Here is a 72,089-nt window from a genome sequence, read left to right as displayed (position 1 = left end):
AGGTGATGTGAAGATAGAACAGACAGAGAGATTTGAAGATTCTGGCCTTGAAAATCAGAGTGACACAGCACATGCTCAGGAATGTTGGAAGCCATCGGAAGCTGGAAGAGGCACGGAACTGATTCTCCCATGCAGCCCGCTCCCACAGGGAAAGTGGCCCTGCTGGCCACCAGAACAGTGGGAGAATAATCTACTCTCTGGGAGATTCTTTTAAGCCACCCAGCTCGTGGCAGTTTGTTATAGTAGCTACAGGAAACTAATACAGCAGCCACGCACAAAACATCTTTCTACTGCTTCTCAGTCACTGCTGCCTGTTCAGTTTAATTCAAGTAACTCTGATGACCACCCCTTCTTCCTCTCTTTTCCAGGAAAGGAAACCATTTTTGCCAACAACATATGACATTTTCCAAGAATTTTTTAGAAATTTTAGGCTTCTGGAATGTTACTTTCTCTTCTTTATTTTGTTTTACTCTAAATAATTAATGGAAAAGAAAGTATTGTAAAAACTAGTGTGCTTGGTATTCTCTCAACCAAACTCTCCATTAATTAACCAATATTTCTAAGATTTTCAGTATGATGATGGTCTTCAAAACGATGTCCTTAAGACTCTGCAAAATCCTGAAAAGTTTTCCTAGACACTGAAAGAAAGGTTAAATTGACCGGTTTCTCTATATTTTTAGAAAAAGCATGGCCATTTAACCTGTCTGGACCTTTGGACTCTCTTTAGTCTACATAGAAAGGGTCTTGAAGCCAGAAGACTGACAGATTGAAAAGAAATGGAAGAATCAATAAATTGTAGGTCTTAGTGAGATAATAGTAAAAGCCAAGGAATGAAGCTGGAGTGGAAAGAGATGGTCAGAGGAGTTTAAGACTCGACATAATGTAAGGGTTGGAGCCATTGTGGGTGATGTCAAGGTCCCGAAGGAGTACTCAAGTAGCTTAAGTAAGGTGATGGCAAAGGGCATTGGTGTCAGGAGTTCGTGGAACTGGGAACTCAGGATGTTGGGTTGATCTTCTATATGGGAGCCGTTTGCCTAGGATGTGTGAACTTAGGGCAGAGAGAGGAGGGAGGAGTAAGAAGCACTGTGACCAGGATGAAAAAAGTCTCAGTAAATGAGGATGTTGAAGGATGCTAGATCGAGGGAGGCGGGGTGGGGGATTCAACAAGGGTTTTTAAATAATGTGAAATGAATTAGAGAAGTGAAACTAAGGAGAATTTTAAAAAAGACTGCTGAAATTGTGGTAAAGAGGTTATTAGTGAACTTCAAAAAAGCAGTTACCCCACAGTAAGAAAAACCAGTATTCTAGAGAATATCCTCTAAATCTTTCCCCCTTCCTTTGCATTTCTGAAGTGGTTCAGGCTTTTGCTGCCTTGTATGAAGATAGGTTTCCCTGACTCTAACTTCACTCCATTCCAGTTCAGATTACTACCACCAGACAAATCTTCCTTAAATGTATTGTGAGTATGTCGCTCCTTTGGTCAAAACCCTACAGGCAAAGAGGCAAGTCAACTACCTAAAAGAAAGTGATCCAAGACCCTTCTTATTTACCTAAGACTGAGGAGTTTCCAGGAATACAGGACTTTCAGTGCTAAAACTGGGAAATTTCCCAGCAAATCAGGATGAGTCAGTAACCCAGAAAAAGAAGTCTCTATTATTATCCAAAGATCCAGTAAGTTACTTCCTCATACAAGGCCCACATTACCAGTAAATTGAAGATCAAAACATAAACACAATGAAATCACGGAACCACATCACAGACAACTGCCAACATCTTACAACTGCCTAGCTGCCATAATAGAATTTCCAAAGCAAAAGCTGAATCCCCAGAATCCAATTTACATTGTATATTACAATCTAGAACCATATTGCTGTTATCAGTCACAAGGTGTTTAGATCACTAAAAGTCCCATGTCCCAGGCAAACAGGGTTGATTAGTTACCCATGACGTTATTGGCTTTTTAAGAAAGCAAGAACAGAAGAGGAAAGGGAAATGTCTTTATTAATTTGTTTTCTCCGGATTTCCCATCAATCTGTGGTAGTTGTTCAGATTTCTTCTGTGAACCCAAAGACTATTTCTATAAAGAGATTAACAGTGATGGTGTTGGGCTATTTAATGAAATAGAAAAAAAATAACCGTAAACACTACAATCAAAATAAGGTAAATCAGGGCTTCCCTGGTGGCGCAGTGGTTGAGAGTCCGCCTGCCGTTGCAGGGGACGTGGGTTCGTGCCCCGGTCCAGGAAGATCCCACATGCCACGGAGTGGCTAGGCCCGTGAGCCATGGCCGCTGAGCCTGCACATCCGGAGCCTATGCTCTGCAACGGGAGAGGCCACACAGTGAGAGGCCCGTGTACCATAAATAAATAAATAAATAAATAAATAAATAAATAAATAAATAAAATAAGGTATATCTTACAAAACTAAGCATACCCTTACCAGCACTCACACTCCCTGATATTTACTCAAATGAGTTGAAAACTGGTATAGACAAAAACCTGCACAGAAATTTTTATAGCCATTTTATTTATAATTGCCAAAACTTGGAAGCAACCAAGATGCCCATTAATAGGTGAATGTATAAATAAACTGTGGTACATCCATACAATGAAATATTATTCAGCAATAAAAAGAAATGAGCTATCAGTCTGCAGAAAGATTTGGAGGAAACTTGAAAGCATATTGCTAAATGAAAGAAGTCAATCTCAAATGGCTGCAGGTGCATGATTCCAACTTTAAGACATTCTGGTAAAGGCAAAACTACAAAGACAGTAAAAAATCAGTGGTTGCCAGGAATTAGGGGGAAGGGAGGGATGAACAGGTGGAGCACAGGGGATTTTTAGGTCAGTGAAACTATTGCATGATTCTGTAACTCTGGATATATGTCATTATGTATTTGTCAAAACTCAGAGAATGTACAGCACAAAGAGTGAACCCTAATGTAAATTATGGACTTTAGTTAATAATAATGTATCAACATTGACTTACCTTTTTTAATAAACTTATTTTATTTATTTATTTTTGGCTGTTTCGGGTCTTCCTTGCTGTGGGTGGGCTTTCTCTAGTTGCAGCGACCAGGGGCTACTCTTCATTGTGGCGTGCAGGCATCTCATTGCAGTGGCTTCTCTTGTTGCAGAGCACGGGCTCTAGGTGCATGGGCTTCAGTAGTTGTGGCACGCAGGCTCAGTAGTTGTGGCTCACGGGCTCTAGAGTGCAGGCTCAGTAGTTGTGGTGCACGGGCTTAGTTACTCCGTGGCATATGGGATCTTCTGGGACCAGAGCCTGAACCTGTCTCCCCTGCATTGGCAGGTGGATTCTTAACAACTGATCCACCAGGGAAGCCCAACATTGGCTTATTAATTGTAACAAATGTGCTACAATTATGCAAGATGTTAATAATAGGGGGGCCTGGGGCCAGGATGGGCGTGAGGCAGTATGTGGGAACTCTGTACATTCCGCTAAATTTTTCTGCAAACTTAAAGGGCTCAAAAAACAGTCTATTAATTTAAAACAAACAGGAATAATTGACTCCACCCCTCAAATGTAGAGTCAATTGGCTTATAATCAAATTGAATGCATTTTTTCCAGAATATTTTTTCAGAATATTAAGGTGAAATCTGAGAATTTTACAATGGAATTGTCCATAAAGAGGAAAAATCAAATTATGAAAGCATTATTGCAGTGTATTAAAAGTAAAACAGTTGCAGACATAGGAAACAAACTTATGGCTACCAAAGGGGGGGCAGGGAGGGATAAATTAGGAGCTTGGGATTAACAACAACACACTACTATATATAAAATACAGTAGATAACAAGTTCCTACTGTATAGCACAGGGAACTAGTCAATATCTTGTAATAATGTATAATAAAAAAGAATCTGAAAAAGAATATATATGTGTATAACTGAATCACTTTGTTGTACACCTGAAACTAACACATTATAAATCAACTATACAGTACTTCAATTAAAAAAAAATTTAAAAAACAAAGTGAAACAATGTCATCATATTTAATGTCTTTTAAAGGACAAAATTATAAAATAAATGGTGAGAAATTTGGAAAAATAAATTTGCAACAAAATGACACTTGAAGGGTTGGAATCTTCATTGTAAAAGGAGATTTTATATTCTAATGAAGAAATAACCAAACATTCTAATAGAAAAATAAGCAACGATTATGAACAGGGGATTCACAAAAAAAGAAATACAAATAGGCAATTAACATTCAAAGCATTCAAACTGAATAAGAATCAAAGAAATGAAAAAGAAATGCCAATATTCACTTATCTAGGGGGTGTAGGCACTGAGCACTGTCCTACACTGGTCGTTCTGGTATAAATGACTATGACTTTTCAAATTTTCAGCATACATCAAAAACCTTAAAATATGTATACTTTTTGACTAGTAGTTCCACTTCCAGGAATTTATTATTAGGAAATAATTCAGAGGAACTAGCAATGTACTACAGTTCATACTGCAGTCTTAACTATAATAGGAAAAACTAATAGGAAATAATCTAAATCTAGGAGATCAGTTAAATAAATGTTAGGATACCATACAAGGTAATATTGTAGTTATCGAAAATGGTAATGAAATATTTTATAATTCATTGACATGAAAAGATCTCTACATCATACTGTCAAATTATAAAAAGTTTCAAAACAGCTTGTATCAAATGAGCTCAGGTACACAAATTTGAGAGGCAGTGTTATGTAATGGGTCAAATCCAAGGCTTCAGCATCAGACAGACATGCACTCACAGCTCTGAGATCTGCTGCTTATTGGCTGTGGAAGCTTGGGCACATAATGTGACCCACCTAAGCCCTAGTTTCTCATCTGTAAATTCAGGATAATAACAGTATCTACCCCTTAGGTATGTTGTGAAAATTTAAAGAAACAACTTACGCAAAGTTATCAGTAATGGCAAAGAATATTGTCTGAATAATTACTAAAATTTTAATAATAGTTGCCTTTTAAAAAATATTTTATTTATTTGGTTGCCCTCGGTGTTAGTTGCAGCAGGTGGGCTCCGTAGTTGTGCCACGCGAACTCTTAGTTACGGCATGCATGTGGGATCTAGTTCCCTGACCAGGGATTGCACCTGGGCCTCCTGCATTGGGAGCGTGGAGTCTTACTCACTGTGCCACCAGGGAAGTCCCAATAATAGTTGCCTTTGGATGGTGGGTTTGGTGTGATTTATGCCTTCTTTTATACTTCCCTGTATTTAATTAAAATATATATGCATTACTCAAAAAACCCAACAAAACCATTTTTTATTACATGCAAAGAAAAATGACTAAAATATATCTATTATTTGAAATATTACAGCAAGAATGCATTTACTTATTACTTATGGAACTTTAAAAAACAAACTGCCAGGATATAGACTAAAATATCAAAAGCAATTAATCTCTGGATGATAGAATTCTAGATGACTTATTTCCTTTGGTATAATTTTTCTCTATTTTCTAAGCTCACACAATACACTGATAGTACTTGTATAATAAAAATATATAGAGAGAGAAAAAATAATTATGTAGATTATTTATCGATGTTGAAATAGCTTCACAAATAGATTACTAAGTGAAAAAAACCAAAAACTACCAAACAAAATGTAAATATGTACATACATAGTAAGAAACTAAAAGTGCATACACCAAAATGTTAATAGTACTTATCTTCTTTTTTAAAATTTTTATTGGAATATAGTTGATTTACAATGTTGTGTTAGTTTCTGCTGTACAGCAAAGCAAATCAGTTATACATATACATATATTCACTCTTCTTTTAGATTCCTTTCCCATATTGGTCATTACAGAGAATAGTGCTTATCTTTAAGTATTTGAATTATGGCTAAGTTTTGTTCCACATTGTATTTTGTGTTTTCAAATTAGTCATTTGTAAATTAGTCATTTATAAATTCTATAATGAGATACAAATATTACTAAATAAATAAGAAAAGTTAGAAGCACATAAATGATAGAATAAGAGGTTATTTGGGCTAGAACCCATAGGCCTTCATGTTAGAATATAAGAGCGTGTGCTAGAATAATAATGTGGCTCCTATAACTGGAACATAGAAGACAGTAAAAACCAAAACCAAAAAAATGTTCTCTGAATGTATGCAGAAAAGATAAGGTTAAAATTGTGATATTCTGATACTCACAGGCTAGGGTAAGTCCAACGCCTGTGCAGGCTGCCTGCCCTCCCAGAGGTTTGCACCTAATATCACTGTGAACTAGCAAAACTAAAAATTTTCAACATTGGCATCTCTCTCCCCTAGGTCATTCACAGGTCTCCTTCATTCCTGGAGATTAAACATCTTTCCCGGGTCCTAGATTCATGCCATTTCTCCTGGTATTTCCAGCTCCTCACTCCTAAATTAAGTGAGGGCCAACTCTGCACAAGAAGACAGACTATTTTACAGAAGGTATGTGCCTCACATTTGGCTTTGCATTTCTTCAAATCCAGGCTCCTGCTGATGAGACTGTTCTAGTCCCAGAAGTGAATGCGGACCAAGGCCAGATCCTGCTGCCACCATGAGGAATGGAGTTGCACCAATGTGCAGCTAGGTGCCTTTGTAGTCTCAGTCCTTTCTGCTGCCAGAAATAGTTCTCCATCTCTGCCTGTTGGTAATCACCAGCTGAAGCTTCGAGCAAGATCCCTTCTCAACAAGAATCCCACCCATGAAATCGTACTTCTGAAATCTTGGTCCCCTGTATGACCACACCAGATGCTAATCACATACAGTTAGGTGAAAGCAGCCTGACCAGGATACTGCATCATGCATGTGGCTGCACGAAGCTTCTCACCAGGCACATACGCGAAGGACCCTTGGGGTAAATGCCCACTCTTTATTACCAGCTCATGCTGGCCCCGAATCCTATCAGGTCTCTTGCTCAGCAGCTGCGTGGGACAGTGTGGACTCCCCCACGGATACTTTTGACTTTCTGACTTAAGAATGTCCCAGACACTAATCACAGGCATAGAAGAGGTGAAGAGATAAGAGCATTACAAGAGCAAAAAGCTAAGAGTCGCCAGAGATGACTGATGGGGAAAATATTCTCTCAGCCACTTTCATTTATAACAATTTCAGTCCCGCGACAGAATCTCCCACATAATCACCGTTTCTGTAAATTCTCCATTTCTGTTCTAGTCACTTGAGTTCTCTTTACTTTGGAAGGAAGGATGGAAACCTTGAGCTCCCCCTGGAGGTAGGAGTGTGCTAGTAAGAGTCTCCTTGGACTGTGGCTCCTGACTCACCCCACCCAGTTCCTCTTAGCAGCGACCTTCGTTAACTTGGTTGCTGACTTTTGCCCGTTTCCAGTCACCTTCTAGGTGACCTGTCTACAACTTCCACGACATCTGACCGGGGCTTCCATGCTGTTTGCATTTTAGCTACTCTAATCTTGATGATAGAAAGGGCCCCTTACCCAGCTGCACAAAGAGCACAGCTTGTTTCCCGGTCTTGTCTTCCATTCTCTTCTAATACAAACACTTTGTTAGGCGTATGATTCTACTTGACATCTCCCCAACGTGTTCCTTTCCTCTGTATCCTTATTACCCTTCATATTACCTAGAATTCTTTTCCTTACCCTCAGCCCTTATCTCCATTCTGAAAATCTTTTTCATCCCTTAAAAGCCCAAGTCCCAGGGCAGTTTCCCCATACCCACCTCTGAAATCCTGTAGAACTTGTTTATAATGCACTTATGTATGCTGCTTTGTATTTTAGTTATCTATGTATAGTTTATCTTACTGTATCCAACCAAATGCCCAGCATAATGACTAGTGTGCAGAAAATAATCCTTAGATAAATGTTGAATTTGGTTGTTGAAGGATGATTTTGAAACTGTGCACTTCAGACTGGGACTTGAACCCACACGGCCGGGACTCAAACCCAGCCAAAACCCACGGTCTTCCAACTGAGATCACACACCTGGTTTTAGGACTTAATGAAGCTCAGGTTCTTAATGTCTCAACACAGAAAGAATTCAGTGAGACAAAGTGATAGGTAAGAAGTGGATTTATTTAGAGAGTAACACTCCACAGAGTGTGGGCCATCTCAGAAGGTGAGAAAGCCACCAGGGTATGGGGTTGTCATTTTTATAGGGGTGGGTAATTTCATAGGCTAATGAGTGGGAGGAGTATTCCAGCTATTTCAGGAAGGGGCGGGGATTTCCAGGAATTGGGCCACTGCCCACTTTTTGATCCTTATGGTCGGCCTTAGAACTGTCATGGCGCCTGTGGGTGTGTCATTTAGCTTGCTGAGGTGTTACAGCGAGCGTGTACTGAGGCTTAATGTCTAGTGGAAGTCGACTCATCTGCCATCTTGGACCTATTGAGTTCTAATCAGTTTATGTCATGTCCTCGGGCTAGGTCATTCCTTCAAAGGTTGTGCCCTGCCCCCTTCCCTCCTGTTTCAATTTCAAACATCCCATTTGCAAAGAACAGAGATAATTGCACTTTTAAAAAAGAAAGAGGGGGTCTTCCCTGGTGGCGCAGTGGTTGGGAGTCCGCCTGCCGATTCAGGGGACACGGGTTCGTGTCCCCGGTCCGGGAAGATCCCACGTGCCGCGAAGCGGCTGGGCCCGTGAGCCATGGCCGCTGAGCCTGCGCGTCCGGAGCCTGTGCTCTGCAACGGGAGAGGCCGCAACAGTGAGGGGCCCCCGAACCGCAAAAAGAAAGAAAGAAAGAGGTGAAGAGAGAGAAAGAAGAGAAAAGGAATGAGAAGATAAATATCCTGAGAATCTCAGCCTCTTGTTGAAAGAGCATTGGATTGAACATCAGGGACCCTGGCTCTAGTCCCAAGTTAATAAACTAAATGACCACTAAACTATCCTCTAAAGAACCAAGGCAGTGGGTTATATGAACTCTATAGTTTATCACCATGCTGAAATTGTATGACCATCTCCCTATTTAGGCCCAGTGATAGCTAATTAAACAAGATATAATTCATTCAGATTCACCTACCACAGAGCCTAGCATAACATGTGTGCTAATAAATGGTATAATAGTTACTCTTTTTTTACACATAGTGGGAACATTCTCAATTTTAAGAAAGGGAAATTTTGCCTTTATCCACTGAAGATGGATGCATACAGGACTATGTGTCTGATAATATGGTAATAAAGAACCATATAACTTGTTTAATCAAAAATATTGCTGAAACATTTGTCTTCCCTCTGGATATGTACTTTATGGAAGAACTTTCAGTGGTTGGGTCTCTCATTAGGCTGAAATTGTTTTTCTTACCATTTTTTTCCTCTAGGTCTTGCCATATGTCATTTTAGGTAGAAGCTTCCATTCCAGCAAATAAATGGGAAACTGAAAAAGAGCTATGCCAAAACAAATTCTTAGTCAACCATGTCATAGTCTGGGAAGATGTGGAATATCATTTGACAAGACTTTAAATGGTAAGCAAGAAAAGAGAAGGGTAACACTTGGAAGCCAATGAAAAATGGGAAAGAATTTCAAGAAGGTATGCCAGGAAAATAAACAGATTCTAAGGGATTAAACTAAGTTTCTGGAACCTAGGACGATTGCAGAAATTCAGATTAATACATGTAGCAACAACTCTTTATCAAGGATTTTATAGAAATGAGGAGGTCTACCTATGGGACTTTTAGAGTTTGCTAAAGTTTAGTTCTTTCGATTTCTAAAAAGCTGATTAAATTTCAATATTTTATTATGATGTTTTCCTGACTTATTTAAGAGAATTCCAAACTACCCACTGTCCTGCAAATATGTAATGTTCTTTCAGTCCTCTGTGCCATCGTGGATGCTATCTCCTCCTCCTGGAGTCCTCCTTTACTCCCTCATCCTTCAAACCATATTTCAAATCTCTGTGAAGACATCCCAGACTCCAGTCAGCAAAGTACGTTGCTCCCACTGTCGTCCTACAGTCTTGGCTCAGAGCTCTATTATTTTCATAATCACTGGGGCTCTGGCTGGGTGAAGGCAGGTGCACTCGGTTGGCATCAGCATGGAAAGCGAGGAGGAAACGGATCAGGACAGCAGTACTCAATTACAAGAAGTTAGGGGCCTTACTTTACTGAGCATCTAATATTACATACTATGATCTGTTTATTTTTTTTTTAACTTTATGAAATGTTTTCTCCTGATGCTGTTCTGAGTATATTCTGAGTGGCTCTTCATAGAAGCCAAATTGTGGGGAACAAAATCTTGAGGGGGAGGGTGCTGACCCAGGAGGGTGGAGATAAAGAATGCTCAGTCTCAGAAGACTATAAGAAGCGAGGTCTACGTTTACCCACTCCCACATCTTCACTTAGTAATCCTCCTACAGTTCTTCAGATTTCAGCTTCCTTAGGAAAGTGTCTCATGCTCTCTCTGATGAGAACAATCATAGCATCTGTACCTCTCATTTACAGCATTTACCATAATTATAAATCTATCTGTATATGAGATTCTTTGATGGGTATCTGTTCCTACCGCTAGGCTCACGAGAGTAAGGCCTCATATCTGGTTTTGTTCACCACTGTGTTGCAGGAAAGAGAGTGGGGCCAAGAGGATAGTCAGATCCCAGGTCTCAGGCGAGTCCCTGGGACAGCTGCTGAGTGTGGGTTCTTGGCTTCGTGCAGGAAAGAATTCAAGAGCGAAACATAGTAAAGGGAAAGAAGGTTTATTCAGGAAGAAACACACTCCATAGACAAAGTGTGGGCCATCTCAGAAGGTGAGAGAGGCACCAGGGTATGGGGTTGTCAGTTTTTACAGGGCTGGGTAATTTCATAGGCTGATGAGTGGGAGGGGTATTCCAGCTATTTGGGGGAAAGGGTGGGGATTTCCAGGAATTGGGCCAGTGCCCACTTTTTGACCTTTATGGTCTGCCTTGGAACTGTCATGGTGCCTGTGGGTGTGTCATTTAGCTTGCTGATGTGTTACAATGAGCATATACTGAGGCTCAAGGTCTAGTGGAAATCGACTCATCCACCATCTTGGACCTACTTGGTTCTAATCAGTTTATGTCATGTGTTGGGCTACATCATTCTTTTAGAGGTTGTACCCTGCCCCCTTCCTGTCTCAGTTGTACCCTAGGTCCTAGCACAGAGCCCAGCACATAATAGGATTTCAATATTTGTAGAGTAAATGAATATTTTTACATGAAAAGCAATAGGGTAGAGGGAGTTGAAACATAGATTTAAAGGGGCTGCTTAAAGTAACTTAGCATACTGCTAATAATCAATGACAGAATCTTACAGGTATGAGGACTTGGTGAGAGGGCATGAGAGGCTTATTTCTTCCTGGCTGTATATATGTTGATGTCTTTTCCAACTCTCTGACACCAACAGGGAGTCCAACAATTCAATTCAACTCTGACACTATCTACTTGGAGTTAGCATCAGATCCCACAAGTTAAAGGGCTCACTCCCACAAGATTCGCCCCACTTTCAGATGCCAATTCTGAGTCCCAGGCCACTCATGCTTCTGACCCATTAGATATAAATCAAGGATTACCATGACCTCCTCCTCAGGCTCGATATTTTGCTAGAATGGTTCACAGAACTTGGGGAGCCACTTTACTTACATTTACTGGTTTATAATAAAGGATATGAATGAACAGCCAGATGAAGTGGTACGTAGCGTGAGATCCAGAAGGGTCCCAGTGAAACAGGAGGGAAGGGGGCAAGACCCAACTTTTAAAAGAATGACATAGCCATAGGACATGATAAAAACTGGTTAGAACCAACTAGGTCCAAGATGGTGGACAGTTCGACTTCCAATAGACCTTGAACATATTCACATAATGAAGACGTTCATTGTCATACATTAGCTAAATGACACACTCATCAGCGCCATGACAGTCCTGAGGCCAACCATAAAAGGTCAAAAAGTGGGTGGTGGCCCAATTCCTAGAAATCCCCAACCCCTCCCCAAAATACTTGGAATAATCCTCCCACTCATCAGCCTGTGAAATTACCCAGTCCCTAAAAACTAACCATCCCACATTTGGGGGCCTCTCACCTTCTGAGCTGGCCCACACTCAAACTGTGGAGTGTGTTTCTCTCTAAATAAATCCACTTCTTACCTATCACATTGTCTCTCACTGAATTCTTTCTACCATGAGACATGGAGAACCTGAGCTTCATTAAGTCCTGAGACCAGGTGTGTGATCTCAATTAAAAGACCATGAGTCAGGTTCCAAATCTGAGTTGCACGGTTTCATCAGTGCAGGAGCTTCTGTTCCTGTGCTGTTGGGTTTTGCCACCCTCCCAGCATCTTGAGGTGCTCACCACCTCAGAAGCTCTCTGGACCCCATCATTTAGGGGTTTTTATGAAGGTTTCATTACATTGGCATGATGGATTACATCACTGGCCATTGGTGATTAAACTCTGTCTCCAGCCCCCTTTCCCCTTCCAGGAGGTGGGGCTGAAAATTCCATACTTCCAGTCAATGTTTGGTCTTATTGGACACCAGCCTCCATCCTGAAGCTATCTAGAGGCTTCCCAAGAGTGGCGTCATTAAAAGACACTCCTATCACCCTTATCACTCAGGAAATTCCAAGGGTCTTAGGAGCTATGCCAGGAACTGGGGATAAAAAAAAAAAATATCCTTCTATGATACCACAGGGTGGGAATTAATTTAAGGGCATAAATTTAAGGGTATATACAGCTAATAAGTAGTTTGTAATTATAATGTTGGCAGAGTTGTTAACCAAGGTTTCAAAGGTAATAGTAAGTCATTAGGTTACACTTGTATTTCAACACAATTAATTTCCCATTAACTTCTTCACTGGGGAAATTCATGACATCAGCATGTCTTCACTCAGTAATTACAGCACTCCCCTCCCCACTTCATCTAGCCCCAATACCATCTTACTCTGAATCATTTATCTGATAATTAGATGTCTTAGACACTCTTGAGAATGTGTGGCTGCATTACATATTCTGGCTCTATGATAGCTTTTCTAGGAAGAGAGGGGTGAATGCCTTTTAATAACCTTAGGCCCCATACAAGAGTCATGAATTTAGATCTAAACTTTCTTTACTTTTCCTATGCTCCAACATTTAATATATCAAAAGATACTTTCCAGTACAAACTATAACTAAGCTGATAATTTAAGGGGAAAAAACCAGACCTTGTCAATTTACACACTGCTGCTCAAAATTGTTGCTGACAGGGTAAGAGAAAGCAAATCATATACAACATACAGATTAAGACATTAAGTCATTCATTCCCTCAAGTTTATGTTGAATGCCTGACACTAGGCATGTAGGAGACCTCTATGATAAAATGAAAATAGGAGGCCTAGAGGATGTGATGTGGACTCAAGCTACTAGCAAGAAGCTCCCAATCTGATAGAACAAAAGATTATAGAACAAAATCTATAATTAAATACTAAGATAAAAGAAGCATTCTACAGAAATATGAGGGAAAGGCAAACAAATCAGATTGGGGATTAGGAAAGATTTCCCAGAAAGCTAAATTTTGAAGGATGAGCTACATAAAAAGGATAAGGTAAAAAACAAACAAACAAATTAAAAAGGGTAGGGTAAAAAGGAGAGACTATTTTAAGCAAAAGGAAACATATATATGAAAGAGCTCATGACTTAATCAGTAAACTACAATTCATGACAGATCTTTACATAAAAACGTTCAATCTATGAACATTAATAAATACAAAGCTCTGTTCCCAAGCGAAAGTACATCAATTCTTTCAGATATGCTGGAAGGAGTTAGTGGTCAGGTGAGGTAATTTTAGTCCTAGTCATGTCAAGTGACGTAAATGGATTTAGGCTAGTTCTAAATCCATTTTCATTAATTCCTTTGTTTGCAGGGTGGCAAATTCAAATGGCTACCATGAGTGAAGCTGGAAGGTCGGGGACTGAGGTGAACTGGAGTGAGGGCTGAGGGGAGCTGTGTCCATCGACAGGGGCGGGCAGCCTGCGACATCAGCTGATTGTACCTCACCAGAGGTAGCCTCAGTGCTGCCTAGCCTTGCTTCTCTCAAAGCAAACCAGAAACCTCCTACAATTTTGAAATGTTGATAACTAACTCAATATTTTTTTTTTTTTTTTTGCAGTACGCGGGCCTCTCACTGTTGTGGCCTCTCCCGTTGCGGAGCACAGGCTCCGGACACGCAGGCTCAGTGGCCATGGCTCACGGGCCCAGCCGCTCCGCGGCATGTGGGGTCCTCTCGGACCGGGGCACGAACCCGTGTCCCCTGCATCGGCAGGCGGACTCTCAACCACTGCGCCACCAGGGAAGCCCTAACTCAGCATTTTTAAATGTTATGCAGGCCAAACAACTTATGCAGTCCAAATTCAGTCTGCTGACCACCACTTTAGGAACTTTGATCTTTGTATATTTGATATCTTTGCTCTTAGCTTCCAATTTTTCACAAAAACTACAAGTGGTATTAACCCTTCATGTTCAGTAAGAACAAACGCAGCTAGAGTATCAACAGTGTTGGAAGGAAGAGACATACAGTTAGTATAGACAAAAATAGATGTAGTAAAAAATTGAAAGTGACAAACGTATGTACTTGTAGGATAAATTGTTCGTTAATAATGACAATTCTGAAGGACAAGGATCCAATCTTTCAATCATTCCTATACCGATGCCATCAGCAATAATGAGCAAAAAGAATGAAAAGTGACTGTCAGAGTGAAAGGCTTTAACAAGTGTGCACCTAGAAAAGGGAGATCAATGCCAAACGCCTAAATAAAGTTAATTCTGGACAAAGACCACCGTGTGTTTAGGAACTTAAGCACTGAACATGGTAAAAATGCTGCTGTGAGAACTTCTGACACAGCCACAGTTAGGTTCCATAGTTTACGGATATTTTAGCTTCCAAGGAGTTTCCCACACTTGTAGCCATCACCAAGGAGGGGAATCACCTCTCCTGGCATATGTTCAACATAGTGGAAACTGGTCTATAGGAAAAGATAACTTACAGATTATTAGAAGGCAAGAGAAAAGAGCATGTCTGGTTTGTGATTTTAAAGACTAACTGGTTTTGTTAAAGCAAACATTGTAAATGTTTAAAAGTCCAAATAGTTTAAAAAGATATACAGTGGCAAACAACTCTTTCTTTTGCCCAAAACCCCCATTTCTCCTCCTAGAGGTGACTACTATTAAGAGTTTCTTATATTTCCTTTCATATTAGTCAGCCCATATTATACATTTATTTCTGCAACTTTTTTCCCATTTAATATATTTTGGAGATTGTTTTATATTAATTCATATAGATATACCTTATTCATTTTAAAAGCTACATATAAAAATATGCCATAACTTATATAATCAACACTCCATAGATGAATTTATATTGTAGTCTTTTGCTATTATAAACCGTTAAGTCTGTCAGTTTTGAAATCTTTAAAGAATCTTTTTGGTGGAACTGTATCCTAGGCCTGCAAGCTTAAACGTCTCTTAGTCCGTTTGGTCTTGGGAACAAGTGGACCTAAGAACAGCCACTTGGAAATGAATTTGTTCATAAGAAGAGAAGAATCTGTGTCTGGAAAGAGGGTAATGTGGCAGAATGATTAGCTAGGAAACTAAATTCAAAATTAGCAGTATCCTAAAGGGCCTCATGTGATAACCTAAGGAATTTGACTTTATCCTGAAAGTTATTCAGAGCCACTAACTGGTTTTAAGCAGAATGGCTATGACATGGTTATAGTTATGTTTCAGAAACTTACTGTAAAAAGAATGAGGAGAATAGAGTGGAACCAGAAAAGAAGTAGGGAGGCCAGGAGCACTATTAAAGTAACTCAGGAAATAATTTATGATGATTTTAACTAAGTGATGGCAGTGGACTGAAGAGGAGGGGTATGATATTAGAGAACTATTAAGGGAGTAAAACTACAGTACTTTGGACTGACTGCCCAAGGGTGTGATTGAATGGGCAGAATCTAAGATGAATACCAGGTTTCTGGATTGGCCCACTCAGTGGATGGTATTAGTCACCAAGGCAAGAGGAGCAAGTAAACAGAGAAGGATGTCCAGTGAGTTTTGAACATTTGACATTGACCTTCTGGAGCATGTAGGTGGTTATGTCAAATAAGTAGTAGAACATATAGGTCTGAAGCTCAACAAGAGAGCTACACACCAATAGCCATTATCAGCATATATTCCCTAGTAGAAACTATGAGAATGGAATAGGTCAACTAAGGGTTACATATTTGTTGATAGAACAAAAGGAAGAGATGATGGAATCTTAAGGAAAGGAGACATTTAGGTGGTAGGTGGAAGAAAAGAAGCCAAGGAAAGCAGTTTAAAAAAAAAAGGCCTTCAATGAACATTCAAAAATTAAATAAAAGTGACATAACATGGGACTTCCCTGGTGGCCTAGTGGTTGGGAGTCTGCCTGCCAATGCAGGGGACACAGATTCGAGTCCTGGTCCGGGACGATCTCACATGCTATGGAGCAACTAAACCTGAGAGCCACAACTACTGAGCCCACGTGCCAAAAAACCCAAAAAAAAAACAAACAGAAAAACTGACATAACAAAGAACTTGAATATTGGCATAATAAAGGATTCAAATAATTTTATCTTGCTTGAAATTCACAACAACCCCACGGTATTTAAAGCAGATGTTACTATCAGAGTCCCATTTTAGAGGTGACTTAAGCTGATTTAGATGACTAGCCCACGATTTCACAGTTGTTTTTTTTTTTCAATTAATAGGACTCACTACTTTTATTTATTTTTTTTTAATTTTTATTTATTTTTGGCTGTGTCGCTGTGCATGGGTCTTCATTGCTGTGCACACAGGCTTCCTCTAGTTGCGACGAGCAGGGGCTACTCTTCCTTGCGGTGCACGGGCTTCTCATTGCGGTGGTTTCTCTTGTTGTGGAGCACGGGCTCTAAGCACGCAGGCTTAGTTGTGGCACATGGGCTCAGTAGTTGTGGCACACGGGCTTAGCTGCTCCGTGGCATGTGGGATCTTCCCGGACCAGGAATTGAACCCATGTACCCTGCATTGGCAGGTGGATTCTTAACCACTGTGCCACCAGGAAGTCCCAATTTCACAGTTTTTAAATAGTAGAGCTGGAACTATAACAAGTCTTCTATAGATCTTCATTCCACCATGCTGACTCTAAGTTGCTTATGATTCATAGATATACAGACTAGCAAAACCAGGAGAGCAGATGTGAGAAAGAGATGATGCTAGTACATTATCAACCTCCCTCAATAACCCCGATTCCCAAGTTTTTTATACAGTAGGAATTTAAGCCTCAGAGAAGTTTACAAAGACACTGGGGGCCTTCCCTGGTGGCGCAGTGGTTAAGAATCCACCTGCCAATGCAGGGGACACTGTGCAAGCCCTCATCCAGGAAGATCCCACATGCCGTGGAGCAACTAAGCCCATGAGTCACAACTACTGAGCCTGTGCTTTAGAGCCCGTGAGCCACAACTACTGAAGCCACCGCAATGAGAAGCCCGCGCACCGCAACGAAGAGTAGTTCCCGCTTGCCGCAACTAAAGAAAGCCTGCATGCAGCAACGAAGACCCAACACAGCCAAAAATAAATAAATTAAATAAGTAACTTTATAAAATATATATTAAGAAAAAAGACGCTGTGGACTAAGGATGCCATACCAGTAAACAAAGGATATTGTGTCCATCAGGCCATCATGTTACAGCCCCCCTCCCCACGCTCAAGGTGAGCCCTGAGGGAACTTTGGATGGGAAACAGCCGAATACTGGCCCTAGACAGCTAAGGTGAATATCAAAGGAACGATTTCAATGAGCCAGACTCTTGCACCTTCCCACAAATAGAAAAGTTCTAAATTCTTAACTTGAGATGTCTGGTTTTCTTTAATTAACAGTAAACTTTTGATGTTCCGATTGCCTGGTTTTTGTTGCAAAACTCCTATATATCCTGGCTCTTCACTTACCTCTTCAGAGCAGTCCATCAGAGCTATCTGAGAGGCTGACTCGGAGGCTTGAAGTCCTCAGAATGTCCGCTGAATAAAACATAATCTTCAACATTTAGATTGTACACATTTTTTTTAAGTTGACAACACTGATACTGCACAGGGCCCTGTGGCGCTCCTGGGCACAAAGCCTTTCTCTGTCCTCCATTTCTTTGATTATAGGGAACAGCCTTCATTCAGTCTCCATGACCTTCCTTGAGTTCCAATGGCAGATTCAGGCAGTTGCTAATTAGGAAAGGGAGGGGATGCCAGACCAGGGAGAAACAAACAGTCAAGAGTAGCCTTGGGGCAAGGTCCTGTTTCAACATCAAGAGAACACACAAAAATATCTTTGAGCTATTTTGCAGATGTTGAAACCCCCTCTAGGTGGGAGAAGTTAAGGATTAATGATGGTATGCTGCCCACAAATATGTAGACCCCAGACCAGTTGGACTTGAAGGTTGATGATGCTGACTCCTACTTACCTCACCACCAACCCATGAGAAGAATGCACGACTATTACTACCTTGATCCTTATCGCATACGCCTGACCACGAGCCCCGACTGTAAGACCTCTCCCTGTTCCCCAGGGAGGGGAGCACTGTTCTTGAGGCACTGTGCTCCCCCTTTGCCTGGCAAAGTAATAAAGCTGTCCTTTTCTACTTCACCCAAAACTCTGTCTCCGAGATTTGATTCGGCATTAACACCTTACCTTAAAACTCCAATTCTTATCAAAAATTACCTAAAACCCCAATCCTTTAGCATTCACAAGCAAAAAGGCATTAACGGTTTGCATACAAATATATGTGCTCAGAACATAAACTAAATAGCATCTTTTCTATATTATAATCAGTACAGCACAAACTATGGGACTTCCTAAGGCCTTGTTCTACCCCACACAATGTTCTTTATTTCATGCAAATGTACTGGCCATGGGAGATACCCTGTGTTGTTTTCACTAACATGACATGAATGAGTGTTAGAGATAAGTAAACCATCTCCTTATGTAACAGGGAAGAGCCAATTCTGACTCCATGTTGGATCAGTTTCTTTTACTTGAACCTTTGCTTTTCGTTGCTTTTGTTATTATAATCACTGTCTATAGCTGTAAGCATACATAATGGCCTGTCACAGGGAACCCTACCCCTCTCCCTGACTGTTAAACTAAAGTGTCTTTGTTCAGCTCACAGAAAGATATTCTGACCCTGCCCACCCGTGAATGGCTGCAGAAAAGAAGAAATTAACACATCCCCTCCCTGATGCAGGCCCTGCGAGATGTTTTGTAAGATAAATGGCCTTTTTACTTTACTTCCTCAAGTCCTCCCCCTCTCTGTTCTATAAAAGAAACTGGCATCCAGGCCCCTATAAGATGGCTTTGGGGGGACCCTAGTCTGCCATCTTCTCGGTCTGCAGGCTTTCTGAATAAAGTCGTTATTCTTTGCCTCAACACCTCATCTACTGATTTATTGGCTGGTTGTGCAGAGAGTAGAGGGAGCTTGGACTCGGTAATACCTATAAAGATACTAACACAGCATTATTATTATGGGCCTGCAAAAGCTTAGAAATACTTTCACTATAATCCACCCTGTGATAGTGAAAATTGTTTCCCTGGAATTTGACCTGAAAGAACAGAACTTGGTCATCAAGTTTCAGCACAGATCTTGTGGAAATGAAACAGGAGGGAAGGGGGCAGGGCACAGCCTTTAAAAGAATGACATAGCCGTTGAGGATATGACATAAACTGGTTAGAATCAATCGGTTAGGTCCAAGATGTCAGAAGATTTGACTTTCAGTAGAAGTCAAATTGAGCCTCATTATACACTCATTGTAATACATTAGAATGCTAAGTGACACACCCACGGGTGCCGTAATAGTTCCCAGGCCGACAATAAAAGGCCAGAAAAGTGGGCGGTGGCCCAAATTCTGGAAATCCCCGCCCCTTCTCCAAAATACTTAGATTAATCCTCTCACTCGTTAGCCTATGAAATTATGCAGCCCATAAAAACTAACCACCCATATTTCTGGGCCTCTTACCCTTCTGAGATGGCCCACATTCTGTCTGTGGTGTGTGCTTTTCCCAGGGCTGCTCTCGCCTTTTGAGACGGACTGCATTCTGTCTATGGAATGTGTATCTCTCTAAATAAATCCCCTTCTTATCTATCATTTTGCGTCTTGCTGAATTCCTTCTGCACTGAGACATAAAGAACCTGAGCTTCATTAAGTCCTGAGACCAGGTGTGAGATTTCTATTAAAAGACAGTGGGTGTGGGCTTCCCTGGTGGCGCAGTGGTTGAGAGTCCGCCTGCTGATGCAAGGGACACGGGTTCGTGCCCCGGTCCGGGAGGATCCCGCATGCCGTGGAGTGGCTAGGCCCCTGAGCCATGGCCGCTGAGCCTGCGCATCCGGAGCCTGTGCTCCACAACAGGAGAGGCCACGATAGGGAGAGGCCCGCGTACGGCCAAAACAAAAAAACCATAATAAGATACCATTACATACCCACCAAAATGGCTAAAATTAAAAAGACTGACAATACCAAGTGCTGAGAAGGATGTAGAGTAAATGGAACTCTCATACATTGCTGGTGGCAATAAAAATATGGTACAACCACTTTGAAAATGGTTTGATAGTTTCTTATAAAGGCAAACATACATTGCCATATAATCAAGAATTCCACTCCTAGGCATTTATCCAAGGAAAATCAAAAACTTGTCCATAAATATTCATAGAAGCCTTATTCATAATAGCCCCAAACTATAAACAACCCAATTGTCTATCAACAGGTATGTGGATAAACAAATTATTATGTGTCCATACAATGAAATACATACTCAGCAATAAAAAGGAACAAAGTACATATGGATGCAATGACACTGCTGAATCTCAAGAAGTCTGTATGTGTAAAAGACTACATACTGTGTGGTTCCATTTATATAAAATTCCAGCAAATGCAAACTAATCTATAGCAACAGAAAACAAATCAGTGTTTGCATAGGATGGAGGTAGAGGAGGAGGGATGAGTGCAGAGGGGTGCTAGGGAACTTTTGGGATAATGGAAAATTCTATATCTTGGTGGCAAGGGTGTCAAAACTCATTGAACTGTATACTTTAAATAAATGCAGTTTATTATATATAAATTATACCTCAATAAAGTATGAGATACTATGCATGCCAGGTGCAATGTTAGGGCCTTGTGGAACACACAGATGATTAGATATTACAGTTCCCTAGGCTTCCCAGTAGAAAATGAAATGTGCATAGGGTTCAGTAAAGATAGAAGTTTGTTTTCTTTATACTGTCCCTCCTAATTCACCTATCCAACAAATATTTTTTGAAGTCAAATTACATGCCAGGCATTTGGCTTAAAGTTAGAAGTTTACAAAGTCATGTAAACCATCTTCACAAGGTCCCTGACCTCCCAGAGCCTCCAGTTTCAAGGGGGAAATAGCAATGTGGACTACAGTCTACAATGATGATTTCTGTGATTGGGAGAATATAGGATGTCAGTGAAGTGCATTTGTGTGGTTAGCGATGACTGCCTGGAACAGTTAACATCTAAGCTCATGTTGAAAGAGTGAGTTTTAGTTAACCAAAACAAAGCTACCTGTCACCCCAGAAATGTCATCCCTTTCAGTATCAACAGTGACATACAATTTTTTTGTGAATACTGCTGTGGATTAATGCGTCCCCAACTAACCAGTTTTTCAAAAAGTTTTTCAAAATCGGGGGTAATTTATCCATGCTTTTAGTTTAATATCAAAAATGTGCATGGGTGTTAACCAAAACCCTAGTGCTTTCATGACTGAAGTCCTCACCCGACTTTGCATAACTATGTATATAGTGGATTTACAATACTTCGAGTGTATAGCAAAGCCATTCAGTTATACATATATACATCTATTCTTTTTCAGATTTTTTTCTTTAGAGATTATTATAAGGTATTGAATATAGCTTCCTGTGCTATACAGTAGGTCCTTGTTGTTTATCTATTTTATATATAGTGGTCTGTATCGTTAATCCCAAATTCCAAATTTATCCCTCCCCCGCAGTTTATATGGTAAACCTCATTTTATATAGTTTAATTACAGATTTACACATTATTTACTGTGAAATGATCTGATACAATTAATTACACTGTCAAATCAGAAAAAAAAAGAAAGTAATAGTTTGCATTTAAGATATACTAAAAGTAACCTTATTGTATCTATTTCTTCCTCTATAAGAGAGTAGGGAGTGGTTCCTAATGAAGAACCCTACCCTAAGGTGTTTGGAAATCTGAGGGATGGTTTTGTCACAATGACTGGGAGAGCTATTTGCATTCAGAGGTTAAGGCCAGGGGTGCTAAATGCCCTGCAATGCTCAGGACAATCTCCCACATACCCAAATCACTCTGCCCTCAATGCTAATAGCATCTGCATCGAGAAATACGATTAGAAGGTCTCCAATGGCCTTTCCAGATCTAAAAGTTTTTTAGTGAATTCTAGTCATTCCTTTCCACTGGTATTGCTTTATTATTCTAAATATCAAATAAAATAAGCAGACAACATCAGCCAACTAGGCATCTGTGATGATTAATTTTACGTGTCAGCTTGGCTTGGCAATAGTACTCAGATATACAGTCAAACATTATTCTGGATTAAACATGTGAAGGTGTTTTGGATGAGATTAACATTTAACTCAGTGGACTTTGAGTAAAGCAGATTGTCCTCCATAATGCAGGTAGGCTTCATCCAATCAGTTGAAGGCCTGAATAGAACAAAAAATGACCACCCACAAGAGAGAGAAAATTCTGCCAGCAGATGGCCTTTGAACTTGAACTGTAGATTTTGAACTTTCCAGCCTTCATAATTGAGTGAACCAATTCCTTTAAGCACCACCCCTCATATACACACACACACACACACACACACACACACACACACACACACACACCCTTACTGGTTTTGTTTCTCTGGAAGACGCTCACAAATATAGCATCCTCGTTCTTGTCATAAGATTTAGGAAATGTGGAATGGATAAATGAAATTAAGGGAAATTATCACGTTTACCCTAGATATGGATGGCCATGGTCTCATTAAGTGCACACCTCAAATCTGAAATATTTCAAGTATTTGAGTTCTAGACTGCCCTTGAGCATTTTACAGAGAATGTTTTCCTCTACACTTTTAAACTCATGGGCACTTTGAGGAGTGTAATCCATATGTTTCTGATTCATTTACACTTAACTCAACAGAATCTCTTTTCACAGTTGTCAATCTGAGCTTTCTGAATGCTTTAGCTCTATCAAGTCTTTGTTCTAAGAACCAGAAGTCACCTTTTGCTCAAAGAAATGAAATAAAGTCAGAACCCAAGTTGGAGTAAAATTCGAAATGTACAATTTGTTTTAATTTAATTTTTTAAAATTTTTGGCTGCGTTGGGTCTTTGTTGCTGTGCACGGGCTTTCTATAGTTGCAGTCAGCAGGGGCTACTCTTTGTTGCGGTGCGCGGGCTTCTCACTGCGGTGGCTTCTCTTGCTGCGGAGCATGGACTCTAGGTGCACGGGCTTCAGTAGTTGTGGCTCTCTGGCTTAGAGCGCAGGCTCAGTAGTTGTGGCGCATGTGCTTAGTTGCTCCACAGCATGTGGGATCTTCCCGGACCAGGGCTCGAACCCGTGTCCCCTGCACTGGCAGGCGGATTCTTAACCACTGTGCCACCAGGGAAGCCCAAAAGGTACATTTTCTTTTTTTCTTTTTTTTTTTTGGCGGGGGATACGCGGGCCTCTCACCGCTGTGGCCTCTCCCGTTGCAGAGCACAGGCTCCGGACGCGTAGGCTCAGCGGCCACGGCTCATGGGCCCAGCCGCTCTGCGGCATGCGGGATCCTCCTGGACCAGGGCACGAACCCGTGTCCCCTGCATCGGCAGGCAGACCCCCAACCACTGCACCACCAGGGAAGCCCTAGGTACAATTTTTAAATTAGTTCTTACCCCCTTTTTAAACGCACATTTATTTTTACTTATCACATCTTCACTAAGCAAAAACTGCCTTGTACCTAAAGCCTAGTGAAGGTTCTCAGGCATATTTTTAAATACACACAGATCTTCAAAAGCAGCAAGTAATTTTTGTATCAAGCATATTTACATTAAGTATATTTCTTCTCTTGCCTTGGTTATATATACTGATGGTGGACTGTTCAGTGAATCCAAGTATATGCTGTTCTAGAGGCTGTTTTTTGTTTTTTGTTCTTTGTTCCCAAGTGCTCATGTTTTTTGCAAAGTCCATGTAATTTAATCTATGTAATTACCTTTTCAACACAAAAACTTCCGTGATGTTGTCTTATTCCAACAAAAATAGCACTATCTGATCCAACAGATTAACACTCCTGAGGCATCATACAATAACAATCCAACGTGGGCATGGGAAAAAGGAAAACCAAATATTGGCAAAGAAATTAGAAACGCAATTTTGCACTTCTACGGTGCTAACTCACATTTTTAACTTAAACATCACATCTCAGGACTGTTTGGGCACTGACTTTAACTTATAGATAGTAGTGAATTTCTTAAGGCTGATTAACAGTCTTTCAGACAATTTAAACACTATAAATGTTAAAAAAAAACAACTCCTGTTTCTCTGCCTTTGATAGCTAAACTTTTATTTCAGAATTGTGCATTTATCTCTAATATTCCAGACTCTAAGATAATGACAGTTAATTAACCTGGCAATAATTGTAGTTTATTTTTCAGAGAATTAAGCACACAATATGAACCATGTGCCAGACAAAACCTGGTCTTCAAACAGCAAGGTACTTAATGCCTAAAATCAAAATTAGATACAGAGGTGTTTTTTTTTCAGGGAATGAATGAGAATTGGGCTATTTAAAATAAATTCATTTAGCTGATTGCTTTTTAAATTAAAATAACCTTTTTTTCTCAATCCCAAAGTAATACATGCTTATTACCAAAAACACAGAGAAGTAGAAAGAAAGAAATAAAGGATATACTCAAGTCCACCCACCCAGAGATAAACATGTTGACATTTCAGTGGGAAGCCATATGGTGCAGAGATGAACTCAGGTTCCAGCCTTAGGCTGTGTGCATTCAAACCTAGCTCCACCACTTACCACCTCTGTGAGCTAGTAATTTAATTTCTCTGTCTCATCTTCCTCATCTGCAAGATAGAGGTTCAAGGATGTGGTGAAGATTATGAGATAAATCATGCAACGTCCCTGGCATATAGCAAACTTTCAATGAATGTTAACTCTTTGTTCAACTTTCTAGATTCTTTTTGTCTTAGCATTTTCATCCAGGGACATTGCTGGGTTTGATTTACATTTGAAAAGAGCACTGAGTGTCTCAGAAGAAAGTCACTGAAGATAGTTATAATCAGTAGTGTCTCAGAAGATAGTTATAATCAAAATATATTTTTCTTCATACTTCTTTTTTATTTTATAAGGGGAAAATTGTAGATAAAATCTTGCTATTCCTAAAATCAAGGCTGGTGATTTTAAAGCACAAGCAAGCTTTTCTTTCATAAAACAAAACAAATTTATCATTCAACAATTTTTCATGCAATAACAAATATTTCAAGCTCTTCCACACAGATTGTCTCATTTAATGCTCATACAAAACTCTTTTGAAAGCACAAGACATTAGAATTATCTCCATTTTTTGAGCTAACTCTTCCCTTAGATTAATGATAGGTCATTGTCATTTCCACTTGCCCTTGAAGACCATATTTAGATATGGGGAGAAGTAAAATTACATGTCTCTCTGCTCAACACTAAAAGTTAAAAAGTCCACCTGATTTTCCTCCCTTTTTTCTTACTTAGAGATACCACCACCCAGGAAGTCAGCCAAACTATAAACCTGTCACTCTATGGCCCTCTCTCTTCATCCCTCACAGTCCATGAATTACAGAGTCCAGTTGATTATATTTCCTGAATACCTCTGGAAACAACCCTTTACTTTGCACCTTCATTGGCACTGTCTGAGTTCAGGTCTGCAGTGTTGCAGTGGTCTTGGAGTTCCCCTCCCTGCCTCCAGTGTTACCTGCTGATATCTGCCAAAGGGAAAACTCTTCTTTGACCACCCATTACCCACAGACTAATGGCAGAAGGCTTTTCATAATCCGGCCCCTTCCCAACTAACAAGATACCTATTTATAAACCATCTACCCAAGTATTAACATTATGCTGTGAAATATACCTCTCCAAGACTAAAATACAAATATCCACTCTTTAGGGCACTCCCTTCCTGTTATCAAGGAAACCAGAAGGTTGAACTAGTGATCATAAGGTAGTGCTTGGTAAGCAAAGTCACTGCATAATCACGAGGGAGATTTTATGCTGGCTGTAATTGATCCCAATAAACTTTCCTTTATCCACAATAGAGTGTGCTTTTCCAGTGTTTGGAATACAGTATTTGCATCTACTGTGTTGTCTCTGTCTCTCAGACTCTATTAGGAAAGACTGATAAAAATGTATTTTCCGGGGCTTCCCTGGTGGCACAGTGGTTGAGAGTCCGCCTGCCGATGCAGGGGACGCGGGTTCGTGCCCCGGTCTGGGAGGATCCCACGTGCCGCGGAGCGGCTGGGCCCGTGAGCCATGGCCGCTGGGCCTGCGCGTCCGGAGCCTGTCCTCCGCAACGGGAGAGGCCACAACAGTGAGAGGCCCGCGTAACGCATAAAAAAAAAAAAAAAAAAAAATGTATTTTCCTAGCTAATTCCCACCTCTTTATGAAGCCTTCTCATATTTCCACCCAGTTAAAATTACATATTCCCCTGCCCATCCTATCCTAGTCCCGTATTCAGTGTTGGGTATTTCTACTATAGGACTTGTTAGTATTTTTATTACTATAGTTATTTATGAAGGTTGCTTTCTCCTAGAAAGCTGCAAGTGTTAGTGATAAAAATGACTAGCACTTGGGTCAACCAGAAGTGGGTTTGAATTCTGATTCTCCCACTTACTTGTTGAGTGGCCTTTGTCTAGTCCCTTAACCTCTCTGAGCTACTGTTCCCTCATCCATAAAGTATAGATAATATGGTACTAGCTTCACAGAGTTATTGAGAGAATTAAAAGACAAGCTGCATGGAAAACAATTTTCACAGTACTGGATGCATGGAAAACACTCAATAAAGTCAATCTTACTGATCATCTTTGCATTCAGCATGGCAGTGAGGAATCCTGTGACTAGGATGGGATCGATTATACAGCCTTGCTTTTACTTTTAGTGGTTTATCGATTTGGGAAAGCAAGAGCACTTTCTCTTTTAAAACATTTTGTCCATTATTGAGTGAAGAGACTTTCTCAGACAGTTAGAAATATTCATTTGGTTTACCTCTGTCTTCTTACCAGACTGTAAGTTACTAGAGGAGAGGCAAGATGTTTTGTTTTGTTTTGTTTTGTTTTGAATCCCCAGAAACTAGAAAGTACCTGGCACATAGCAGGTCCTTAAAAATATGTTTACTGAATGAATAGATAAATTTCTAGAAGCTGTTCATAAGACAGTTCTGAGTTTATCATCTAGACCAGTGGTTCTCAAAGGTGGTCCTTGAATCAGCTGCTCGGGCATCACCTTGAGTTTGTTAGAAGTGCACACGAAGGGACCCCACCTCAACATAGCGTATCAGAGGTTCTGGGGTGGAGCACAGCCAACTGTGATTCAACAAGCTATCCAGCTGCTTCTTACGCCTGTTACAGTTTGAGAACCACTGACCAGACAGTTAACACCATTCTATAAATCTCAAAAACATTATGCCAAACAAAAGACATCAGAGACAAAAGAATTATTCCTTTCACATGAAGTTCTAGAATAGGCAAAACCAATATAAGGTGAAAGAAACCAGAATAGTAGTTGCCCTGGAAGGTGGGGTAAGGGGTCGGGGTAGGGATTCGAACAGAAAAAGGCATGAGGAAAGCAGATGGCATGGGCTTATGCCTATGTCAAAACTCATCAAACTGTTTACTGAAGACCTGTGCATTTTGCCGTATTTAAATGCAATGCCAACAAAAAATGAAAGTAATGCTCTTTGAATTCTTTCTGTATAAGTCTTATCAGCAGGAGATCTATTTTTACATTGCAATCTTAAGATGATCTGTAAGGTCCTGCATGATCTGACCCCCTACCAACTTTTTCTAGCCTTATCTGTCACCACTGCTTCTGTCACTTTTTCAGTCTTTCATCAACATTAACCTTTCACTTTCCCAATGGCATGTATTCCTATCCGGCTCCAGGGCCTTTGCACAGGTTGTTACTACTCCCTTGAATGTTTCTTCCTTTTTACCTGGTTAACTCCCATTCTTCTTTGGTTCTCATTCTTTTGTCTGTTCCTCAGGGAAACCCTACCAAATCTCACTTTGTTGTACGTCCATGGAAACTTTTGTGGGGCTGCTGTGTACACTTGTGCAGTTTGTTCATCTTAACAGTGGTTCCCAGCTGAGGTAATAGTGGCTAGAATCCAATTTGTACTCTACTTACAAAGACTTGCACATGGAGCAGGGCTGTGTTGCCCGGAAAAGGGCTGCCTTTTTCTAATTCATCAAAGGCATAGTCCGCTTGCCAAGCTGTGCCTACTTTAGGTTGCTTCTGTCTATTGAAGTGCCTCTTAAAATATAGCACAAGATACTACACAGGCTAGCAGCAGCCCTGGCCTTGTACTTCCTCTTCATTGTATTTCACAGTTGTAATTTTACATTTATTTGTGTGATTATTTGGTTAATATTTATTTCCCCCACTAGACAGTAAGCTCTAGTTTTGCTTGTTATCAAGTATTTCCAGCACCTAGAACAGTGCTTGGCACAGAGTGAGTACTCAGTAAATATTTATGAAACACATGAGACATTTTTTACTGCTGGAAGAATATTATGCTTTTTGAAGGTAGAGTCTGTATCTTATTTTCCCTTTTTCCCTCCTCCCCCACTCCACCCCTTACAATTACCTTACTGCTTTGCACATAAATGGCATTCAGTAAATTCCTCCTGATTGATTTAAAAATGTTCAAAGAAGCCATAGATGTTCTATTCACAGAAAAGTGGATCTGCAAGCATATGATTACACACTGCCTGGGTGATGATGAACAGCTGCTATTTATGAAGCAGAAGAGACAAAAATCGTTGAATGAATGAGAAATAGACTTCAACTGAAATGATAAGGATTTAATTTAGCTTTTGAAACTAATTTCCTGATATGAAGTTTACAAGATACTAGAAGACAATACAAAGGGAGGCTGTGAATTTTCTTTTTCTTTGAAAATACATGATCTTTGAGAGTTTCCCAAGATAGATCAACTACTTGTTTAAGGGATAAGGGGTATTTCTTTTTTTTTTTTTTTTTTAATTTATTTATTTTTGGCTGCACTGGATCTTTGTTGCTGCGTGTGGGCTTTCTCTATTTGTGGCAAGTGGGGGCTACTCTTTGTTGTGGTATGTGGGCTTCTCATTGTGGTGGCTTCTCTTGCTGCGGAGCATGGGCTCTAGGCATGCAGGCTTCAGTAGTTTTGGCACGTGGGTTCAGTACTTGTGGCTCACGGGCTGTAGAGCGCAGGCTTAGTAGTTGCGGCACACGGGCTTAGTTGCTCCGCGGCATGTGGGATCTTCCCGGACCACGGCTTGAACCTGTGTCCCCTGCATTGGCAGGCGGATTCTTAACCACTGCACCGTGAGGGAAGCCCTAAGGGATATTTCTGACTTGCGCTCTCAACAATCTAAGATAGATTTTTTTTTTAATAAGGTTTTTCGTAGGGGATAATTTAACAGAACAGTTGCAAATTTTCTCTCATTAACATCTTACATCACCATGGTACATTTGCCAAAATTAAGGAATTGAAACACATAACTATTAACTAAACTCCAGACTTTATTTGGATTTCCCATTTCTCCAGTTATGTCCTCTTCTGTCCCAAGTGAGACAGCTTTTTGATGTTCTTCAGTGGTGTATAAAAGATTGTGTACTCTAAATATCAAGCTCTGAATAGAAACCCATAAATCTACAGTGGCCTGTGTCCTTCATCTTGAGGCAAAAGTACTTTCCAATCAACCAGACTTGAATATGATCCTTAGCTCTGCCACTTTGAAAAGCTGTGTGTCTTTGGGCAAATTGTTTAATTACACTAAGCAATGGTTTCCACATTTGTAAAATGGAGGTGGTAAGACCTCTCCAACTGCGATCGTTTCTGAAATCTTTCACAGTAAGGGAATTCAGTGTTGGAAAACATGACTTTTGGGCTTCCCTGGTGGCACAGTGGTTGAGAGTCCACCTGCCGATGCAGGGGACACGGGTTTGTGGCCTGGTCCGGGAAGATCCCACGTGCCACGGAGTGGCTAGGCCCGTGAGCCATGGCCACTGAGCCTGGGCGTATGGAGCCTGTGCTCTGCAACGGGAGAGGCCACAACAGTGAGAGGCCCGCGTACCGCAAAAATACAAAAAAAACAAAAAACTTATGACTTTTTATAGGTAACTAATCTTTTGCATTTATTAAACTAATACCATAACAATATCACTCTAAATAGCATATCTGTGATGTTTTATATATGTTAAATTAGAAGAAGGCTGGGGGGGAGGGATAAATTGGGAGATTGGGATTGACATATAACACTACTATATATAAAATAGATAACTAATAAAGACCGACCGTATAGCACAGGGAACTCTACTCAATACTCTGTAATGACCTATACAGGAGAACTATCCAAAAAAGAGTGGATATATGTATATGTATAACTGATTCACTTTGCTGTATACATGAAACTAATGCAACATTGTAAATCAACTATACTCCAATAAAAATTAAAAAAAAAAAAAAGAGGGCTCAGAGGATCCTGACTAAAGACTCCTTAACCAAACTTTAGTCAGGCTCCTATGAGCCCTGTTCTCAACTAGACCTTATCCTTCGACCTGCCTAGTTCAGTTGTAGCAAGAATTCTGCTAAGTCAGTTTAGAAAGAATCCTCCACCTTTGATACCTGATAACCCTGGCAAGTCAGTTTAGGAAGAATCCCCCTACGCTTGGGGTCTCCTCTAATAAATTTCCATCCATCAACCCCCCTGTAGGGGTGGAAAGACTTTCGCTCTACCGTCCTATGTTTGAAAGCTGTATCTATGAAATAAACCAAAAACAAGCTAGTTAACAGGAGAAAAGGTTTACAAATTTATTTATTTTTAATATTGTATGCACAGGAGCATGGCCAGGGGATAAAAGTGAATATCAAAAAAAGCAGTGATATTTGAGAGTTTATATCATCTCAGTAGGGAAAGGGGAAAGAGGATGTATGCCGCTTAGGGGAGAGTAATGTTTTGGAAAGATGAATGGGCCCATAGAATAGAAGGGAGACAATGGTCATTTGTGACAAATTTTCTCTGGATGTGGTGTTGAGTTCTGACTTCTAGTCTCCTCTTCCATGATAAGAGTCAATCTTCCCTGGTTGATGAAACTGCTGGAAAGGGGATGTATGAGAGTCAAGTTCCTTCTGGAGGATCTATCTTTAGGCAGATAAGTGGAGCTCAGAGAAGTCTGTGTTTCAGGCGCCTTCAGCTCAAAATAATTAGTATGCCAGACTACAATTCTGCAGCCTGTGGAACAAAAACCACATTGACAGAAAGATAGACAAGATGAAAAGGCAGAGGGCTATGTACCAGATGAAGGAACAAGATAAAATCCCAGAAAAACAACTAAATGAAGTGGAGATAGGCAGCCTTCCAGAAAAAGAATCCTGAATAATGATAGTGAAGATGATCCAGGACCTCGGAAAAAGAATGGAGGCAAACAATGAGAAGATGCAAGAAATGTTCAACAAAGATCTAGAAGAATTAAAGAACAAACACCTAGAAGAATTAAAGAACAAACAGAGATGAACAATACAATAACTGAAATGAAAAATACACTGGAAGGAATCAATAGGAGAATAACTGAGGCAGAAGAACGGATAAGTGACCTGGAAGACAGAATGGTGGAATTCACTGCACAGAACAGAATAAAGAAAAAAGAATGAAAAAAAATGAAGACAGTCTCAGAGACCTCTGGAACAACATTAAATGCAAAAACATTCACATTATAGGGGGTCCCAGAAGGAGAAGAGAGAGAGGAAGGACCCAAGAAAATATTTGAAGAGATTATAGTTGAAAACTTCCCTAACATGGGAAAGGAAATAGCCACCCAAGTCCAAGAAGCACAGAGAGTCCTAGGCAGGATAAACTCAAGGAGAAACACGCCAAGACACATAGTAATCAAATTGACAAAAATTAAAGACAAAGAAAAAGTATTGAAAGCAACAAGGGAAAAATGACAAATAACATACAAGGGAACTCCCATAAGGTCAACAGCTGATTTCTCAGAGAAACTGTACAAGCCAGAAGGGAGTGGCATGATATACTTAAAGTGATGAAAGGGAAGCACCTACAACCAAGATTACTCTACCAGCAAGGATCTCATTCAGATTCAAAGGAGAAATCAAAATCTTTACAGACAAGCAAAAGCTAAGAGAATTAAGCACCACCAAACCAGCTCTACAACAAATGATAAAGGAACCTCTCTAAGTGGGAAACACAAGAAAAGAAAAGGACCTACAAAACAAACCCATAACAATTAAGAAAATGGTAATAGGAACATACATATTGATAGTTACCTTAAACATGAATGGATTAAATGCTCCAACCAAAAGACACAGGCTTGCTGAATGGATACAAAAATAAGACCCATATATATGCTGTCTACAAGAGACCCACTTCAGACCTAGTGACACATACAGACCGAAAGTGAGGAGATAGAAAAAGATATTCCATGCAAATGGAAATCAAAAGAAAGCTGGAGTAGCAATACTCATATCAGATAAAATAGACTTTAAAATAAAAAATGTTACAAGAGACAAGGAAGGACACTACATAATGATCAAGGGGTCAATCCAAGAAGAAGATATAACAATTATAAATATATATGCACCCAACATAGCAGCACCTCAATACATAAGGCAACTGCTAAAGGCTATAAAAGTGGAAATATGTAGTAACACAATAATAGTGGGGGACTTTAACACCTCGCTTACACCAATGGACAGATCATCCAACAGAAAATTAATAAGGAAATGCAAGCTTTAAATGACACAATAGACCAGATAGATTTAATTGATATTTTCAGGACATTCCATCCAAAAACAGCAGATTACGCTTTCTTCTCAAGTGTGCATGGAACATTCTCCAGGATAGATCACATCTTGGGTCACAAATCGAGCCTCAGTAAATTTAAGAAAATTGAAATCATATCAAGCATCTTTTCTGACCACAATGCTAAGAGATTAGAAATCAATTACAGGGAAAAAAATGTAAAAAACACAAACACTTGGAGGCTAAACAATACGTTACTAAATAACCAAGAGATCACTGAAGAAATCAAAGAGGAAATCAAAAAATAGCTAAAGTCAAATTACAACGAAAACACGACGATCCGAAACCTATGGGATGCAGCAAAAGCAGTTCTAAGAAGGAAGTTTATAGCTATACAAGCCTACCTCAAGAAACAAGAAAAATCTCAAATAAACAATCTAACCTTACACCTAAAGGAACTACAGAAAGGAGAACAAACAAAACCCAAAGTTAGTAGAAGGAAAGAAACCATAAAGATCAGAGCAGAAGTAAATGGAATAGAAACAAAGAAAACAATAGCAAGATCAATAAAACTAAAAGCTGGTTCTTTGAGAAGATAAACAAAATCGATAACCCATTAGCCAGACTCATCAAGAAAAAGAGGGAGAGGACTCAACTCAATAAAATTACAAATGAAAAAGGAGGAGTTACAACAGACACCACACAAATACAAAGCATACTAAGAGACTACTACAGGCAACTCTATGCCAATAAAATGGACAACCTGGAAGAAATGGACAAATTCATAGAAAGGTATAACCTTCCAAGACTGAACCAGGAAGAAATAGAAAATATGAACAGACCAATCACAAGTAATTAAATTGAAGCTGTGATTAAAAATCTTCCAACAAACAAAAGCCCAGGACCAGGTGGCTTCACAGGCAAATTCTATCAAACATTTAGAGAGGAGCTAACACCCATCCTTCTCAAACTCTTCCAAAAAATTGAAGAGTAAGGAACACTCCCAAACTCATTCTATGAGGCCACCATCACCCTGATACCAAAACCAGACAAAGATACTACAAAAAAAGAAAATTACAGACCAATATCACTGATGAATATAGATGCAGAAATCCTCAACAAAATACTAGCAAACAGACTCCAACAGCACATTAAAAGGATCATAGACCATGATCAAGTGAGATTTATCCCAAGGATGCAAGGATTCTTCAATATACACAAATTAATCAATGTGATACACCATATTAACAAACTGAAGAATAAAAACCATATGATCATCTCAATAGATGCAGAAAAAGCTTTTGACACAATTCAACACCAATTTATGATAAAAACTCTCCAGGAAGTGGGCATAGAGGGAACCTACCTCAACATAATAAAGGCCATATGTGACAAACCCACAGCAAACATCATTCTCAATGGTGAAAAACTGAAAGCATTTCTTCTAAGATCAGGAACAAGACAAGGATGTCCACTCTCACCACTATTATTCAACATAGTTTTTGGAAGTTTTAGCCACAACAGTCAGAGAAGAAAAAGAAATACAAATCAGAAAAGAAGAAGTAAAACTGTCACTGTTTGCATATGACGTGATACTATACATAGAGAATCCTAAAGATGTCACCAGAAAACTACAAGAGCTAGTCAATGAATTTGGTAAAGTTGCAGGATACAAAATTAATGCACAGAAATCTCTTGCATTCGTATACACTAATGATGGAAAACCTGAAAGAGAAATTAAAGAAACACTCCCATTTACCATTGCAACAAAAAGAATAAAATACCTAGGAATAAACCTACCTAGGGAGAAAAAAGACCTGTATGTAGAAAATTATAAGACACTGATGAAAGAAATTAAAGGTGATACAAACAGATGGAGAGATACACCATGTTCTTGGATTGGAAGAATCAATATTGTGAAAATGACTATACTACCCAAAGCAATCTACAGATTCAATGCAATCCCTATCAAATTACCAATGGCATTTTTTTACAGAACTAGAACAAAAAATCTTAAAATTTGTATGGAGACACAAAAGACCCTGAATAGCCAAAGCAGTCTTGAGGGAAAATATGGAGCTGGAATAATCAGACTCCCTGACTTCAGATTATACTACAAAGCTACAGTAATCAAGAAAATATGGCACTGGCACAAAAACAGAAATATAGATCAATGGAACAGGATAGAAAGCCCTGAGATAAACCCATGCACCTATGGTCAACTAATCTATGACAAAGGAGGCAAGAATATACAATGGAGAAAAGACAGCCTCTTCAATAAGTGGTTCTGGGAAAAATGGACAGCCACATGTAAAAGAATTAAATTAATACCATACACAAAAATAAACTCAAAATGGATTAGAGACCTAAATGTAAGACTGTACACTATAAAACTCTTAGAGGAAAACATAGGAAGAACACTCTTTGATATAAATCACAGCAATATCTTTTTTGATCCATCTCCTAGAGTAATGGAAATAAAAACAAAAATAAACAAATGGGACCTAATGAAACTTAAAACCTTTTGCAAAGCTTTTGCAAAAGCATAGGAAACTACAAACAATATGAAAAGACAACCCTCAAAATGGGAGAAAATATTTGCAAACAAACAACTGACAAATGATTAATCTCCAAAATATATAAACAGCTCATGCAGCTCAATATTAAAAAAAAACAAACAACCCAATCAAAAAATGGACAGAAGACCTGAATACACATTTCTCCAAAGAAGATACACAGATTGCCAACAAACACATGAAAGGATGCTCAACATCACTAATTATTAGAGAAATGCAAAGCAAAACTACAATGAGGTATCACCTCACACCAGTTTGAATGAGCATCATCAGAAAATCTACAAATAATAAATGCTGGAGAGGGTGTGGAGAAAAGGGAACCCTCTTGCACTGTTGGTGGGAATGTAAATTGATACAGCCACTATGGAGAACAGTATAGAGGTTCCTTAAAAAATTAAAACTAGAACTACCATATGACCCAGCAATCCCACTACTGGGCATATACCCAGAGAAAACCATAATTCAAAAAGAGACATGCACCCCAATGTTCATTGCAGCACTATTCACAATAGCCAGGACATGGAATCAACCTAAATGCCCATTGACAGATAAATGGATAAAGAAGATGTGGTACATACATACAATGGAATATTACTCAGCCATAAAGAGGAACGAAATTGGGTCATTTGTAGCGACATGCATGTATCTAGAGACTTATACAGAGAGAAAGTCAGAAAGAGAAAAACAGATATCGTATATTAACACATATATGTGGAACGTAGAAAAATTGTTCAGATGAACTGGTTTGCAGGGCAGAAATAGAGACACAGATATAGAGAACAAACGTATGGACTCCAAGGGGGGAAAGTGGAGGGGTGGTGGTGTAATGGATTGGGAGATTGGGATTGACATATATACAGTAATATGTATAAAATGGGTAACTAATAAGAACCTGTTGTATAAAAAAATAAAATTAAAAAAAAAAAAATCAATATTCCAAAGCAGCATACTGCAGGTGGCATGTCCTGAACTCTTTCACCCCCCGCCCCGCCACTCTTCTCTTTGATTATAAATCCCCACCTATCCTTGCTGTATTCAGAGTTGAGCCCTATCTCTCTCTCCTACTGTGATAGTCTTGACACTTATTACAATAGTCCTAAGGTTCCTTACTGTTTTAACAAGTGTCAGAATAATTTTTTAACATTAGCAATAATGAACATTAACTAATTTCCATTTATTATCCGACTCATCAGACAAATTTTAAAAATATCTCTCCTAGTTTTAATAAAACTAAAATATTTTAAAAAATATTTTTGCTTTGTTATGGATAACGTGCATGCTGAAAGGCACTTTCCTTCCATATGTCCTTTATCCAAATGTTCAGCACTTTTCTGATTTTATTAGTAGAAGGTGACTCCCACTGATCCCAGATACACAGAGTAATTTGGATTGGAAACGCTTTAGTTAATTATCCTTTATTTGTAGAACTATATTCACAAACATCCTTATCAACAGATAAGTGGGGTATGTTTGTCTCTGTCCGTGAAAATGTCATATCAAAGCACATCTTACTTTCTCAGTGGTGATTCCATACCAGTCTCATCTCTCTCTCACCAACTGAGGAGTGCTTAGCAGCGCCTGGCACATTAGGAGTTCAACAAACAAGGGCAATTACTATTACTAAGATATTAACTTTAATTTTTTCAGCTTCGTTATTTTTCCTGAGTCTTCATTGCAGAAACTTCTTATTCTGCCCTGCGTTTGCTTTACCTTCCCTTACTCATTCTCAACTGACTTCTCTCCTTATCCCCAAGAGTGACTTGCAATCTGCAGTTAATGAAACAGAGATAATGGTATTCTCTGTGTTAAGGCATCATGCAGAAGTAGTTCTAATACACTAGAATTTTATCGTGGGTCACTCTATACTGTTTATCCAATGGGTGATGTAATGAGGTCTAAAAAACAAAAAAATATATAATATCAAGTAAGTGATCAAGAAGTATTAGGTGCCTTCCTATAGCTTCATTTTTACAGATGAGGCCCAGAAATACGTTGTCACAGCTAAGTTCCAAAAAAGGGGGAGCGAGGGGGAACTGGCTTTTATTTCTTGCCATAGTTCTCCTTTTCTGGGCTATTCATTTGGTTATGTGTCTTAATCACCCATCTAACAAATCCACGAGGCTCACCAGTGTATTTGGCACCTGTCAACCGCCCAGATACAGTAACACAGCAAACATTTTGGTGAAGCATAACAGTTTTGTTGCCTTCCCCTAGAATTTTATTGTATCTGGTGTGCCAAAAAATATTGTCCGTCATTTGTCTCACAGTCGCATACATGCTTGGAGATGACCATTGACTTTTAGGCCTTGTCGTTCAGGGCCTTGATAATCCTTTAACAGGTAAAAGAAGCACTCTGGAATGTAACTCATTGGAGTCTAGAATTATAATTTTAGTATATTCCTACCTAAACCCTACCCAATATTGGTACCAATTGGACGAGGATAAACATTCATCGCAATAAACGTTCACTAGAATAAATATTCATCAAGAAACTACGAGGCATTCAGGGATTATGATTTTGCAGCGTTTAGAAATCCATCCTGGACTACGGAAACCCGGTGGAAGACTACCTGGTTCACAAACAAGATTTCAAAGAGGAGGGGCTTGGAGGAGGCGGGTCCGGACAACCAAGCGCGAGAATACGCCCCAGCGCATGCGCACCCATTAGCGGGTAACTCCCATTTGCTAGGTAGGGGAGGAAAGTGAGAAGCAGCCTACAATTTTAAAATTTCTCTTCGCAACCGAAAATTAGATTGTGATCAGCTTCCGTGAATAATGTGAGAGCGTTATTTTCCGAGTTCAAGATTAAGGACCCTTGGCATACACCGCTAAACCAAGAGGTGACTTCTCGTCTCGTCCCCCGTCTCCTGGGACATTGATAGGCTAGTCCATTCCACAGACTTTCGAGTCCTTGCAGCGGGTCGGGGATCGAAGGATTGGGCCAATAGCGGCTGAAACGTCTTTGGAAGGAGGAAGGTGGTGAGGGGGCATCCCTCTGAGTTCCGCCTCTCCTTTTTCGAGGCGGTCGTGGGGAAGGGGGACGTACGAAATATTGCCCTCGAAAGCCAAGGATCACACCTCTCCGTGCAAACCGCCGGGAGGGCGGCGGGAAAAGGGCAAGACGGGAGTGGGGAAAGGGAAGGATCCAGGAAGCCGCGCGGGAGGGCGCGCGCGCGCGCCCCTTTTTCAGCAGTGTGGCGGGGTCGCACGCACGCCCGCCTCGGCGGCTGGGCGCGGTTTGCGACAGTGGGGGGAGTGGTGGAGGTGGCGGCGGCAGTGGCAACTTTGCGGCAAGCTCCGGACGGGCTTGCTTGACGGCGGTGTGGCGGAGGCCCCGCCCTAGGCGGCAGGAACCTGGAGGGAGGCGGAGGAATATGTCCGAGAGGGAAGTGTCTACAGCGCCGGCGGGAACAGACATGCCTGCGGCCAAGAAGCAGAAGCTGAGCAGCGACGAGAACAGCAACCCGGACCTCTCTGGAGACGAGAATGTGAGTGCAGCGCTGAGCAGTTCGGACGGGACTTTGGAGTGAAAGTTTCAAATTCTTTTTAAACTGTAGGCGCGGGGGCGGGCAGGCGGCTGTGGGGGGAGGGAGAGGTGTCACCCTCTACTCAGGAAAACGCGGGCGTGGAGGAGAACATCGAACTTGCCTCTACGGGGATTTTGAGCTGCGGCCGAGAGCGAGCGGAAACTTGACGAAGGAGAGTGGTTTTAGAGAGAGCGTGGAGGTGGAGGTCAGAGGGCTCTGAGATCTTTTTGCGTGCATGCGGAGTGTCTGGGCCTTTAGGCAGATTTTGGGAGAGTGCGGATCTGAGATTCCAGTAGTTTAAAAGGCAAGTTAGAGGTTTTTCTAAGACAGTTGGAAGGAGGGGCCAGCGTGTGTTAATGGACTTTTAAAAAGGAATTTAGGTTCCGTGTCACTCGTAGACCCTTACCGACTGTCCAGGATGGGAAGATTAGCTCTTAGACGTAAGAGATTTCGGTGACTCTTTTAAAGGGGCTTTTGTGTCCGTTCCTGTCTTGTCCGTGGAGAAGGGGCGTGCCTGACAGTCGGCTTCTCTTCAGGAGGAGGAAGATTGAGAGGGTCGTCTACTGACTTGGAGGGGGAAACGACCCTTGAGGAAGGAATGAGAAGGGACAGTTACTCTTTTGTAAGTTTTCACCAAGATAAAGGGGATGACCTGGAAGATTTTAGGCCGCTGTGGTTAGGGTAGATGTCTTTAGGTGTGGGCTCGTGGCTTCGCATGTGTAAGGTGTTTTGGAATCAGATTTTTTTTTTTTTAACTCTTAAATGTATCTTGGTAGTGCTCTAGTTCGTCCCAACAGTTAATCCCAATGTTTTTAGGTGAGACGCCAGTAATGACCGAACTGACATTAATTTTCAGTTTCATGTTTTAAGTTTATATCCAATAAGGTCAGCAAAATGTCTTCACAGTTCACTCAACGAATTACTACTCTGAAATGTGAACCCTCCGAGGTAACAACATCTGATTATCTTTTTTAAACCTTTAAAGTGTTATAGGAAGGTGGTGTAAGTTCTTCTTTTTTTCAGTTTAGCTAGTTTTAAGAATAAATGTTGTACCTTACACACCCAGTTCCTAAGTTCTACATCACTGCATCACCGACTGAAGCACATATATGGCATGGTGTCAAGACCAGAATTTTCACTGAACAGATGGGAAAGAATTCTTTTTGCAGATAGAAGAAAGATATTTGGCAGATTGTCAGTTTGTGGGATTTGGACTTGAAATTTCTGGCAGGCTTAGGTGTTGAATGTTACTTTAAATCTGTTTTTTTCCTGTTTGTGCTTCCCAATCTTATTATATATTGGGATCTAACATTTTTGACCCTCTTCATTCCAGCCCTTGGTGTCTGTTGTATTTCCACCTCTTCTTAACTTTCTCTAGGCAGATTAGGTTAGTGACTAGGAGCACAAACTGGATCTCTTAGGTTAAAATCCCCACTCTACTGCTTACCGGTTGCTTGATCTTGAGCAAGGTGCTTGACCTAGTTGCCTTAGATTCTTATCTTAAAAATGGGGATAATAACGGTATTTACCTCATGGGATGTTTGTGAGGATTAAATGAGATAATATAAGTAAAGTGCTGAAAAGAGTGCCTGCTCCTTAATAAGTATCATACAAGTGTTAATTACTATTACTTCTTTTGTAATCACATTGTCTAGACTTATGTTTCTGGCCCTTCCACATATTAATCAGGCAGAAATGTAATGAAAATGTCAATAACCTATTAGACTGAGGAAAATTTCAGGGAACCAAATAAATTGAAAGGTTATTTTCTTTTTACAGACCCTTAAGAGGAATGTACTCCTTGATGCATACTAAAGCTATTCAGAACTAGATGATTGGACTAAGCCGTTGTTTTGGTTTCTCCATTTGGCTGGGACTTTTAACCTTTATTGTGCTTTGGACACCTTAATAAATCCTGTGAAACCTTCTCAGAATAATAGTTTCAAATGTATAAAATACAATATATAAGATTACAAACAAAATCAGTGATAAAATTATAAAAAAGTTACAGAATTTTAAAAAACAAATTTAAGATTTGTTTTAATAAAGTGCTTTAATATCAAGTGCTTCTTTATTAGCACATTAAGTAACTAGGTCTGCAGTGACTCTGATAGTTATGATGGGCATAGACAATTTTTGAGATCTGTAACAACTATAATGTGATATAAAAATACCTGATTTCATTGGTGAGAAAGTCACAGCTACAGTAACATTAGCATGTATGCTGCCTGCATTATACTAGAAGGAAGTAATAGATTTCACTTAAAGATAGTGAAACTTAAAGTGCAACTTTAAATTTATTTATGTATTTGTTTATTTTGCCGCTTAAGTTCACAGGTCCTCTGAATTTCATCCAGGGACCCAGATCTAGGACATAAGTTAAGGGAAGCGAGTGGAGAACTCTATAAAAATGAGTTCAGAAAAAGCTAACAAGGGCAGTGATTTTACTCTTGAGGGAGCCAAATAATGACAGGAAGGCCAAAAGCAAGTGGAGGAAAGAATGTGGTGTTTTTGAGTTGGAGTGAAGGTAGTCTGAGCGCTTGCTACGGTTAAAGTGAATCAAAGAATTGAAAGGACATTAAAATTTTTTTCAATTGAGGTATAATTGACTAATAACATTATTTCAGATGCACAATGTAATGATTCGATATTTGTATACATTGCAAAATGGTCAGCACAATAAATCTAGTTAACATCTGACCTATTTTAAGTTTGTTTTATATGTATCTGCCATTCTATTAACTTTTTCATATGACTGCAGAGTAGTTAGCTTATGGAAGAGTACTAATAGTTGTCTGGTACTGAGATCAGAAGGCTGAATCTGGAGACATGTCTTTTGCTTAAGCAGCCTGTGGCAAGATTAAGGGCCAAATTACTATCCCTGTTTCCCTGTTGAGCAAATGCAGATGGTAGTGCCATATATGTTGCATAGTACCATTCTGTATTTTGAGGAGGGGCCAAGGTGGAAGTCAGTTTGTACACATATTAGATACTTAGGAAAGGTTTGAATTTAAAGATAAAATGTGAAAGCATTGTGACTGTATTTCGTTTCCATTTGACTGCTCGATTTCCATTTGATCTTGATTTGCCTATTTGAGGAGATGGGTAAATTAAGTGGTTAAAAGTTTATACACATACACACACACGCATACACATACATGTAATGTGCCCCAATTATTAACAAATGTTTTGTGTGGCTTCTTGATTAGCAGTTGAATTTTTAGAATGGAAAGAAGAATTTTCCAGACTGGGAAGAAGCTAGTGAATGTCTAACCGTTGTATTATTTCATTTCTCTAGTGTTGAAAGATAATTTTCAGAAAAAGAATAAATTTTCAGAAACATTTTATTTTACTCATATGAGGGAACTGGGCAAGTGTAAGTCAAACAGTACAAATGTATATGGATTAAAGGAATGTAGAGATGAAATGGCAAATGGAGACAAAAACTTTTCTTCAGCGTGAAAGGGAAGACATTTTGAACCTCTACCTTTGGATTATGCGCAGTGTAAGAGATGTAAGATTGTTCAAAGGCAGTGAAGGGGGTTAGAATCTGATAACACGGAGGAGCATGCAGTAGTTAAATAGTTTTCCAGTGAAACACAAAATTGTTTTCTACACTAGGTTTTAACTGTGTAAATACAACTGAAAGGTAGGGAGAAATAGAGATTAACAGTGATTTCAGGACTTCCCCAGTGGTCCAGTGGGTAAGAATCTGCACTTCCATTGCGGGGGTCCGGGTTTAGTATCTGGTCAAGGAACTAGATCCCACATGCATGCCACAACTAAGACCCCGGGCAGCCTAAATAAATAAGTAAATATATATTAAAACAACAACAGCAACAAAAAACGCAGTGATTTCAACCTAGGAACTGAACTCTAAAGTTTTACATTTCTATATCTATAAAAGCTGATTATATTTACATTAAATTACAGTCTAGATATTGAGCATTACTATGTGCCATCTATCCACTTCATTCTCTTTCACCCTAGATAACCAGTATATTTTAGAATGATTTGTGTATTTTTTTTTAAAGCGTTCCATTTTGGTAGGAACCATTCGGTTTGAAAAACCACCCCTAAGAACTACTGTATAATACCATATAGTTTTTAAGGAATTAATATGAATTTTTAATAAACTTTTTGATACTCCAGTTAATTTTTAATGTTCTATAATATCATAAAACCAACTTTAGGAAGCAGTAGTTTAGAAATAACCTCTAAGACAATGGTTCCTAATATGTGTTCTCATAGGTGTTAATAGGCACTCCATGAAAAAAAGCTTCCTCTGGAATGAATTTAGTAACTACTGCCCTAAGGTGATATAGGTTTAAATAAATCTCTTTATTCCAAGAAACACTTTGGAATATGTAATCAAAGGAGGTAGTGAAATCCTCTTCTCAGAGTAGAGGACCATTAATATAGCTTGTGGACTGGAGACAAGGTATAAGTTAGGTGAATTTTCAAGGTTTCCTGCAGTCACTTCTACATTTGGAAGGATTTTACTTTACAGTGAGTTTCTGGAGCTCTATTATATGAGTATTTTAGAGCTATGAGTCAGATTTCACTTGTATATAGCACATAACATGTAGAACCTAAAAAAATGGTTTAAGTGTTATAAATAAGCAGAGTTTGAATGATAATCAGGATTTTCATCTAAAGTAGGAAGCGCTAACATTGTAGCCTCAAACGGCCACCCACTCCCATGCTCCAAACTGAGCAGCAGTCAAATAAATTATGAAGACATGTAGGTCAGTCAGATTTAGGAGTCATAGCTTTTGGTTTTGAATACCAGCAGCCCTAACCAGCAAGACACCATTTAGGCTCTCTAAGCAACACTTCCTTATCTAACAGTACCTTGTATGAAGAGCAGTAAAGATGAAGTGAGGCAATGTAGTAAAGTGGCTGGCACAGACCAGTGCCTTGTTATTTAAAGGCAGTATTATTCTTACCATTAGCGTCATCGTGGTTAGCTTTTTTGTTTATATTTTTGCTGAAATATCAAATATCCACAAATCCTAATGTGTTTGTGTTTTATTTTTATTTGGAGACAAGAATAAATTTCTTCATTTCTTGCAGGATTTATTAATTAATTCTTTTAGGCCAGTCAGTAGCTACCCAGTATGAACTCATTTCCTAAGTACAGTATTGCTGTTTCATATAATTTTTTCTGATTTGCTGCTCATAGGATGATGCTGTCAGTATAGAAAGTGGTACAAACACTGAACGCCCTGATACACCTACAAATACGCCAAATGCGCCTGGAAGGAAAAGTTGGGGGAAGGGAAAATGGAAGTCAAAGAAATGCAAATATTCTTTCAAATGTGTAAATAGTCTCAAGGTATGTACAGAAAGACACAGTCTATGTGCTGAATGATGGGTTCCAGAGTTATTTCTCAGTGGTAAACATTTTATGCTCAAGATACTCTGTCAAGTTAAAAATATTATAAAATTATAATAATCTGAAGTTTTGTTTGTAGGGCAGACTGCATAGTTATTATAATCCATTCCACATTTGTTTAGCTTTTTTTGTTTATTTTACATCAAATGGGTAGTACCTAGTATTGCATCTGGTTTTTCTTTACTGTTTTTATTGATTTTGAGAAATGTTACTCTTCATATTTTGGTAAAACTTAAAAGCATAAGCCACTTTCTGGTACCTGTTACTGAAAAAAACTGAATGTGACTCATTAACTTTGAGTTAGCATAAATTGAAACAGATGTCTTTGTGCAGTCTTTAAAAATTTAACTCTTTTATTTGTAATTGTTTTCAAAGAAAAAGGTAGAAATTAAAAAATTTTTTGAATGTTCAATATTTGGAAAAAATAAGTTGGAGTTACTTAGGTTACTACCTTCCTCAATAGTGTTTTTATTTTTAAAAAGGATTATTGATATTTACTTTAAATGTTTTACATGTATTCATTTCCTGTTTTTTAAATTTGGGAGTGTTTTTCCTGTGCTGAGCAAAAATATACATTATATTATCTTATACATATGTTAGATAGATTCTTTTAAAAATATCTAAATATACTTTAAAGTCTTCGGAAAGCATAAGAAGCTATGGCTTTATGGAAATTATTTTCCTGTCCATGTAGCAAAATTCCTTGCTCAGTGTGTCAAATTATATTGTCTTAAAAGGAGGGAAATTAATCTCGGTGGTTGTTTTTTTTTTTTTCCTTCTTCTAAAGCAAAGTGTCCATTGTAGTTTCATGTTAATATTTAGGTATATTAACCTATTTTTACGTAGTATATCTGGAAGGTGGTTTTAACTGCCATTTGGATATTTTGATTAAATATTTCCAAAGCCTAAAGCTATGGCTTTTTGAAGGATAAGAAATAAATGTTGTTATACTTTAAAAGTGAAATCAGTGCCTTAAAGTGAATATGAAAGTTACTATTAAACACCAGGAGATTGCCAGTATAATTAAGGCTGAAAAATAACTTTGTGAACAAAACTGAATACTTGTAGCACAGGGAACTCTGCTCAATATTCTGTGGTGGCCTAAATGGGAAAAGAATTTGAAAAAGCTGTATATGTATGGCTGAATCACTTTGCTGTGCGCCTGAAACTAATACAACATTGTTAATCAACTCTACTCCAATGTAAAATAAAAATTTTAAAAAACCTGAATACTTGTTTTTCGTACATCTCCTTATAGCCTCCTGGTAACTGTGAAGTTACAGCCCACTGCCTGCCCTGGCCCCCACTGTTCAAGTATTCCTGTTCATTATAAAACTTCTTGGGTTGTTTTTCTTTTAGGACCCAAATTCAAGGTTACTTAAAGTTGTTTCTATAGAACTGTAGAAAGCAGTGATTTGAATGGAGTCTGATATGCTTCACTGTACTAGGGAAATTAAACCTAATAAAGTTTAATGAGTACTGGAGAAACTATATTAACTGTTAGGTTATTTGTTATTTCAGAAAAATAAATTGTGTCCTTATGTCGTAAGGGATTAAATGCCTTTGCCACAATTACCCATTTTATTTTGATTCAGAAGCATGCAGTTGGGTTTAAGGATATAGAAGGCAACTATCAAAGTATTTTCATTGATGAGTACTTGTTACCTAACCTTTGATTTAAATCTTTAATTGTTATAAAGCTTTATCATGCACCAGTATTTTAAAATGTGAAAACTGGACTAACAGATACCTTTTAAGTGTCAAAAGTCAGTTTATATATGATATATAAAACTGCAGCTTGCATTTTGGAAAAAAGTTATAATGGGAATGGTCAGTTTAGTACCATTTTTTGGTTTCTAAAATATATTAATTTTTCTTATTTCTTGGTTATTTTATAGGAAGATCATAATCAGCCATTGTTTGGAGTTCAGTTTAACTGGCACAGTAAAGAAGGAGATCCATTAGTGTTTGCAACTGTAGGAAGCAACAGAGTGAGTGTTAAGGGGGCTGTTTGGCATTTGGCTTATCAGAATCTGGTGTTAATATAACATTGAAGTGTAATGATTTTGAAGTAAACTTTGTATAGGTAGTTTGACAGTATTGTTCCTTTATGTAAACGTGAAGCATTCTAGAAACTGACAAAATTAAAAGTAATATTCATGACTGAAAATATATCTTAATTTCATATATACTCCCAATTGTTCATGAAACAGGTTTCTATTTACATTTTCTACTCATAAATATTTTGTTTTGAGTGGCTGAAAAAATTGACCTTGCTTGTTAGAAGTGACTGTGATAGTTGTTTGTCAATTTAGGGTAAGAAGTCTGTGATTTCTTAAAAATAATAAACATAATTAGTTGCTATCTGTAAATGGAAGGCGTAAATCCAGTGGATTTATGTAATAGTTACTGAAAATATTTTAATTATATGCAATAAACATTTGTTTTGAATTGTTTTTAGGAAGCCAGAGTATCTTGAACTGAGAGAATGCATAGAAAAAACCATGCTGGGCATGTTTTGATGTAAATGATTAAACTTTTTAGTTAAACCTGGGGCTGAAAAAGTGGATTGCAAAGACTTGTTTATTTCCATTCACTTCTAAATAAATGGGAAAAAGGAAGATTCCCTAGTGCTTACCAGGGAGAATCAGGAGTTTTCTGTTAAGCTGAAATCGCTTCGGAAGAATTGTCCTTCTGATAAGTCTTTACTGTGTTAGCTGACATTCTGCTTATTCATTAGTACTGTACTAGGAGTTATGAGAAGTAACAGAGAAACAGATTGGCGTATTTGGAAAAAGAAAGGCGGAGGAAATTGACGACTTGGTATGGATTGACAATAAACAAAGTCACTTTCTTTACCTTTAGCACAAGAGGGTAGGGGAAGGAGGTGAATCTGAGAGGTGTTCCATAAATTGTTATTTTAATTGAGTGAAATTAAATTTATGCTTCTTTAGTAATTGTGCTAAGCTTTTTAGAGAAATAAAAGACCATGATTTTTAATGCATGACGTTTCCTATATTTGTTTGCTGTTTTAGTGTTAGTATTCTGTTCTCAATCAAAACTAACTTGGGAGTTGTCAGCTGAGTATTTTTCACATGTCAGCATATTTCCAAGCTTTTTTCCTCTTTTATTCTGAAAGTTTGAGGATCATACAAACACACATGCATCTATTCTGGGCTAGAACTTTGCTATTCCTGTTTTCTAAAAAGTAAAATTTGGCTTTAAGTAATTTCCTGGAAGTCTTTAAGGAAGTTTTAATTAAATTTAAAGCTCTGTTGCTTTTACTGGTCATTGAAGTTCTGAAAATTTGAAACTCTATACTCAAGTTGATAACCTGGGATAACAGCGTTTTTTGGTGTTTATTAGCCAAATGTAGGTTGTGATATGTAGCTTGAAAACAACAATTCAGAGGGAAATTGATGTAGTTTGAAGAAGAGGTTAAGGTTATTTTTTCCAAAAATTTGGAACATAATCCATTAATTCATTTGAATCCACTTTTCAGACATCACTATAAACCTGATTATACTTCACTAACTTCACCATCATATTAGTATAATTAGAATTAGTATAGTTTGTGCTCCAGTATGCTCATTGTAATGTTCCAGGCTTTCTAACCAAAAGAATCCCTGTTCTCATTTAAAATGACATTGAATTATACGTTACTGAATTATAAAAAGGTCTACTGTTTGGACTTCTTTTTTTAAAAAAAGAAAGAAAAATAAAGCAAAATAATCTCTTAAGACAACCTAGTTAGCATCCATATAAGGAATTTTTTTAGAATATTAATGTAGTGATTATCTTGTTAATAGGTGATGATAGATGACTTAAAGGATCTTTATAGAGTTCTTATAGACTCTTATTAAGATTAATAACAGGTTATTGCTAACATGACTAAGCTGTAAGAAGAATGGAAAGAAATTTATAAAAAATTTAGTATTATAGAGTAAGCCCTCTGTATCTGTGGGTTCCACATCCACAGATTCAACCAAGTGTGGATCAGAAATATTCAGCAAAGAAAATTCCAGAAAGTTCCAAAAAGCAGAACTGGAATTTGCTTTGTGCTGGCAACTATTTATATAGCATTTACATTGTATTAGATGTCATAGTGGTCTAGAGATGACTTAAAGTATATGGGAGGATGTGTGAGGTTATATGCATACACTATGCCATTTTATATAAGGAACTTGAGCATCCTCAGATTTTGGTATCTGTGGGGAGTTCTGGAAGCAATCCCTGGCAGATACCAAGGGACAACTGTACATAATTGAATAAAGTGTATATATTATTAATTTTAGAATATGTGACGAAAAGGCCACTGTACATCAGAAAGTTAATATTTGATGAGCAATGTCCATGAGAAACTTATTAGGCAAATTTTAGATTTTCTATTTTTTAAATTTAATTTATTTATTTATTCATTTTTGGCTGTGTTGGGTCTTCGTTGCTACACGTGGGCTTTCTCTAGTTGCGGCGAGGAGGGGCTATTCTTCGTTGTGGTGCACGGGCTTCTTATTGCAGTGGCTTCTCTTGTTGCAGAGCACCAGCTCTAGGCACATGGGCTTCAGTACTTGTGGCACACGGGCTTCAGTACTTGTGGCTCGCAGGCTTTAGAGCGCAGGCTCTGTAGTTGTAGCGCACGGGCTTTGTTGATCCGTGGCATGTGGGATCTTCCTGGACCAGGGCTCGAACCTGTGTCCCCTGCATTGGCAGGCAGATTCTTAACCACTGTGACACCAGGGAAGTCCTAGATTTTCTTATATGTAGTTAATAATGTTCTAAAACTATCCAAAGACTTTAAAGCTTTAAAAGAGGATAAACCACGGGAATTCCCTGATGGTCCAGTGGTTGGGACTCCCTGCCATAGGCCTGGGTTCATTCCCTGGTCAGGGAACTGGGATCCTGCAAGCCTTGTGGTGCAGCCAAAAAAAAAAAAGATAAACTACAATTTTAGGGAGTAGTTATACTTTACTGTGAGGCATTCACCTTTATTTACTTGGAAGAGTTGGTGCAATTACATGGATGAGATAAAAGTTGAAAACATTGGAAATAGAAACCATTATTATTACTGTAGTATTTAATATATTCTGAAAATTATGTAATGCATTAGGCTTTATAATAGCTTCCTTAAGTTTAAAGGAGCTCTTTTAAAGCAGTAGTTTCTGTAGCATCTTCGAGATACATTTGTGACTAAAATATGTTCAAAAGCTGAAGAGTGTGTTTCTACGTTTGAGATAAAATTTACTGTATTTTTGTTTTCATTAGGTTACCTTATATGAATGTCACTCACAAGGAGAAATCCGGTTGTTGCAATCTTATGTGGATGCTGATGTATCCTTTCCTGGGTTTTCCATATTGTTGGCTAAAGAAATTGACTTTCAATAAGTACCCCAAAACTTTTGTAAATTAGTTAGTTCTCTAAAGTTATATTGTCCTTTCTTAACTTTAACCAATGCTGTCTTTCACTGTCACCCAAAAGATTCCTAGTATCTAGTTTTCCTGATTCCTAGAAAGCCATTGTAGGGTGGATATGAAGGAGGACAGTGTGGGTATCTGGAGATGAACATTGGAAATCCTGTAATAGAAAATGAAAGCAGAAACTTCCTGTTTCTTTGACCTTGCTTGGAATTTTATCATTTCAGGGCAGTTATATTGGTGAACTTGGGTTAATCAGAAGCTGTGCCTGGCAGTCATACCAAGTATTTGGTCATCAAAGCCTACAGGGAAAAAATAAACTTGCAGTTTGTTTAGGAAATACTGTAAAACATGGGTTTATAAAGAAAAAGCTTTAAAAAGCCAAAGGGTACAACAGTCAAAGCTTGGTGATAAGATTTCTTCCAGATCCATTTGAAAAAGCTAGCAAATAAGAAAAAACAGGAACATTTAGTCTTCCCTTAGGTGATAAGAAAAAAAGTAACCTGTAACCGTACTGGGAAGGTCTCACACAGAAAAGGTGGAAAACTGAATAGTTATTGATCTTTATCTAGAGGCACATAGAGTTACTGAGACAGAGCCAGGATCAGCAAATTAGAGCCTATAGAGCTGGCCACCTGTTTTTTGTTTGTTTGTTTGTTTTTGCAGTACGAGGGCCTCTCACTGTTGTGGCCTCTCCCGTTGTGGAGCACAGGCTCGGGATGCGCAGGCTCAGCGGCCATGGCTCACAGGGCCCAGCCGCTCTGCGGCATGTGGGATCTTCCCGGACCGGGGCACGAACCCGTGTCCCCTGCATCGGCAGGCGGACTCTCAACCACTGCGCCACCAGGGAAGCCCCTGGCCACCTGTTTTTGTAAATAAATTTTTATTTGGGACACAGCCGTGCCCATTCATTTACACATTGGCTATGTCTGCTAAAAAGACAGGTAAATAGTTATGCAAACAGCAGAATAGTAATCAAAACTGAGTGGAAGGACTGGATTTGTTTGATCATTTGGTACAGATTTTAGACCTAAAATCTCCATTGGTTAAACCTGGTAGTGTAAAGAAAAATGGGAACTTCTTTGTCAAAAACTTCAGCAGTTCTTTGGAGGTTTTTGTGTATAGTATTGTGATCATTGATGTGTTTACTTTTCAAAAACAAATTATATTTCTTAACTGGCATTTCTTAGGCTGATGAGAACTTTTACACTTGTGCATGGACATACGATAGCAATACAAGCCATCCTCTGCTGGCTGTAGCTGGATCTAGAGGCATAATTAGGATAATTAATCCCATAACAATGCAGTGCATAAAGGTGGGTTTTCTTGTTAAATTATAGATCTGCTTTTTTTTTTTTGAATGCACACCTGCAAAAGCTTGTCATGTTGAATTTAAAACAGAGTCAATGTCTGTGCAATTTCTAATTTGGTTTGTACTTTGCCTATTGCTTCATTTAGACAAGTCTTTTGAGACCTTTGTCACATTTGGGTAATGCAAATTAAGGAATAAGTGGGAAAATTTTATCATTTGAACTATTTTCTTTTAAAATAATTTCTGTCCTTTTGTCTTGCTTTAGTCTGAGAGGCTTTAAATGAACAATAAGAAAAGAGTGAGCTCATTTTCCAAAATCCCCTAAATAGGGGGTATAGAGTCAAGAGCACCTTGTAAAGAACTGAAAAGTGAACCTTGGAAGTTGATACTAAAAAAATTTCACAAATCACATTAACCTTGGGGGTACATTAGAATCACCTGATAATCTTTTAAACCCTTGCTGTGGCTCAGAATATCTGCAAATGGGACTTGAACATCTTTTATTTTTCCTTCAAGTTGGGTGCTTTTAATATGCAGCCAAGGTTGAGAACCACTATTTCAAGTGAAACTATTTTTCCATTCTCCTAAGATTAATGAAAAAGAATTTATTGATTTTTATATGGAAGTTGAAGAAATGTTTTAAATTTATTATAGCACTATGTTGGCCATGGAAATGCTATCAATGAGCTGAAATTCCATCCAAGAGATCCAAATCTTCTCCTGTCAGTAAGTAAAGGTAAGAGAAGCAAATATTTCTTTAGTTCGGTTATTTGGGAGTGAGTATTTTATTTTAGGGACAAACTGTTCTAAGGAAAAAAGCCAAATTTAAAAAGAAGTAAGTTTTAGAAAAATCTTAGCCTATATTAGCATCTCCAAACCAAGAATTGGAGGGTGGGACCTTGAAATACACTGTTAACATGCGATGTAAATAAAATAATTGGTACTGAGGATTAAGTGTGTATTACCCTTATTTACCATATTGCATTATGATAGTTTTAGAACTTTATGTGCAATTGAATTTTCATATTAAGCTTCATTAATTTTAAGTGGCAGATCACCAAAAGTTATGACATTTTTAATAGTTTGAAGGTAGTTTTGCAAATCATCTTACCATTCTTTCCAATCATGTAGTAAGAAATAATGCATCTGAAGATCGATATTGCTTTCTTTTGACTCTCTCTATGTAAGACTTTTGTTTTATAAAGGATTCCCTGTAGAATTCCTTAAAATGCTAAGTTATCCAGTGTAAGCTCTTTGAAATTTTTCCCTTATTTATAAAGAGAAAGCATTGCTTTGCTCTGTATGGCTGTGTCGGCATTATAAGTTTATTCTGGGTTCAGACAGTGCTCTTAATCATTCTTAATCATTTCTGAGCTCTCTAAAATGATTTGGGTTGTTCTTATCTCTACATTCTGTTTTCAATTGCCCTTTCTCGTTTCTACATTATTATTCTAGTCAAGTTTATTCTTTTAATGGCTTGTCACACTGATAACCTAACCCCCACAGTCTGCTCATGTTAAAAGATGTCCTCAAATTAAAACTCTTACGTGAAACATGTTTCAGTGTGATTTTTCTTTAACTATCAAGGCTTGTTTGGAAATAGACACCTAAGAAGAGAGCTAATAACTTTTTCTCTTCTCTTAATAACATTAGCTGGGCTCAGGTATTCCTTTACAAGTAACATAGGCCATAATGTGTTACTTGTTCTTAATGTCACAACTTTTTAACCCTGTTCTTCCCCCACTGTGTCAGTAAGAGCATTTTTCAGACAGCTTTTCAAAATAAATAGGAATTTTTCTGTAAATAATGCTCAAGGAAGGAAAAGACAACCTATAGAAAAGGAAAAAATATTTGCAAATTATGTATCTAATAAGGGACTTGTAACAAGAGGTCATACAGCTCAGTAATAAAAAGACAACCAAATTAAAAACAGCCAAAGGTTTTGAATAGACATCTTTCCAAAGAACTTGCACAAATGTCCAATAAGCACATAGAAAGGCACTCAGCGTTATTAATCATTAGGGAAATGCAAATCAAAAACACAGTGATACAGGCGAATTCTATCATTTAGAGAAGAGCTAACACCTATCCTTCTCATACTCTTCCAAAATATAGCAGAGGGAGGAACACTCCCAAACTCATTCTACAAGGCCACCAATCATCCTGATACCAAAACCAAAGATGTCACAACAAAAGAAAACTACAGGCCAATATCTCTGATGAACAAAGATGCAAAAATCCTCAACAAAATACTAGCAGACAGAATCCAACAGCACATTAAAAGGATTATACACCATGATCAAGTGGGGTTTATCCCAGGAATGCAAGAATTCTTCAATATACACAAATCAATCAATGTGATACACCATATTAACAAATTGAAGGAGAGAAACCATATGATAATCTCAATAGATGCAGAAAAAGCTTTTGGGTTTGACAAAATTCAACACACATTTATGATAAAAACTCTCTAGAAAGTGGGCATAGAGGGAACCTACCTCAACATAATAAAGGCCATATATGACAAACCCACATCCAACATCATTCTCAATGGTGAAAAACTGAAACCATTTCCTCTAAGATCAGGAACAAGATAAGGTTGCCCAGTCTCACCACTATTATTCAACATAGTTTTTGGAAGTTTTAGCCACAGCAATCAGAGAAGAAAAAGAAATATAAATCAGAAAAGAAGAAGTAAAACTGTCACTGTTTGCAGATGACATGATACTATACATAGAGAATCCTAAAGATGCTACCAGAAAACTACTAGAGCTAATCAATGAATTTGGTAGAGTAGCAGGATACAGAATTAATGCACAGAAATCTTTTGCATTCCTATACACTAATGATGAAAAATCTGAAAGAGAAATTAAGGAAACACTCCCATTTACCATTGCAACAAAAAGAATAAAATACCTAGGAATAAACCTACCTAAGGAGACAAAAGAACTGTATGTGTAAAACTGTAAGACACTGATGAAAGAAATTAAAGATGATACAAGCAGGTGGAGAGAGATCCTATGTTCTTGGATTGGAAGAATCAACATTGTGAAAATGACTGTACTACCCAAAGCAATCTACAGATTCAGTGCAATCCCTATCAAACTCACAATGGCATTTTTCACAGAACTAGAACAAAAAATTTCTCAATTTGTATGGAAACACAAAAGACCCCGAATAGCCAAAGCAATCTTGAGAACGAAAAATGGAGCTGGAGGAATCAGGCTCCCTGACTTCAGATTACACTACAAAGCTACAGTAATCAAGACAGTATAGTACTGGCACAAAAACAGAAATATAGATCAATGGAACAGGATAGAAAGCCCAGAGATAAACCCATGCACCTATGGTTACTTTATCTTTGATAAAGGAGGCAAGAACATACAATGGGGAAAAGACAGCCTCTTCAATAAGTGGTGCTGGGAAAACTGGGCAGCTACATGTAAAAGAATGAAATTAGAACACTGCCTAACACCATACACAAAAATAAACTCAAAATGGATTAAAGACCTAAATGTAAGGCCAGACACTATAAAACTCTTAGAGGAAAACATAGGCAGAACACTATGACGTAAATCACAGCAAGATCCTTTTTGACCCACCTCCTAGCGAAATGGAAATAAAAATAAACAAATGGGACCTAATGAAACAGAAGCTTTTGCACAGCAAAGGAAGCCATAAACAAGACAAAAAGACAACGCTTAGAATGGGAGAAAATATTTGCAAATGAAGTAACTTACAGAGGATTAATCTCCAAAATATCCAAGCAGCTCATGCAGCTCAGTATCAAAAAAAAACCCAACCCAATCCAAAAGTGGGCAGAAGACCTAAATAGACATTTCTCCAAAGAAGATATACAGATTACCAACAAACACATGAAAGGATTCTCAACATCGCTAATCATTAGAGAAATGCAAGTCAAAATTACAATGAGGTATCATTTCAAACCGGTCAGTATGGCCATCATCAAAAAATCTACAAACAATAAATGCTGGAGACGGTGTGGAGAAAAGGGAACCCTCTTGCACTGTTGGTGTGAATGTAAATTGATACAGTCACTCTGGAGAACAGTATGGAAATTTCCTAAAAAACTAAAAATAGAACTACCATATGACCCAGCAATCCCACTACTGGGCATATACCCTGAGAAAACCATAATTCAAAAAGAGTCATGTACCACAATGTTCATTGCAACACTGTTTACAATAGCCAGGACATGGAAGCAACCTAAGTGTCCATCAACAGATGAATGGATAAAGAAGATGTGGCACATATATACAATGGAATATTACTCAGCCATAAAAAGAAACGAAATTGAGTTATTTGTAGTGAGGTGGATGGACCTAGAGTCTGTCATACAAGGTGAGGTAAGTCAGAAAGAGAAAAACATACCGTATGCTAACATATATATGGAATCTAAAAAAAAAAGAAAATGGTTCTGATGAACCTAGGGGCAGGACAGGAATAAAGAAACAGATGTAGAGAATGGACTTGAGGACATGGGGAGGGGGAAGAGTAAGCTGGGATGAACTGCGAGAGTAGCATTGACATATGTACACTGCCAAATGTAAAATAGATAGCTAGTGGGAAGCAGCTGCAAGGCACAGGGAGATCAGCTCTGTGCTTTGCGACTGCGTAGAGGGATGGGATAAGGAGGGTGGGAGGGAGATGCAATAGGAAGGGGATATGGGGCCATACGTATGCATATAGCTGATTCACTTTGTTTTATAGCAGAAACTAACACAACACTGAAAAGCAATTATACTCCAATAAAGATGTTAGTAAAAAAATACCACTTCACACCTACTAGGATGACTATAATCAAAAAGACAATAAAATATGTTGATTAGGATATGGAGAAATTGGAACCCCCCTCATCCATTGCTGGTGGGAATGTAAAATGTAAGGACATTGGAAAACAGTCTGGCAGTCCAAAAATGTTGAACATAGAATTACCACTCCTAGGTGTGTATGTCTTCAAGAGAAATGAAAATATGTCTGCACAAAAACTTGGACACAAATTGGAATCAAGAAATCATTTTTGTAGCAATGTTAATTTCCACTACTAACACAATATATTACTGCCTCTTAGTGTTACCTATGTAATATGTCAATATTCATGTGCAGTATGGACATTGCTATATTTCAAGCTATATTTATGAGTATTGCTGTCTGTTTATTTTGTTGCTGATGTTTAGTGGAAAATTAGATTGCTCAAATTACAGTTATAGCATGTTTGTAAGGTCTATAATACTCTAAAATTATGTCACTATGAATGTTTCAATCCTATTTTGGGATTTACTATAGAAATCTTATAATTCTACTTTGTCCTCTTCAATTTGTAAATGTGGATATGGTAGAGAGAAAAGCTAGTACCTTGTTCTATGGCATATGCAATAATCAAATTTAGGACCAGAGAAATATTTCTTTCTTATCTTGAAAGTATGAGCTCATACCTAGTTAAATCTACAGGTGATATAAATATTTTAAGTTCCTATATGGTATGGATTCCTTCTTAATCTTTACTGTGAGTAGGTTTAGTCCAAACTTTGGTAGCTTTTTCATCTTTAAAGAGCTTTTAAAAGTCCACAGTAAATGAATGATAAAAGTTCATATTAATTTTTTTATGTCTGTACTAGATCATGCTTTACGATTATGGAATATCCAAACGGACACTCTGGTGGCAATATTTGGAGGTGTAGAAGGGCACAGAGATGAAGTTCTAAGTGCTGTAAGTTGAAAGCTACAGGGCAGTGACCTTCAGGTGTACAAAGCTGTGAACAATACCCATAGAACTCTTTCCTTATAAGAAAGCATGTGGTTTGTTTCACCTAGTCTGGCAGACAGTTATTTCATTTACTTGTGACAGAAGGTTTTAACTTACAGATGAAGAAGTAAAGCAAAAAGGCTCTTTGTGTTTTATCTGTACTCAGTGCCTGGATTCTCATGAACGAATACTATGAACTTGTTCTTTTCCTTTTTTAATCTAAAATCACCAAGTTAACTTTTGTTGTTTCTCAGTTATTAAAGGAAAAGGTTAACCTACTTGGCAATTAAGAAACTTTTTCATCTTTTATTTGAAGTTGAAATATAAGTTACTCATTTCTAGGAAGTGTTGTTCACACTGAGTTTTAGATAACTCTTCCCTTTGATGGCATGATATTATCTTTATACTTATGTATTATAATCTGTTGATCTATTGTAATGATATAAATGTTTTTAGTCAAGTTTCAGATTTTTATGTTATTTCAGATTTACTTGTGTTTCGTGTAGAGCTTACTTATTTAGTAGTCTTATAGCTCATTTCTTTTCTTCTTTTTTTAAAAAACTATTTAAAGGGACACCATATTTTGAAGCATGTGACATTTTAATTGGAGGTACTAACTATTCCTATAGTTAGGGTTTGTATACTTTTGTGAGAATTATACCTACCTTAAAGGATTTTCTAGAAGTTGCAATAGCAATATCCACCTGGTTCTATGTGTGAAAAGACTACTGTCCTTAGTTAAAGACTAACAAGAGCTCCTGGCTCTAAGGGTGTCTTGTTGCTGTTGACAGTGAGGTTTTTAGGAAAAGAGCAGCTACCAGACTTGTGGATTCAATAAACACCAAACCTAAAGTTCTCAGGCTGTGTAAAACAATGTTCATGATTAATTTAAAGGTTGGATTAACAGAATATCTAGTTTAGTGAGAAAAATACTCTCCTTAAATAGAACTCTCTATTGTTATTTCTTAAAATGAGAGCAGGAGTCTGTATCTCTTCTCTGTAACAATAGGAGTTCACTGCTAGAAGGATTGATGTGTGAGATTTTCCTTAACACATGTATGTACCATGTGCTAAATTAAATATCATCTCTGTGCCTCAGTGTCTCATCTATGCAATGAGGTGGAATAAGATTATAATGGATGATCTGTTAGGAGCTTAGTAAAAATTAGTAAACAGCAAATGAAAAAGTTTAAATATGTTATTTCCTTTTTAAGACATTTTTTCCTTTATTCTTTTAAAAAGTGAACTCTAAAACCAAGGTACCTGAAGTCTTGTGACTTAGGTGTACAAATAAAGTAAAATTTCAATCGTTTGAGGACTCATAATTTCGCATACAGATGTCAATTTCATTGATCAGGGTTAGACAAAGAAAAGTAACATAACCATTTAGGTTTCTGTGTCATAGAATAATTGTTTTACCTCATCATTCGATTCACCTTCAAAATCAAGCAAAGGAAATATTTGAATAAAGATAATTGAATAGATAAAATTAAATTCAGTTTACTTTTTTGCCTTCCGTATTGTATAAGCTCATATACTGTGGTGGTGACATATCAGTTAAAATAAATCTCGAGCAGTAAAAACTTTGTGGCTTATGGCCAACATATATGAAACCCAAAATGTTAGTATGGTGGTTTGAAATACAATTTTCACAATACTGGACATCAGATGAAAATTAGATAGCATAATTTGGGGAAATAATTTATATATTTAATTTAAGCTTTTCTGTTTTACATACAGGATTATGATCTTTTGGGTGAAAAAATAATGTCCTGTGGTATGGATCACTCTCTTAAACTTTGGAGGATCAATTCAAAGAGAATGATGAATGCAATTAAGGAATCTTATGATTATAATCCAAATAAAACTAACAGGTAACAGTTGTAGTGCTTAAAACAATTTACTATCTCATGCAGTTGAATAGCGTTTCACTTTTTCCAAAATTATTGTATAAGTCTCCAACACTGATTTTAGAATCCCCTTTTAATAACTTTAAGGTATAACTTATATGCCATAAAATTCACTGATTTTAAATGGAAGGCCTTTATTTTTGTCTATGTGTTTGTGGCTTATTTTTCAAAATCCCTTTCAGTTGTTATTTTTATCTTAATTTAGTAGCACATTTCACTTATTTTTATTTAGGTATGCATGTGCTAATGTTATTAGCACTGCTTGTCACTACTGTAAGTTCTAATTCAAGACAGTAAATAATAATTTTATTTTTATTTTTCACTCGAAAGAGCTTTATTTTCAGTCCTTAAATTTCATATGCCTTGAAACTATTATATTGATTATGTTTCTAAGAAAATAAATTATTTGAAAACTCACACATCTGTGGAAGATGATTATATAAACAGAAGAAGTAAATCATAATTTTAAATGGGATTCTTAGCTTTAATTCATGATAAAATAATGCTTTCCTTTAAGTGATACTCACTTCATTAAATGGAGAAAATTCAAAAGCAGGAGCTTTGAACCAAGGGGAGGGACTAGCTGTGGGAACTTGGCAGTTTTCTTAGTATATTTTTGAAAAACCTCAACTCTTAATTCATTTACTATCTTTTTCAGGATCTTATCAAGCTATTATTAACACTTTCACTGTAACTGTCATATGTTTGTAAATTTTAACTTTGTTTGCAGTTTTCATTTTAGCAGAGTTAATTTTCTGGTTATCAAGCCAGATTATTAATAGATTGGTAGTTGAATTTGTAATTATCAGTAAATATTTTAATAGACATGCGTCAGATCTCAAGCCTCTAAGAATTAGTATGACTTTCGATTTTTATTTTAAAACACCAGGGCTTAGTATAATATTCAGTTTATGTTTTTATATTTTCTAGAGCTCTGAAATAAATAGAAGTTATACTTTACAGCCTACAGAAAATAACAGTGAATTATGCTGGTCTTCTTGAGAGAGGTTTAACCATAGATTATAATACATATTTGGCTGAAAAGTAATTAATAAAATTATATCAGTTAAGAATTTATATCAGATCATTAATAGCATTTTAACATTTTAATAAAGAAAAAATCCAGGAGTTCCCTGGTGGCCTGGTGTTTAGGATTCCAGGCTTTCAGTTTCGTGGCCTAGGTTCAATCCCTGGTTGAGGAACTGAGATCCTGCAAACCGCAAAAAAAAAAAAGAAAAAAAAGGTCCCAGAATTTGAATTGGAAAGAGTATTTGAAATAATTCAGCCCAACATCCTTTTTACATATGAGGGAAAAGCAAAGAGAGGACATATGAGTTGCCCAAGACACAACTAATTCATGGTATATGATACTTCTGCAGTTACTTCAGTTTAAAAACTGAATCAAGGGCTTCCCTGGTGGCGCAGTGGTTGAGAATCTGCCTGGCAATGCAGGGGACACGGGTTTGAGAACTGGTCCGGGAGGATCCCACATGCCGCGGAGCAAGTAAGCCCGTGAGCCACAACAGCTGAGCCTGCGCTCTAGAGCCTGCGAGCCACAACTACTGAGCCTGTGTGCCACAATGCCTGATGCCCACACACCTAGAGCCCGTGCTCCACAACAAAAGGAGCCACCACAATGAGAAGCCCATGCACTGCAATGAAGAGTAGCCTCTGCTCATCGCAACCAGAGAAAAGCCCGCGTACAGCAGTGAAGACCCAATGCAGCCAAAAATAAAATAAAAATAAATAAATAAATAAAACTGAATCACTTACTAGATTAGAAACATTAGGTATACATTTAATTAACTTCAGAATCGGTAGCAACTTCTCTAGTTTATGGTCTTCTTACAAACATCTTTAAGGAAAAGTTGCACCATATTTTACTTTTCTAAATACAGGAGAAGTTCTAACTAATAAATGTCAAATTGTCAGATATCATCTTCAGAAATTGTTGTTCTAGGAAGGATTCTCACTTAACTTTACCTTTAGCAGACTTTGAAATGATGTCATTGTTCCTAAAAGATAATTATCTTTCAAAGTAATCTAGATGTGTTTACTTTCATAGACCATTAATGCTTAATTTTAAAGGATTGAGTAGGTAGCTTAGTATTTTCTATGAGAAATTACTCTGTAATCTGTATTCAAGTGTCTTTGAAGACACTTGTAATCAAGTGTCTTTGGTTATTGGTTAGATAGCCAGAATTGAAGTGACTAATTTTGGCCTATATGTAGTAAGGCAGGAAGGTGCAGTTTTTATAAATGAAATTTCATAGGATGAATACAAAATTCAGTTGAGAGCTAATAATGGAGTAAATGTAGAAACAAAAATGAAATGAGATTTTAGCTCCGAGTAAACAGATAAGAAGGTATTTAGTTTTGTAGAAACACAGAAGAATTAGTATTCATATATTTTATTTTTCAAAGTTTTATAAATCCAAAAAGGAAAATTAGTGAGCTTTTGCTACACGTTTTTCTCTTAACTTTTGATATTTCCATTTCAGGCCATTTATTTCTCAGAAAATTCATTTTCCTGACTTTTCTACCAGAGACATACATAGAAATTATGTCGATTGTGTGCGATGGTTAGGTGATTTGATACTTTCCAAGGTATGGTAACTGCTGTTAAGCTGTATTTCCATTGTTTGTGTGAGTTGGAACTTTGCAGGGAGCACAGTTGTTTATGCAGTTGGTAAATTGGATAACAGATGGGAAATTGCTTTTTTTTTTTTTTTTAAGTCTTATGATAACTTTGAAAGATTTGGAAATTTGTTTTAGGCATAAAACATCCTGATGAATTATAATTTGTGTTCCAATAAGATGAAAAATGTTACCTTGCAAGTTGATACTGTTCTCTGATATCCAGTGTTATTGTAAAATAACCAATATCTAAAGCCAGTACTGTGGTTGTTTTTTGTTGTTGTTGTTTTTAATGTTTGTGTTCATTTCAGTAAACTTACATGTACAAAAACAGACGGATGGAGTTGGTTCATGGGATGTAGTTTGCCAACCCCTGCTCTAGTATGTTGATACATATGTTTATATATATATTTTTTTTACTGATAATTTAGAGAAGTTGGTGGTGATGTCATCTGAACATTTAGGATTGTCAAATTTGGAGAAACTGCTATCTAGTTTCTTTTCTTGATACAGGTTTCAGGGCATTTCACATTTTCTTGGGCAGAGCCTGATTTATTTTTTCCTTGGCCATGAGGGTATAGTTTTGCCTTTCTATTTTTTAACTTTTGATCTTGAAATTAGATTCACAGGAAGTTTCAAAGACAGTTCAGAGAAGTCCCATATTGCCCTTCACCCAATTTCCCCCATTGGTTATTACATCTTACATAGCTATAATACAATATCAGATCCAGGAAATTGACATTGTACAATGTGCGTGTGTAGTTCTATGTCATTTTATCACATGTGATTTTGTCATTTCAAGAATGTTACAGTATGGGACCTTTTAAGATTTTTTTTTTCACTCAGTGTAATGCCATCCAAGTTGTTGTGTGTATCAATAGGTCTCCCTTTTTACTGCTGAGTAGTATCCCATGGAATGGGTGTACCACAGTTTATTTAACCTCATGCATCTATTGTAGGACATTTTGATCCTTTCTAGTTTGGGCCTATTACAAATAAAGCTGCTATTGAACAATCGTGTATAGGTTTTTGTGTGGACTTAAGTTTTCACTTCTCTAGGATAAATGCCTAGAAGAGCAATTGCTAGGTCATGGTTAAGTTCGTTTAGTTTTTTAAGAACCTGCCAAACTATTTTCCAGAGTGGCCGTGCCATTTTACATTCCCACCAGCAATGTATGAAAGATCCAGTGTCTTCGAATCTTCGCCGGCATTTGGTATTGTCACTATTTTTTATTTTAGCTGTTCTGATAGGTGTGTAGTGATACATCATCGTGGTCTTAATTTGCATTTCCCTGATGGTTAGTGGTGTTGAACATCTTTTTCATGTGCTTATTTACCATCCATATATCCTTTCAATGATGTCTCTTCATATCTTCTCATTTTCTGATTGGATTGGTTTTTGTTTTGTTTTGTTTTTTACTGTGTTGAGTTTTGAGAGTTCTTCATATATTCTAAATATAAATCCTATGTCAGATAAATAGTTTGCAAATATTTTCTTCCAGTTTGTAGCTTGTCTTTTCATCCTCTTAACAGGGTCTTTTACAGAGCAAATGTTTTTAATTTTGATAAAGTTCAGTTAATTTATTGATTTTTTTAAAAAATTATTATTTTATGGATCATGTTTTTGATATTGTGTTTAAACGCTCTTCACTGAGCCCTAGGTCCTAAAGATTTTCTCCTGTGTTTCCTTCAAGAAGTATTGTAATGGTTTATGTTAAATTTAATGGTCCATTTTAAGTTAATTTTTGTATGAGGTTTAGGTAGAAAGTTCATTTTTTGCCTATAGTTATCCAGTTGTTCCAGCTCCATTTGTTGAAAGCCTATCTTTCCTCCTTTGAATTGCTTTTGTACTTTTTTCAAAATTGTTTGGCCATACTTGTATGAGGCTGATTCTGGTTTTTCTATTCTGTTCCCTCTACCAGTACTACATACACAGGCTCGGTTATTCTAGCTGTATAATTAGTCTTGGAGTTGGTAGAATGATTTATTCCACTTTATTCTTTTTCAATATTATTTTAGCTATTCTAGTTGCTTTGTCTTTCCATATAAATTTTAGAATAATCTTGTCTACATTTACTAAAAATCTGCTGGGATTTTTTTTGGGGGGGGTGGGGAGATTTTGATTGGAATTGTGTTGAACCTGTATATCAGTTTGGTGGGGAATTAATATCTTTACTCTGCTTGGTCTTCTGGTCCTTGACTATGGTATGTCTCTCCATTTAGAGTGACTGTAATAAATGGTATTTCTGATTTCCATTTCTTTGTGTTCATTGCTAGTAGATAGAAATGATTTTTGTGTATTAATCTTGAATCCTTCAATCTGTTTGAACTACTTATAGTTCAGGAAGGTTTTTGTTTGTTTGTTTTTGGTTAATTACATGGGATTTTCTACATAGATTATAATTTCATCTGCAAATAAGGACAGTTTTTATATCTTCCTTTCTGAACTGTATTTTTCTTCATTTCCTTTTCTTGTCTTATTTCACTGGTAAGCTTCTAGTCCTGTGTTGAATAGCTGTGTTAAGAGCAGACATCCTAGGCTTGTTTTTGATGTTAAAGGGGAAAAGAATTCAGTCTTTCACAATTTTGTAGATGTTCTTTATCAAGTTGAGAGCTTTCCTTCTGCCTGATTTTTTTAGAGTTTTGTCATGAATGGGTGTTAAATTTTGTCAAATGCTTCTTCTGCATCAACTGATATGATCACTGGTTTTTCTTTTTTAGCCTGTTAATGCATTGGATTGCACTGATTGTTTCTGAATATTGTATCACTGGAATAAGCTTACTTGGTCTTGCTGTATAATTCTTTTTATATGTTACTGAATTCTATTTGATAATATTTTGTTAAAGATTTTATATGTATTAATGAGATATGATATTGGTCTGAAGTTTTCTTATTTATATTGTCTTTGTCTGGTTTTGGCATCAATATTACTGGCCCCTAGGCCTAGAAATTTTTGAGGAGGAGTTTAAAAATTAAACACTCAATTTCCTTAAAAGTGAAAAGGTTATTCGAATGAACTGTTTCATATTGAGTGAATTGTGGTAGTTTGTGCTATTTGAGGAGTTGATCCATTCCATCTAGTATAAAATTTATGTGTGGAGAGTTGTTTGTAGTATTCCCTTATTATCCTTTTGATATCTGCAGGGTCTCTAGTGATAGCCCCTGTTTCATTCCTGAAGTTAGTAATTTATATCTTCTCTTCTGTCAGTCTTTTTAAGGGTTTGTCAAATTTTCTTGTTATTTCCTGTCTTCCTTCTTTCCTTTAGTTTGCTGTGAGTTGTTTTTGTTCTTCTATTTTTACGATGGGAGCTTAGATTATTTAGTTGAGACTTTTCTAATGTAAGCATTTAGTGCTGTAAATTTCCCTGTCAGCACTGCTTTAACTGCATCTCACAAAAATTTTGATATGAAGTGTGTTGTGTAGTTTCTAGGTGCTAGGAAATTTTCTTGTTATCGTTCTCTTATTGATTCTAGTTTGATTCCATTTTGGTCAGAATATACTCTTTATGATTTTGATTCTTTTAAATTTTTTGAGATTTGTTTTATGACCCTGTTTTGGGTATGTTCCATGGGAGCTTGAAAACAATGTATATTCTGCTGTTGGGTGGAGTGTTCTATAAATGTCAGTTAGATCCTGTCAGTTGACAGTGTGGTTGAATTCTTCTATGTCTTTGTTGATTTTCTGTCCACTATTCTGTCTAATAATTAATAAATTATTGAGAAATAAGTGTTGAAGTCTTCAACTATAATTGTGGCTCTTTCCCTTTCTCCTTTCAGTTCTGTTACATTTTGCAGCTCTGTTGGTTGGTGTATACACATTTGGTATTGCTTTGTCTTGGTAGCTTGACCCTCTTATCATTATGTAAGGTCCATCTCTGTCTCTGGTAAAGTTTTTGCTTTGATGGATCCTTTGTCTTACAGTAGTATAGCCATTCCTGCTTTCCTTTAATTAATGGTATATCTTTTTCAAACCTTTTTTGTTGTTGTCGTTTATTTATTTATTTTTGACTACCTCTGGTCTTGGTTGCTGTGCCTGGGCTTTTTCTAGTTGCAGCGAGTGGGGGCTACTCTTCATTGCAGTGCGTGGGCTTCTCATTGCAGTGGCTTCTCTTGTTGCAGAGCATGGGCTTTAGGGTGTATGGGCTTCAGTAGTTGTGGCACACGGGCTCAGTAGTTGTGGCTCACGGGTTCTAGAGGGCAGGCTCAGTAGTTGTGGCGCACAGGCTTAGTTGCTCTGCAGCATGTGGGATCTTCCCGGACCAGGGCTCGAACCTGTGTTCTCTGCATTGGCAGGTGGATTCTTAACCACGGCACCACCAGGCAAGTCCCATCTTTTTCAAACCTTTTACCTTTAATCTACCTGTATTGTTATACCTGAAGTGAGTTTCTTTTGTTTTTTTTTGTGGTACGCGGGCCTCTCACTGTTGTGGCCTCTCCCGTTGCGGAGCACAGGCTCCGGACGCTCAGGCTCAGCGGCCATGGCTCACGGGCCCAGCCAGCCGCTCCGCAGCATGTGGGATCCTCCCGGACTGGGGCACAAACCCGTGTCCCCTGCATCGGCAGGCGGACTGTCAACCACTGCGCCACCAGGGAAGCCCCGAAGTGAGTTTCTTAAAGATAGCATATAGTTGGGTCATATTTTTTAATTCACTTTGCCAAACTGTCTTTTAGCTAGTACATTCAGACCATTTATATTTGAGCCTTAACTTACCAATTATTACATTAAGTTTACTATTTAATTTTTTTTCATTCTTTTCATTTCTCTGGGTTTTTTCGCCTATGTGCACATATTTTAGAATTCCAATTTGATTAATCTATACTACTTTTGAGTATATTTCTTTGTGTAGCTATTTTGGTATTTGCTCTGGGTGTTACTATATATATATATATATATATGTATATATATATGTATGTGATCAGTCAGTATATCAGCATTTTACCACTTCAAGTGAAGTATAGGAAGCTTACCTCTCTCTTTCTCCTCCACTTATAATTGTCTCAAATATTCCCTTTACAATTGAGAACTTCATCGAAGAGTATTACAATTTTTGCTTCAACTGCCAAACAGAATTTTAAAACTCAAGCAGAAGAATGTCGTGTTTACTCATTATGCTTTTTCTGTTGTTCATTCCTCCTTTCTGATATTCCAAGATTCCTTCTTATATCATTTCCTTTCTGTTCATCAAACTTCCTGTAGCCATTCTTTTAGAATGGTGACAAATTCTTTTAGGTTTTCTTAGTCTGAGGATGTCCTCATTTCCCCTTCATTCCTGAAGCATATATTCACTGAATATAGGATTTTGTGTTGATGGTTCTTTTCTTTAAACATTTGAAAAATGTTGTTCCCCCTCTTTCTGGTCTCTGTCATTTGTAATGAGACATCTGCCATCATTGAATTGTTTTTTTTCCTATAGGTGAGGTGTTCTTTCTGTCTTAACTGCTTTCGGGATTTTTTTTTCTTCGTCTTTAGTTTTCAAAAGTTTGAATGTGATATGCCTGATATTGATTTCTTTGAGTTTATCTTTGTTGGGGTTCACTCACCATCTCGAATCTGTAGTAGGTTTGTCTTTGGGGACATAATTTGTCCCAAAATTGGGAACTTTTCAGCCATTATTCAAATTCTTATTTAGCCCCACTTTCTTCCCCCTCTCCTTTAGGAACTCTAATGATGTGAATATTATGTTTTTAGTTTGGTCCCTGAGACTCTGTTATTTAATAAGTCTGTTTTCTTTTGTTCAAATTGGGTAATTTCTATGTTCTAACTTTAAATTTACTGACTCTTTCATCTCTCTTTTTTTGCTGGTGAGCCCTTCAGTTGTTTTTTATTTTAGCTATAGTTTTTTTAGTTCTAAAATTTACATGTGATTCTTATCTTTTATTTCTTTGCTGAGACTTTTTTTGTTGTTTTAAATGTGTTTGTAATTTCTCATTGAAGCATTTTTATGATAGCTGCTTTAAAATCCTTGTCAGATAGTTCTAACATCTATGTCATCTCAGTGTTGGTATCTCTTGATAATCTTTTCTCATTAAAGTTGAGGTTTTTACATTTCTTGGTATGACAAGTGAATTTTGATTAAGATATCGATATTTTGGTTACTGTTACAAAACTCTGGATCTTACTGATATTTAAGCAGGCTTCCTTTGATAAATTTTCAGCTGGGGAAGGGGAGTGCTGCTTCATTATTGGCAGGTGGCAAGGGAAGTTCAGGTTCCCCACTTGGCTGACTTGGTGATTTTGTCTCTTTACTACTGGGGTGGGAGTTCAGGCTTTTCACTGGGCCTCAGGTGATAGCACCCTAGCAAGAGGGTTTGGGAGGCCTCAGTACTGCTCCCCGAGTGGTCTCCACTGACACTGAGAGTGGTGGGTGGTTGTGAACATTCTGACTCTCTGCTAGGCTTCCTCTAATACCACCCCAGGCAGAGGAGGAGGAGGAGAGTCACCTCATTACCATGATGAGTAGGGAGAAGTCAGGGTGTTACCTACTTGAAGTGTTTAGTTATCACCTGAGAACGGACCCCACTGGGACGTTGCTGGTCCACATGTGTGGATGGGTCCACTGTTTTCTCTGTGGTATTAAGTGTTTACCTGAAAATTTTCTCTCATGCTAGGTTGCCACTTTACTGGTCCTTTGCAGAGAGTAGGCTTTTGTTGGGGCTTTTTTTTTTTTTTTTTGTCTTCACTTAGCTTTGTTGAGTTGCTACCTTCTCTAGCATCCAGTCTGGGATACACAAAGAGGCAAAAGAAAACCAAGCAACTCAATGTTCTTCATGTCCCAGGGCCCCTAACCAGTCTGCCTCCTCCCTAGCCTTCAGACTTTTAAGCTGTACTTAATGAGATAAATAGGAAAAAGTACCTCTACTTCATCTGTTTTGGAAGCAGAATTTAAAAAGGAGTAGCTCTAAAATTTCTGCCCTTAGAACTTAGTCAGATGACAGGAAAGGATTTCTGCATTTTAGGTGGGAAGCTGAACTGAATATTGGTGGTCTCAAATCTGGCTCCACATCAGAACTATTGGGAGGACATTGTAAAAATAGATTCCTAGGCTTCATCCCCAGATATTCTAAATCTGACATAAGGACCTGGGAATTTGTAATGTTTAAAGACTCTCTAGATGATTTTCTAGTACAGCCATCCATTAGTGAGATTATTTAGTTCTCCATGAGGGAACTATTAAGGATCCTTTACCAATACAGTCAGTAAGAAGCACTTGAAGAAGTATTTTACAATTCTGCTGCTTTGGCCTTCCCTCTCAGAGTTTGTGATTCAGTAGGGTTGGGGTCAAGATGAGTTTTTAAAGAAAGCTGTACAGTCTATATCAATCCAATTGTGTACTTAATTAAGAGTCATCAGCCTAGGTGATCTCTAAGATACTTTACAATAAAGAACTTGTGTAACAGATCCATATCCGTGGGATTTTATATAATCCAAAAAGGGCAAAGAAGATAAAAAGCGTATTGTCCACTCCCTAATCTCCCTGTGACCCCACAGACCTACCACATGTGGTTATTAGGCTGTGTCCTGTAAAGTTCCAGGAGGCATTCTTCACCTACACCAGGATTTCTCAATCCTGGCCCTGTGGAAGTTGGGTAAGACAGTTCTTTTTTGTGGGAGGAGCTGTTCTGTGCATTGCAGAGTGTTCAGCATCTCTGACTTCTATTAACTAGAAGCCAGAGACATTGCCAAATATCCCTTAGCCAGCAAATCACTGACCTACACAGGAATATAAATAGTGCCCTCTGTTTTGCATTTTTTCCTCCCATTCTATTCTTTACCACTTGCTGCTTAAATAGAATGTATGTAAAGGTTCAGTGTTGCAGAATAGGGAAGGTGTAACTAAGCCTGTTTTAATCCCATCCCCTTATCAGTGTCTTGATATTGAACCACTGCTTTTATTGCCTTCTGTATAATCTGACCTCTAAGGCCCCTTCTATGAATTCATTAGCTTTCCTATGACATCTCTTGAGCACCTATCATGTAGTGCAGACAGGAGGATTAATAGTTAACCAGATATAAAGGGAACCACGGGGGTTTAGAAGTGGAATGGGGAAAGATGAAACTAGCGAAGTAAGCAGGGGCCATATTGAAGAGCTGTGTATTCTAATACAGTGTTTGTAATTTTACCTTTGCTATAAAATACTTCAAGTCCCTGGATGCTGAGGTATCTAAAGCTGAATTTGTTTTGGTTTGGAAGAGAAATTGTGACTTCAAAAATGAATATTATAGACAGTGTAATGCTTTTGTATTGTTAAAATCTGTTGATAATCAGACTTCTTGTCCGTAAGTGTGGATACTGACTCTGTAAATATAAATGAATGTGTATCACTGGACTCAGTAGATGGATAACCAGGTTCTAAGAGCTGTGAGTTCTGAAATGATAGTAGAGAAAAAGCTTTGTTTTTAATGTTTAAAATTCAGTTCTTTGATTAACATTTCTTTTTTTCTCATTTCTGTCTTTTTTAAAGTCTTGTGAAAATGCCATTGTATGCTGGAAACCTGGCAAAATGGAAGATGATATAGATAAAATTAAACCCAGTGAGTCTAATGTGACTATTCTTGGGCGATTTGATTACAGCCAGTGTGACATTTGGTACATGAGGTTTTCTATGGATTTCTGGCAAAAGGTAGCAACATATTTTTACATTTTGAAATTATTTGACTTAAAACCACGGCAATTTTAGTTTTCACTGTAGTGTATCTGTATTCTGTTACCTCTAAGTTTAATCTACCTTGATTTTTTTGTATTAATTGCTTTGGCCTTTGATGTTATTTATTCTACCCTTGTGGCTCTGCACACCATCTGCAGTGCTTATTATAAATGAAATTGACAGGTGTCAATGGTGGCAGTTAGGTGTTTACTTTCCGTAACAATCTGTTACTAAGATTTAATGTTTTGGATTAGAGTGTTAATCTTCTTATATAGAAAAGCAACGTGGAAGATAGAGACAAAATATTAGTTATCTAAAATTTTTTCAAAATTTGGTGTTAGAATTTTGTGATAAATTACTTGGGTATTTATTTCTATATGAAAGCTTTGGAAATTTCCTATGGCTTTTACTACAGTTCTTTAAGGCAGAATAAAGAGTACATGCTAACTATGTAAATAAATTGTAAAGTTCTTCGTAAATTTACAAAATATCCTCCTTATTTTACTCAAGACATCTTTGTGAAGCATTAGTTGCTCTTATCCTCATTTACACAATATAAGAAATATAAGATGCAAAGAAATAACCAAGAGTGTTGCCATAGGCTGGAGCTGAGGTTTTTCTGAAATAAGAAAGATGTCTTAGGATTGTTTGAAATCTTCATAGCTTGTTTTAATAATTTGATTTTTTTAAATGTGTTTATACAGATGCTTGCATTGGGCAATCAGGTTGGCAAACTTTATGTTTGGGATTTAGAAGTAGAAGATCCTCATAAAGCCAAGTAAGTATTTAGAAATTCCTCTTCATAATCTCTGACTTTTTCTCCAAAGTGTTATGTCAGCATAGAGGAAGTAATTTGATACTTGAAATGCCAACCTTAAATCATTTGTAACATTTACATTCTCAGAGTATTGTAAAGTATTTCTTTTTTATTCTAATAATGATTGTTTTTCCCAAGTACTTTGGTAATAAGTTATTTCTCTTTTTTTAATATAAGTTATATGGTACCTCTTGGATTTAAAATATACCCAAACTTTATGAAATTTGAGATTGGGCTCTTGGTGAACTGTATTCTGTTTTCAAGTGCTTTCTATATGACTTAGAACATGTATTCATTTTCTGATTCATTGTTTTAAGTTAGATACTGACAGCATTATATATGCATGGTATTTAACCTGTTGTCATGTTTTCTCCCTAGATGCACAACACTGACTCATCATAAATGTGGTGCTGCTATTCGACAAACCAGTTTTAGCAGGGATAGCAGCATTCTTATAGCCGTTTGTGATGATGCCAGTATTTGGCGCTGGGACCGACTTCGATAAAATATTTTTTCTCAATCAAAATTAGAGTGTGTTTTCTGTGTACAGTAGAACTAACGTATCTTGCTAGTAAGGGCACATAGAGCATTTAGAGTTGTCTTTCAGCATTCAGTCAAGCTGAGCTGAATGTAGTGATGTTTACATTGTTTACACTCTTTGTACTGTCTCCTGCTCAGACTCTACTGCTTTTAATAAAAATTTATTTTTGTAAAGCTGTGTTGTATTTTAGTTTATTTTGTTTTGTTCATTGTGATGAAAAGAAATGTTGAAAGTAATAAAATTACACCTTACCTTTTTGCAGTGATTATTATTGTTTTATTTGTGTAACTGGAGAAAGCTATATAATATAGTGATTAAGTATAAGCTCTAGAACAAACTGAATTTTAATCTTGGCTCTGCCACTAACTGACCTTGGGTAAGTAAAAGGATCAAGTGATTTAATACATGTGAAGCAATTAGAACAGTACTTGACTACACTAAACCCTTACCTTTATTGGAAATTGTATTTCCTATGGTTTTATATTTCTTAATGATTTCTTCTATAATAATTTTGTAATAAGTAAATTCTATAAGAGATGTGACATGTAATGTTTTAATAACCTATCTTTATAGTTAAAAAATATTATTGGGCTTC

The 72,089-nt window shown here is 37.7% G+C and overlaps 1 protein-coding gene across 3 annotated transcripts; it reads left to right on the top strand.

Moving 5' to 3' along the window:
* Nucleotides 1-38,421: 38,421 nt before the first annotated feature.
* EED (embryonic ectoderm development) lies at nt 38,422-71,667 on the top strand. 3 transcript variants are annotated; one of them, XM_065881652.1, is made up of 13 exons: nt 38,901-39,014; nt 44,239-44,391; nt 46,350-46,442; nt 49,714-49,779; nt 51,054-51,179; nt 51,830-51,911; nt 56,815-56,906; nt 58,683-58,816; nt 61,354-61,459; nt 62,629-62,703; nt 69,954-70,112; nt 70,841-70,914; nt 71,332-71,458. In XM_065881652.1, the coding sequence occupies exons 1-13, from the start codon at nt 38,901-38,903 to the stop codon at nt 71,456-71,458; spliced, it is 1,401 nt and encodes a 466-aa protein (XP_065737724.1). The 3 variants fall into 3 exon arrangements, with proteins under 3 accessions (XP_065737725.1, XP_065737724.1, XP_065737726.1); XM_065881653.1 differs by lacking the exon at nt 62,629-62,703 and having other exon boundaries at nt 38,422-39,014; nt 71,332-71,667; XM_065881654.1 differs by lacking the exons at nt 58,683-58,816; nt 61,354-61,459; nt 62,629-62,703.
* The last annotated feature ends 422 nt before the right edge of the window (nt 71,668-72,089 follow it).

This window comes from Phocoena phocoena, chromosome 8, assembly GCF_963924675.1.
Source record: "Phocoena phocoena chromosome 8, mPhoPho1.1, whole genome shotgun sequence".
NCBI lineage: Eukaryota > Metazoa > Chordata > Mammalia > Artiodactyla > Phocoenidae > Phocoena > Phocoena phocoena.
Note: the sequence above shows the minus strand (reverse complement) of the source record. Positions and strands in the feature narration are given on the sequence as shown.

What these genes read in the sequence shown, in the direction of transcription:
- EED (XM_065881652.1), top strand. Translation starts at nt 38,901, where the DNA reads ATGTCCGAGAGGGAAGTGTCTACAGCGCCGGCGGGAACAGACATGCCT. An exon ending in AATGTGTAAATAGTCTCAAG is followed by an intron (nt 44,392 to 46,349) that starts GTATGTACAGAA and finishes GTTATTTTATAG; the next exon opens with GAAGATCATAATCAGCCATT. An exon ending in AATCCAAATAAAACTAACAG is followed by an intron (nt 58,817 to 61,353) that starts GTAACAGTTGTA and finishes TTTCCATTTCAG; the next exon opens with GCCATTTATTTCTCAGAAAA.